Source organism: Solea solea, chromosome 6 (genome assembly GCF_958295425.1).
Source record: "Solea solea chromosome 6, fSolSol10.1, whole genome shotgun sequence".
Taxonomy (NCBI): domain Eukaryota; kingdom Metazoa; phylum Chordata; class Actinopteri; order Pleuronectiformes; family Soleidae; genus Solea; species Solea solea.
In genome coordinates, this window is record NC_081139.1 from 27607272 (window position 1) to 27666816 (window position 59545).

Consider the following 59545-nt stretch of genomic DNA (forward strand, 5'->3'; position numbering starts at 1 on the left):
AGTCAGCACGAGGCAGCAGAGGACCAGCAGTTTGTGTCCACACTTTAAACCCTGTGTTTGAAACGGTTCTTTTCTGCTGCCGCAGCAACACAAATGCAACTCAGAGACGGGACTTTTACAGACTTTTAGACTTTTACAGACTTTTACAGACTTTTAGACTTTTACAGACTTTTACAGACTTTTAGACTTTTACAGACTTTTAGAGACTTTTAGACCTTTACAGACTTTTAGACCTTTACAGACTTTAAGACTTTTACAGACTTTTACAGACTTTTACAGACTTTTACAGACCTTTAGACTTTTACAGACCTTTTTACAGACTTTTAGAGACTTTTAGACCTTTACAGACTTTTAGACCTTTACAGACTTTTAGACTTTTACAGACTTTTACAGACTTTTAGACTTTTACAGACTTTTAGACTTTTACAGACTTTTAGACCTTTACAGACTTTAGGACTTTTAGACTTTTACAGACTTTTAGAGACTTTTAGACTTTTACAGACGTTTAGACTTTTATAGACTTTTAGAATTTTACAGACTTTTAGAGACTTTTAGAGACTTTTAGAGACTTTTAGACCTTTACAGACTTTTAGAGACGTTTATACTTTTACAGACTTTTACAGACGTTTAGAGTTTTACAGACTTTTAGACCTTTACAGACTTTTCCAGACTTTTACACTTTTACAGACTTTTACAGACGTTTAGAGTTTTACAGACTTTTAGACCTTTACAGACTTTTAGAGACTTTTACAGATACGGGTACGGAGGAACGTCTCTCCCTCTGTGTGCCTCATCTTCTCTGTCATAGGCCATCTTTGTCTCCATGCAGAAACGCAAATTCCTGCGGCCTTTGCCCACAGTCTCACACACACACACACACACACACAAAGGCATTCCTTCGCCCGGCAACAATGAGGCCTTTGTGTTTCACGCTGCTTGTGTTTTCATTTCATTTTTTATTACGTTTGAACTCCTCACGTACAATTTAATCATCTCTCGCTGGTTCCTGAGGTTGGTTTAGAAAAGGCAGGCAGCTGCACACACACACGCACACGCACACGCACACACACGATTGTGGGAAGTGAAATGAAAAGAAAAAATGAGGCAAAATAAGGAGGACATCCTTTGTCCCCCGTGACTGTTTGACCTTAAAGGTCCAGACACATGATTGGTGCGCTGCCATCGTGGAGAGCTGTCATCAAAACATGGCTTTTATTTTAGCCTCAGGTCTACGAGGACGAAAAAACAAAACTCACTCTCCCACACCAAACCTCATAGAGAAAATCAGTGATTTTAGTTCACAGGGACACAGGAGCTGCTGGTCCTCTGCTGCCTTGTGTGGTCACTTTGTGTCACTGAGGTCAAACTGAACACAGAATTTCAAATCCCGAATTTACAAAATAGGACATTTGAACTCAGCGACGGAGGCAGCAGTGGATCAACAACTCCTGTGTGTGTGATGTTAAAATCACTGATTTTCTCTATGGGCTTTGGTGTTGGAGAGTGAGTGTTTTTTTTCTGTTGGAAAAGTCCGTGTAACAGTATGATAAGAACGTGGACATGTTCTTAAAGATGTTGTGGACTTAAATCCGAGCTGAGCTCCATTTTAAAAACCGACAACAGAGAATTTATCTGTGACAAAGAGGTAAATGTGAAAAATGAAGAGCTCGGTTTAACACGAGGTTTAACACAAACGCAGCGAGATCCCAGATGTCATCGCCGCAGTGGGGAGTCAATCACTTCCTGTTATTGAGTCCGACTGGGGGTCGTAGGTGAAGGTGTGTGTGTGGGGGGGGGGGGGTTGACGAGTAGAGGGGGATGAAAAAGAGAGGAGGGGAGGAGGGCAATGACAGGAGGAATTACTGAAGAATGACTGGAATTTTCTGAACAGTAATGATGACACACAACCCTGCAGTTTTCCAAATAAGAGTCTCAGTTTCTGTTCATCCACACTAACACACAACCCTGCAGTTTTCAAAATAAGAGTCTCAGTTTCTGTTCATCCACACTAACACATAACCCTGGAGTTTTCAAAATAAGAGTCTCAGATTCTGTTCATCCACACTAACATACAACCCCGGAGTTTTCAAAATAGAGTCTTAGTTTGTTTGTCCACACTAACACACAACCCTGCAGTTTTCAAAATAAGAGTCTCAGTTTCTATTCATCCACACTAACACACAACCCTGCAGTTTTCAAAATAAGAGTCTCAGTTTCTGTTCATCCACACTGTAGAACTTTCTAGCAGGCAAAGCTATTTGTCTTTCATTCTATTTATCTGTTCATTGTTGTAACTGGTATCAAAGCACCGTTGCCTTTAAAGTGCCTTTAAGGTGCATCGTCAAAGCCATGTTTTGTTATGTATTGCTTTCGTATGCGCCTTTGTAAATCAATCTATCATCAGAACCTGTACGACTTGTCGGTTTTATAACCTGACTGACTCTCTAACTGACTGTGGTTAGTAGCTAACAAACTGTCTAACTGCTAACTGACTGCTGCTTAACCGTGTATGTGGAATAAACCTTCAGAAAGACAGTCGAGTTGTGCCCGCCGTACTTGTTCTGGTTACCCTTTCCAGAAGGGAGTATTGAGCTGGAAAGACCAACCAGCAGAAATCTGGACAGTTATAAAACCGTTGTTGGCAACGTATCAGTGCAGTACGGACAGCCGAGCGGAGGACGACAATCGTGGAGCACCAGGACGCTAGTGAAGCGAATCAGTCGTGAATTACTAAAGAGGAGAAGCTGGAACAGAAGAGCCAACGCAGCCGTGAATAAGGTTGTGCACTTGGAATTCAGAGCTCTTCTGGGCGAAGAGCCTCACAGAGGAGAAGCTGGAACAGAAGAGCCAACGCAGCCGTGAATAAGGTTGCGCACTTGGAATTCAGAGCTCTTCTGGGCGAAGAGCCTCACAGAGGAGAAGCCGGAACAAAGAGCCAACGCAGCCGTGAATAAGGTTGTGCACTTGGAATTCAGAGCTCTTCTGGGCGAAGAGCCTCACAGAGGAGAAGCTGGAACAGAAGAGCCAACGCAGCCGTGAATAAGGTTGTGCACTTGGAATTCAGGGCTCTTCTGGGCGAAGAGCCTCACAGAGGAGAAGCCGGAACAAAGAGCTAACGCAGCTGTGAATAAGGTTGTGAGGATTGCACAAGGAACAAAGAGCGAAGAGCCTCACAGACTGTGACATTGAGACGTCGACAGTTGGGGGCGTTGACATTCGTGTGCCAAAAAGACGTGTCGTTTGCAAAGAACTGAATCCTTTGAACAAGTCACTGGCAACGAACCAGAGAGTCAAATCATTTGAACAATTCCAATTCCGGAGTTCAAAGAACAAAAATGACAAGCCAGACCTGGAAGACCTACAACGGAAGCGATCAAATGCACAGCGGAGCCTAACGACGCGTATAAACTGCCTTAATTTCAAAGCTGGTCGTCTAGGCACAGGAAAAATGTTGCAAGAGTTGGCAGGGTTGGAAAACGACTATGACTTTCGTCGGCGCCTGCAGTGAATATATCGAAGAACTGGAACAGATAGACTCAACGGACGACAACTGTGAGTTAAGAGACACTCTGACAAAGAGGGACGCCATTGGGCAAAGGTACCATGAGACAATGGAAATGTTGTGGTTTAAGGATGCTGAGCCAGAAATAAGCACCCTTGTGGCACGGTTCAATTTAGCTTTCGACCAGGCCGAGGTACTCAGCAGGAAAAGCGCACTACAGCGGTGTCAGCAAGAGGCCAGAAGGAAGGGACTGGATCAAGAACTCCACGAACTCAGAGACACTGTGCATGTTTGGAGAGACTATCAGCCATACGGGAAAGAAAAGTGGAGACTCCTTTTAACATTGGAAATTAAAAAGGAGGAACTGATGGATGAGTGGTCATGCTGCCGGGATAACAAACGGGGAGATGGGCATACCCGACCAGTAGCTCGTGCTAGTACCACCCCACCTGTTCGCACCCACTCGGCTATTAGGCAGGGCAACAGCCTCAACAACCTAACTATGGACCCACTGTCAGCTTTACTCAGCCTCCAACCCTCACCAGTACACCACCGAGGTTTCACACTGCTCCCACCAACACCAGCATGGGACAAAGGGGAACTGTGCCCACCAGCAACTTTGGTACAGTCACAGGGGGAGAAGACAGCTCTCAGTGGGCCCGACCCAAAGCAAAGATCATTCCGATTAGCTTGCCTAAGATTTCTGGGAGCAGGACGGCTGACTGGGAGAGTATCCAGGCGCAAGCGGGTCCCACAGAGTCCTTTGAAGAAGAGCAGAAGAGACTGAAGGGTCAAGTGACAGAGTTACAGAAAGTAACGGAAGTAAATGTCAAGAAGGTAGAGGAGCAGAGTAAACTGAGGGCCGAGATGCCTGAGCTGCTGAGCTCTGAAAGGACCCAAACTGCAGAGCTGCAGGGGACCTTGGTGCAAAACTTGGGATGAGTCCCTCTCTGACGAACTCCGAGGGAAACCGATCGAGCTGTTCAAGGAGTACACTCGCTTGGGGAGCATCAAGTTCCACAGAAACCTCACACCCTCCGGCTGGAGGGGCAAGCCCTGGGGAATCACATTCTCTGACGGAAGCTGTGAATCTTACGGCGCCATACTGTACCTGCGATGGGAAACGTCAGATGGTGTAGTTACCCGGTTGGTGGACTCAAAGGCCAAGTTAACCCCCTTAAACCAAAAAGGCGATGCAGTCGAAGTCGAAATCTGTGGGGCTGTCTTCGCCGCACGCCTGAAGGAATACATACTGAAGCATGGGAGATTGACTGTGGGAAAGTGGTATCACTTCATAGACATTCAGACAGTGCTGGGAGCCATCCAGCGAGACAGTTACAGATTTCAAACATTCTTTGCAGATAGAGTCGGAGTGATCCAGAAGGCTGGGCCCGTAACTGATTGGTGGTGGATCCCAGGTGAAGTCAATGTCGCTGATCTTATCACGAGAGGGTGTTCACCCGAGCGACTAGACGAAAACTCCGCGTGGCAGAAGGGTCCCGAGTTCCTGTCTAGTCCAGTTGAAGATTGGCCTATGAAATCTGCCACAAAAGTGGCAGCTGATGCTACAGAGACAGTGAGTAAACTCCAGAAGAAAGACTTTGCACCAGCCCTCACCAGAACCCAAGCGCAGAAGTTGTTAAATTCCGGTGGTGAAGGCCGGAATTTCACAGATGGAGTTAGCAAGTCTCTAGCAGGGCTCCAGTCGGAGCCAAAATCGATCCCTGTTGAGACCAAGAAAGATGAGACACTGTGGGGAGCCGCACTCATGGGTCTGAAAAGGTACAACCCTCTAGCTAAGCTCTGTGGAGGGGTCAGTTATGCCCAAAAGGCTGTAAAGAAGTGGGTTGCTCGTATAGGGAGAGCCCCTATTCCAGCAAAGTGGGAGGTAGTACTGACAGCGACCGAACTTGAAACTGCATTCCAAGATCCCCCTACGTCATCCCGCTACGTCATCAGAGACACTGTGAGGCGGGGAATAAAGATGAAAGTCCGGGGTGTGGTACTCAGGTGCATGGCTTCGAGAGCAAAGCATGCTGACGTTGTGGAAGATCTGTCGACGGATGGATTCCTAAAGGCGTACCAGCACTTCACGGCTCTCAGGGGCCACCCAAGAAAACTTTGGTCGGATCAAGGGACCAACTTCGTGGGCGCCAAGCCAGTTTTAAAGGAACTCTACGAATTCCTTAGCAACATCGACGGGGATCAAGTCCAAGAGAAAGCAACCGCCACTTGGACCGACTGGTCGTGGGTGTTTCACCCAGCAGTCCATACACTCAGGAGAGCGTCGAGCAACATCGGGGTGGAAAGTCACCTGACAGCACTGCAGTTCCAGACTCTCCCCTACCTGGCAGCTAATCTGTCAAACGAAAGACCAATCGGCGCAAGAATCCAGGTACAAGACGAGACTGTAGGAGTCTTCACTCCCAACTCACTTCTGCTTGGCCGTGCTGGGCCTAGCGGGGACTCTCGAAGGTTTGAATACCTGACTTACCCCGTTGTGCGCCTGAGAGCGGTCCAGATCGAGGTTGACAAGTTCTGGAAGCGGTGGAGCCAGCTGGCGGGCCCGGGCCTCTTCGTTCGACAGAAGTGGCACGCACCCGCAAGGAACGTCACGGTGGGAGACTTAGTGTGGTTGGCTGACCAGAATGCACTGAGAGGCCAGTTTAGGCTCGGTTGAGTTGTGGAGGCCCATCCTGATGTGAAAGGCGTAGTACGAGATGTGAATGTGAGGACGTGCCAAAGTTGTCCGGTTTCCAGTGGACAAAGTGGGAAAGGCAAAGAAAAGGAGAACCGTCCCTCCACCATCCTTCACAGAGATGTCAGAAGGCTGGTGGTTCTGTTGCCAGTGGAGGAACAGAAATAGATTCCCCATCACATGATGGTGTGTTTCGGAAAAAGGGATCAAGACCCCCCCTCCACCATCCTCCACGAGAGGTGGTGGTGTGTTTCGGAAAGAAAAAGGATCAAGACCCCCCCTCCACCATCCTCCACGAGAGGTGGTGGTGTGTTTTGGTAAAGGGCGTCACTGCGTCATCAAGGACAATGTGAAACCTTTATTTGTCATTTGTATCTGTTATTCATATCGTGTGTAATACGTTCATACCCCGTGATGTAGCTTTATGTACCCATTTGAAAGGTAAAATTGTGTGTAACACGTTCGTACCCAGCAATGTAGCCATTTCGAAAGGCAAAATTTGTGGTTGTTGTGGCCTACTTGGATTTAAGAATCAGTAAGCCAAGTGGGAGGTGTAGAACTTTCTAGCAGGCAAAGCTATTTGTCTTTCATTCTATTTATCTGTTCATTGTTGTAACTGGTATCAAAGCACCGTTGCCTTTAAAGTGCCTTTAAGGTGCATCGTCAAAGCCATGTTTTGTTATGTATTGCTTTCGTATGCGCCTTTGTAAATCAATCTATCATCAGAACCTGTACGACTTGTCGGTTTTATAACCTGACTGACTCTCTAACTGACTGTGGTTAGTAGCTAACAAACTGTCTAACTGCTAACTGACTGCTGCTTAACCGTGTATGTGGAATAAACCTCCAGAAAGACAGTCGAGTTGTGCCCGCCATACTTGTTCTGGTTACCCTTTCCAGAGGGGAGTATTGAGCTGGAAAGACCAACCAGCAGAAATCTGGACACACACTAACACACAACCCTGCAGTTTTCAAAATAAGAGTCTCAGTTTCTATTCGTACATACTAACATACAACCCTGCAGTTTTCAAAATAAGAGTCTCAGTTTCTGTTTGTCCACACTAACACACAACCCTGCAGTTTTCAAAATAAGAGTCTCAGTTTCTATTCGTACATACTAACATACAACCCTGCAGTTTTCAAAATAAGAGTCTCAGTTTGTTTGTCCACACTAACACACAACCCTGCAGTTTTCAAAATAAGAGTCTCAGTTTCTATTCATCCACACTAACATACAACCCTGGAGTTTTCAAAATAAGAGTCTCAGATTCTGTTCATCCACACTAACATACAACCCTGGAGTTTTCAAAATAAGAGTCTCAGATTCTGTTCATCCACACTAACATACAACCCTGGAGTTTTCAAAATAATAGTTACAGTTACTGTTTGTCCACACAAACACACAACCCCGGAGTTTTCAAAATAGAGTCTTAGTTTGTTTGTCCACACTAACACACAACCCTGCAGTTTTCAAAATAAGAGTCTCAGTTTCTATTCATCCACACTACCACATAACCTTGCAGTTTTCAAAATAAGAGTCTCAGTTTCTATTCATCCACACTCACATACAACCCTGGAGTTTTCAAAATAAGAGTCTCAGATTCTGTTCATCCACACTAACATACAACCCTGCAGTTTTCAAAATAAGAGTCTCAGTTTCTGTTCATCCACACCATTATCCAACCTTGCTGTTTTCAAAATAAAAGTCCCCATCTCTATTTGTGTTTGTCCACACTAAAGCTGTTTGTCAAAATAAAAGTCTCACTTTCTAAAACACAGGTCATTATTTTTTTTTTTAAACATCAGTCAAGATTTAACGACTCAAACTTTCCAAAGTAGAGTGGACGTCAATGAAAAGTAGGTACAACGTCCCAATATTATTTATTATGATTGAATTTCTCAGTAATAACAGTGACAGTTGTGAGTTTTAAAGGTAACACATTAGTGTGTCCGTGAATCAGGTGATCCATGTTCACAGGTGTCGCCCTGCATCGCTCGTCGAATCAGAACGAATCATTGTGATAAAACGCAGAAACTCGCTCATTGTTCCTCTTCACCTGAAACTCAGACGTGATGAGGATCATATCAGACTCTACTGAGACGCTAAAAAACAACGCGGGCACCGTTACACCTCCCGCATTGTTCTCCAAAATCACCGGAGTCCTGGGAGGATCGCGTTACGCGGCGCCGTGACCTGCCAAACGCGGCACAATGAAGAACGCACAAAACCCATGTAACACACTCCTGCGCACAGCGAGACCTCGTTCTCACCGAGACAACAACACACAAGGTCAGCGTGTGCTGTCTCCACACACACACACACACACACACACACACATGCACTGACATATGAGCATCATAAAACAGCATTAAAGGATCAGTTCGGGGATTTCTGCAGCGTTGCAGACTCTGACAAAACAAAAAGACTCACCTGATCAAATCTGCTTCAGCTTAAGTCTACGACATCTCGGTCACATGATCACGTCTTTATCTCACTGTGAGACAGACACCAAAGCCCATAGAGAAAATCAGTGATTTCAACATCACACACATAGGACTTGTTGATCCACTGCTGCCTCCATCACTCAGTTCAATCTTCCTATTTTGTAAATTCGTCATTTGAAATCCTCAAAGTGACCACACGAGGCAGCAGAGGACCAGCAGCTCCTTTGTCCCCGTGAGCTAAAATCACTAATTTTCTCTATGGACTTTGGTGTGGGAGAGTGAGCAGTTTACAAACCTCAGTTCCCTGTTGGAAAAAGAACCACGGGACCAGTTTGAGTCCAACGTAATATAAACATGCGACAGTAACTGAACTCCCAACCACGTAAGCTGCATGTGTTTGTCCAACTTTGAGGAATTAAAATGTTAAAACATGTTTGTTTTATGTGCATTTTTAATGTTCTGCTCAAGGGCACTGCGGCACGCAGACCAGAGGAACTTCCAACGTTGTGGTTAGAAGATGATCTTTATTCCTCTTGAGCTTTTTTTGACAACTCCTCCCTTTAATTGGGGATTTCCATCAATAAATGTGATTCTGTGTGTGTGTGTGTGTGTGTGTGTGTACGTGTGTGTGTGTGGAGTTAAATGAGCTCCATGTGTGTTTGAAGGTACAGTAAATCCAGCGTTGGCCTCTGAGTTCAGGTCGGGGGGCGGTTCCAGAGGCTCCGCCCCCCAGGAGACCCATCCGGAGGTAAAACCCACATACTTCATGCACTTAGTCAATGTAACATGATCCTCTGTGTGTGTGTGTGTGATGCCTTCATGCAACACACCATCTCCACAGCAGTGGAGGATCTGGATCGCCCCCTAGTGGCAAACTGCAGTACATAACCAGCTTTATGTTTACAAGAACATGAAGAACAAAATGTGACAAAAAAGTCATGCTTTAGTATGTCGTCCAAAATGTGACAAAAAAGTATTCAGTCCACCACCACCGATTGTGCAGGACCTCCCACTTAAAATGATGACAGAGGTCTGTAATTTTCATCATAGGTACACTTCAACCATGAGAGACAGAATGTGAAACAAATTTCCTGGAAATCACATTGTAGGATTTTTAAAGAATTTATTTGTAAATTATGGTGGAAAATAAGTATTTGGTCAATAACAAAAGTTCAACTCAGTACTTTGTAATATAACCTTTGTTGGCAATGACAGAGGTCTAACATTTAATTTAGGTCTTCACCAGGTTTGCACACACTGTGGTGTTTTGGCCCATTCCTCCATGCAGATCTCCTCTAGAGCAGTGATGTTTTGGGGCTGTCGCCGGGCAACACACTGTGTTGAACACAGACTTTCAACTTCCTCCACAGATTTTCTATGGGGTTGAGGTCTGGAGACTGGCTAGGCCACTCCAGGACTTTGAAATGCTTTTTACGGAGCCACTCCTTCTTTGCCCGGACGGTGTGTTTGGGGTCATTGTCATGCAGGAAGACCCAGCCACGTTTCATCTTCAATGCTCCAGGTTTTGGCTCAAAATCTCACAATACATGGCCCCATTCATTCTTTCCTTAACACGGATCAGTCATCCTGTCCCCTTTGCAGAAAAACCGCCCCAAAGCATGATGTTTCCACCCCCATGCTTCACAGTAGGTATGGTGTTCTTGGGATGCAACTCAGCATTCTTCTTCCTCCAAACACGACGAGTTGAGTTTGTACCAAAAAGTTCTATTTTGGTTTCATCTGACCACATGACATTCTCCCAATCCTCTTCTGGATCATCCAGATGCTCTCTGGCAAACTTCGGACGGGCCTGCCCTGGACACGTACTGGCTTAAACAGGGGGACACGTCTGGCACTGCAGGATTTGAGTCCCTGTCGGCGTAGTGTATTACTGATGGTAACCTTTGTTACTTTGGTCCCAGCTCTCTGCAGGTCCTTCACCAGGTTCCCCCGTGTAGTTGTGAGATTTTTGCTCACTGTTCTCATGATCATTTTGACCCCACGGGATGAGATCTTGCGTGGAGCTCCAGATCGAGGGAGATTATCAATGGTCTTGTATGTCTTCCATTTTATCTTTTATACAGATAATAAGTTCAAACAGGTGCCATTCTTAAAGAATAAGTTACAGGTCTGTGAGAGCCAGAGATCTTGCTTGTTTGTAGGTGACCAAATACTTATTTTCCACCATAATTTACAAATAAATTCTTTAAAAATCCTACAATGTGATTTCCAGGATTTCTTTTTCACATTCTGTCTCTCACGGTTGAAGTGTACCTATGATGAAACTTACAGACCTCTGTCATCATTTTAAGTGGGAGAACTTGCACAATCGGTGGCTGACTAAATACTTTTTTGCCCCACTGTAAATACATATACACATATATACATATATACATACATACATGTACATAAACAGCACCAGGACAGTTTCCGTACAAACGTGACGTCATGGTTTGGAAACGTGGAAGTTTTCCCTCTGAACGCCCCGGGCAAAGAGGTCAGAGGTCGCAGAGTACAGTGGGGGATGAAGACCAGGCCTCCCACAAACGTACGTCATCATCATCATCATCATCATCATCACATGTGACACCGTGAGAACGCCTGAGCCGACTGCTCTGGTTTTCCTCTGAAAGTTTCACAATGAAAGAAAAATGTGTATTTAATAGTAATGTATTTAATAATAATGTATTTAATAGTATATAAAAATATATAATGATATTTCAATGTAAACGCTGTGAATCCAAATGGATGTTTATATAAAGACCTCTGGCCCATAGAGAAAATCAGTGATTTTATCTGCGGGGACACAGGAGATGCTGGTCCACTGCTGCCCTCGTGTGGTCACTCTGTGTCACTGAGGTCAATCTGAATAAAGGATTTAAAATGACAAAAATGACAAAATGACACATTTGAACTTAGTGATGAAGGCAGCAGTGGATCAACAACTCCCGTGTGTGTGATGTCAAAATCACTGATTTTCTCTGTGGACTTTGGTGTGTGAGAGTGAGTGGTTTACAAACATCAGTTTGATGAAAGGGATGTAAATGTAACTAAAATAGCACTTAAAGGGATAGAGAGTTTGAGTGTCTACTTCTGGTCTTTAGAGTTTTTCAGAAAGATACAGAAATAAGAATATTTATAACTCACTGTTCTTCACAGATCCTCAGGCAGAAAACTCTAAATTTACCTTCTGTATTTCTGGCCTTTTACACAATATTGTATTAATATACTGAGAACTTTAGCACCTGTTCCTTTAAAAAGATAAAGGGCTTTTTTATTGTTTATTAAGCACAGAATTCTGAGGGGTTTTTTCCCCTCAGATTCCCAATTTTAACCTTAATCTCAGATTTCTGACTTTTTTCCTAATCTCAGATTTCTGTAATAATAATAATTTTGAATCTGAACTCAAACCAAATCCAACCCTACCTTTATTTTAAGCTCATTTTAAACCTTTTTTCTAACTTAACACATTTTAACGTCTGTCTCTGAAACGTACGTTTAGAAGAAAGAAAAAATGCGAAACTTGAGTTTTCCAACAAAAGCATTTATTTTTTTTGTGTCTTTTTTGAAGGAAATTAAATCCCGACATCACAAACATGTTCACGCGTGACTTTACACGTTCTGCTCGATGCTTTGGCAACTTCATGTCAACAGAAAGTTAAATTAAATTTAAAAAACAAACAAGAAACTCATCCATCCACGTGGCGTCACGTCAAAACAGATTCATGTTTGTATCAGTGAGACGAGACGGGGGCGGGGCCATGGAAACATCAGCATAAAAATCACTTTTTTAACGTCCTTATAATTTAAATTTGACTTTCCTGCCCGAGCCGCGGTGACGCGCCCGTTTCTAAGTGTACATCATCTCAGCCATGTGCGACATCTTCTTGGGGATGTACAGATAATACTCCATGTAGCCAGAAAGGTCCTCTATTGTGATGTCGTCCACGTAGCCGCGCGCCTGCTCCGAACACGAGCGCGGCGACCCCGACGGGAGCGGCGACGATGTCGTCGAGGCGGCAGCGTTACTGTTCGGAGTTCTGGGGGCGGAGCCGCCGTGGCTCGGCAGGCTCTGCTCGCACTCCGAGATGACGTCACGGAGACCCGTGAAGGAGTAAACCTCCACGCCGTGCCAGCCCTGAGGATGCGACTGACACTGGCACTGATGGTCGGCGCCCTGGACGCGCTCCTGGGAGTCAGGGCTGCTCTTCTGGGCGCAGCAGCAGCAGCAGCACGGCATGCTGGCGCCACCTACAGAGCAGTGCAGCTCAGACAAAGCTCTGAAGTCGGCGGCCTCGGCGCGCCTCGGTGATCCTGACGCTGCTCCGGCACAGGCACTTTTCTCCAAATCGCCCTCCTTGCCCGACTGGACACCTGCCCCCGCGACAGAAGCGACACCGGGGTTCTCCAAGGATGGCGAGGAAACCGCGGCGCCAACTAGTGTCTCAAAACCAGCACAAGATCCGAAAACCAGGGGAGAGACGTGGCCGGAGTTGCCTGAAGGCGGGAGCTCTTTCTTAGCAGAGGCGGACCTTGTGTCGAGCGGAGGGCGTGGCTCCGCAGGCTCGGGAGTGGCCAGGCGCTGGTGCTTCAGGCAGCCACCGGAGGGCGACAGAGCGGAGGCTGTGGAGGTGCTGCAGTATGTGAACTTCGGCGGGTGAAGGATGGGCGACTTGGACCTGCGGCGGCGCTGCGTCCTCGCTGCTCCTCTGGACGATTTCCTCGTACAGCTGAAAGCAGAGCAGAAAAAAAAGGTAATAAAAACAGCAACAACAAAAAACCCACTGAACATCACACAGTGGCGGCGCCTCCACACACCCGTGCCAGTTGTCCTTCGGACTGCTGAGCTTGGTCTTGGCTCCGTTGGCGTCTGAACCGGGCCGAGGAGCCGCTCTGGGAGCCAACGCCTCCGACACGCTCACAGCTCCGGGTAAACTGAGGAGAAGAAGAAGAGGGAAGGTTTGCCACAGAGACATGTTCACACAGTTGTGTATATATATATATTTATATATACATATATATATATATATATATATATATATATATACATATACACACATGTATACACAATAACCCTCTTATGACATCATGATAATCAGGCCATCTGGATTTATATCTGGCAGTTATTCAACCGTTTAGGAATGATGGTCCTGAGAAGCGGACGTCGGTGATGGACTCTCTCTCTGCTTTTACAGTGGGAATAAAATGAGCGGAGCGAACACAGCAGGGATTCGAACCCCAACCAGCTGAGCTAGTGGGGGTGATACGTGGCCACTGTACAGCACCAAACTGAACTGCTCCACTTGGTGGAAACACAGCTAAACAGCATGAAGAGAAGTGTGGTGCAGTAATTTACCTCTCCGCGTCCACCCTGAGCTTCTTAAACGCCGTCTGCAGTGTCTCCTCCTCGCAGTCCTTCCCTCCTGCCTCCATGGTGGGAGGAGGACGCTCTGACCAGCCACCCAGCTGCAACACAAACACACAACGGCAACAGTTTGAGTTGTTGTTTACTTTTATATACTTCTATGCACTAAAAAAGTGCTTTTACTCTGAAATGAGAACAGGATGTGTTGTGACAGTGACATGGAGGGCGGGACTGATATCAGTTCTAAGTGAAACTACAAAAGAAACTGTGTCGTTTTTTTTTGTAGACATTTAAATACAGTCACATGTCAAACTGCACTTTCTATGTGTGAGAAACTGAAGCAGAGCCATTGTGATGCCAAGAACACAGCAGCAACCCATCAATCACATTTAGAAAGGACTTATCAACTGTGTAGATAAACGATTGGTTAGTCGTGTCGTCTCCTTCTACTTCTGGGTCAAAGACCGGGGAGGAAATACTGGTGCATGTGCTGAACACCAAATCCGGATGCAGTCTGACTAAGTGCATACGTGCACGAGTAATCGGACTATGAATCACATGATCCAGGAATGTTAGTCTGACTAAGGCTGGGGGTGTAATGGTCAACTGTATTTTTGGTACATGCGTGAATATTTTTATTATCAAAATATGTCCAAACATTATAAACCTGACATTTAAGCAGTCTTTATTAAGATTTTTGATAAATCTCCTTCGTTATGGCTTCATTTTCATATTTAACAAATGAATATGTGCCTTGAAAGTACAAAGTACAAGCTGACACTGTTAGACTAACTGAACCCAGTATATTCTACACACTGCACTATAATTGATATTTATTTTATACATGATATAATTATGCCATTTATTTATTTGAAAACTTTCACATACACCTTTAACTTTTGTCCATAGTAGGTGCATTCTTACCTTAATCTTACCTTTTATTTTCTTATCTATAAAACAAAACACGTTCTTTGTTCAGGAAACTATGGGCACTTTGCCACTGTCATGTTTACAGTTCAATCTGTTCAGTCATTTAAACTTGTCAATAAATAAAAAACAATTGAATGTTTCTTTATTTCTTTCTGTACCGAAAAAGTAGCGAACCACGGCTTTTGCGTACCGGTACACCAAAGTACTGTCTTAGTCTGACTAAAATTAAGACTTTTAACACGTGTGTAAACACACTTGAATGATATCAGCTTCTTAAAAGCGATGTTCGGCTTGTTTTTCTGTAAAGTCTCTTACAAATACCGCTAGTTGCTAATGTGTTTGCGTATTTGTACATACACACAGGTGACAGCAGAGTTTTTCCCACCCGCACCCTGATTCTGATCGGCTCTGGTTCTGATAAAGTATCAGCTAATCAGAGATAGAGTAGGTTGATTTTTTTATTTTCTCTGGTTGGGAACTTGGGAGAACTTGAGCGATGGTTTGCTGGAGGATGGATAATTAATGCTAGTTAATGCCCGTCTTTAGTCAGTTTGAACGTCTTTCTTTATTGCTGAGAGACATTTAAAGTGAAAGAGGGAAAATCTGAGTTTGGTTCTATTTTATGACATTGGTTTGAAGTCCTGGAACAGGTGGGATTCCAGGACTTCAATTCCAGGACTTTGTGTGTGCACAAAGTCTAATTATTAGAGGTTTACAACTGGCTACAATTGATTTGCACATGTTCACATCTGTTTTGTTGTGGTTTATTATAAGACAGCGATAAGTCGCTTGTTTTCAGACCTGCCAACACTGTTTGGGAGGAGCTCATGCTTTTGTTTAATAACAGACACAATAAATTGCAACTGTGGGACTGACGTGATGGAAGAAACCAAGGTGTAAAAAAAAATGTACATACTATGAATTATGACGACTAATTTGACAATGAATCGATGACAACAACAACAACAACAACAACAACAACAACAATCCACCACACTGACCCCTTTAGTGCACTAATATACAATCACAGAGTAGAACCCTTTAGCAGCACAGGCTGCTGGTAAACACCAGCGTTTCATAAGCCCCCCCCCCCTCCTGCCTAATGCTAATGCTAACAGCTACCTTCGCCTATGCTATGCTAACATGCCAACAGTCCGTGGGACGCCGCGATCGGGACTCGTGGAGCGGTTCGACAACCCCGCCGACACTCGGTGGGTGATACTCACGGTTCAAGAAGTCCTGGCCACTGTAGAGAAAGACGAACCCGGGGGCATAAAGGGTGCTCCCCCCGCCACGGGCGCGCGGATGTTTGGCAGCCAGGGAGGCTAACGACAGCTAAGGCTAGGTGACGTTACCGAGAAGCTAGCTTCAGAAGCTAGCTGTGTCCGACTGTAAACAAAATAAAATAAAAATATATAAATATATATAAACCGCAAGTCGAGACCTTTGTAAACACTGTGCGTGTACACAAGACTCGCATTCGTGGATTATTAATATCAATATCTGCGGGGACGCGCTGCGCGGACGTTGAGGCCCCGCTCACTCCAGAATTGTCTCTTGTTTACGGTCGCAATGACTCTGCAACACAGCGCTGCGTCGCTGACGTCACTTCTGACGTCACTCAACGTGCACACAGCCGTTAATAACACAGCGAGCAGTAACTGCACCTGCGCGAATGCTGGATGGAACTGAACTAACAGGTAGAAAAATGTACTACTAATAATAATTATTATGATAATAATAATAATAATAATAATGATAATAATAATAATAATAATAACCATTATACGCCAGTGTTTTCAAAGAAAGATCAGAGCTGTGCCGAGAGCCAAGATTTTTACAGTACAAACAATTTGTTACTGTATTTAAGTACACAATTCACATATCAGTACTTTACTGTATTCCTGGCAACTTCAACTCCACTACATTTCCTAAATAAAGTGTGTGCTTTTACTCACTGAGTACTTTTACTTGTTGTATACTGTTACTCCACTACATTTCCACAATAAATTGTGTACATTATGTACATTTTGTATCAGAAAATGACTTGATAATTAAGTACAGTAAATGTCATAAACTTTTAGGACTTTTACGTAAGTAAAATTATAAAAAAAACATACTTCTGGTAACATACTTGTACTTTTACTTAAGTATCCCTTTAAGGTACTTTTATACGAGGCTGACACATACTGTACTTTAAATAAAGCAAAAGAAGTGCATTTCAAAATCCTACATAACATCAACCCTGACGATGAGTCCTGTACCTTTTGTAAAAATAAAACTGAAACAATTTCGTGTTTATTTGTTTTATTGTGACATATCGTATAGATTTGCTCTAGATTGGCCAGATTCTGCACAAAATGGAGGACTGTTTGTACGTTTGGGCTCGACCGGCTGATGATGTTGCACAACACTGCAGTGGAAATTTGCGTTTGGCGTAAACGCCTGCATTCATTCTTCAACCTTCCACCATCCTCTGTCTGCTCCTCCCTCTTTTGTCTCTTAAATCACCTCTTCTTCTTCCTCCAATCCTTTCCAGCAGGCTGTACACTGACATGTGGAACAGTTCAAAGTTCCTCAAATGCAGCTCAAAGATCTCAGTCTTCACGGTGCAACGATGCCCTCCACAGGCCACTGAGGCCAACTAGAGACAATCAAACAACCCAATTCAATGCGGCCAACTCAAAAGAGAATGGCTCCCCAAACCGGCCAACCCCACATTTTCCACATGAGTGGAAGAAAGACTGAGTGGCTTTGATGTGTCACTGTCTGTGGAGCATGTATAACATAGGCAAACGTCCTTTGATAATATATAGAAAGGGTCAGTGAAGGCAAATGTTTGGAAGCTCTCGACTGCACTGAAAGAGGATGAGACTGAGGAGAGGAACTGAGATAAAGAACTTCAGCATTACAGCTCTCGTGTGCAGCCTGCCAGAATCCCATCATCTGCTCAGCTACAACGTCTTAACAATCACATCATTAAATACCCAAATCAACCTCTCAAGACTCAGAAGGACAACCGACGGCTTTCATTAAAGCAGGGGATCGTTGGAGATCCTTGGTACCCTCTCTTTGACGCAGCAGGCTGAACGTAATCGAATGATGGCGGAGGAGCTTGAGGCGCAGAGGGAGACGCAGTGGATCCTCAGAATGTTGACAAATGAACTCCGGGAAAAAACGCTGAGCGCTGACTTGGAAGCGATCCGGAAAGACATGACGCATGACCTTCATGTGGAGAGCAAGAAGATACACATTCTCCAAAAAGAACTGGAGCGAGTCAAAGCTTTGAAACAACTGAGCAGGACAAAGAATGAAGCCGATGTCCTTACTCTGAGGCAGGAGGTCGAAGAGCTTCAGGTTAACTTTGGTGAACAAACCAAGGCTATGGAAGACACTGCAGCACGGAGCTGCCTCTCAGTGAACAACATGAAGTATGAGCAGGCGGCATGGTGTCAGAAGATGATCGAGGAGCTCGACGTGGAGAGGGAAGAACTGAAGAGGATCAGAGCCTCACACCACGAGGAGAACCGCAGATGTGAAGCTGTGTTCCACAAAGTGAGTCAGTGCGTTGACCTCCTTCAACAAGAACTTAAAAAAGAGAAGGACCGTCACGCAGACAGCGTGTCACAGTATCAGCTTTTACTCCGAAACCTGCGGACTGAGCAGGAAGTTCTCTGTCAGAAGATAGGACAAGAGATCAAGCACAAGTTAGCAGAAATGATTCTTCTGAAAGAAATGGAGAATCTAAAATCTGAGTATAGCGCTCAGCGATCGTTTTACCTTCAGCATCTGTTCAAGCTCAAGGCTGGAGGAGGAGACAGTCTGCCTCCCTGTGAGGAGACAGTCCAGGTCCAGGCTGAAGAGACCGTTCAGGTCCAGACTGAAGAGTCAGTCCAGGTCCAGACTGAAGAGTCAGTCCAGGTCCAGACTGAAGAGACCATTCAGGTCCAGACTGAAGAGTCAGTCCAGGTCCAGACTGAAGAGACACTTCAGGTCCAGACTGAAGAGGCAGTCCAGGTCCAGACTGAAGAGACCATTCAGGTCCAGACTGAAGAGTCCATCCAGGTCCAGACTGAAGAGACCGTCCAGGTACAGATTGAGGAGTATAGCGCTCAGCTATCGTTTTACCTTCAGCATCTGTTCAAGCTCAAGGCCGGAGGAGGAGACAGTCTGCCTCCCTGTGAGGAGACAGTCCAGGTCCAGGCTGAAGAGACCGTTCAGGTCCAGACTGAAGAGTCAGTCCAGGTCCAGACTGAAGAGTCAGTCCAGGTCCAGACTGAAGAGACCATTCAGGTCCAGACTGAAGAGTCAGTCCAGGTCCAGACTGAAGAGACACTTCAGGTCCAGACTGAAGAGGCAGTCCAGGTCCAGACTGAAGAGGCAGTCCAGGTCCAGACTGAAGAGACCATTCAGGTCCAGACTGAAGAGTCCATCCAGGTCCAGACTGAAGAGACCGTCCAGGTACAGATTGAGGAGACACTTCAGGTCCAGACTGAAGAGACGGTTCAGGTCCAGACTGAAGAGTCAGTTCAGGTCCAGACTGAAGAGTCAGTTCAGGTCCAGGCTGAAGAGACACTTCAGGTCCAGACTGAAGAGACCATTCAGGTCCATACTGAGGAGACACTTCAGGTCCAGACTGAAGAGACCGTTAAGGTCCAGACTGAAGAGTCAGTTCAGGTCCAGGCTGAAGAGACACTTCAGGTCCAGACTGAAGAGACCGTTCAGGTCCAGACTGAGGAGACACTTCAGGTCCAGACTGAAGAGACCGTTAAGGTCCAGACTGAAGAGTCAGTCCAGGTCCAGACTGAAGAGTCAGTCCAGGTCCAGACTGAAGAGACCATTCAGGTCCAGACTGAAGAGTCAGTCCAGGTCCAGACTGAAGAGACACTTCAGGTCCAGACTGAAGAGGCAGTCCAGGTCCAGACTGAAGAGACCATTCAGGTCCAGACTGAAGAGTCCATCCAGGTCCAGACTGAAGAGACCGTCCAGGTACAGATTGAGGAGTATAGCGCTCAGCGATCGTTTTACCTTCAGCATCTGTTCAAGCTCAAGGCCGGAGGAGGAGACAGTCTGCCTCCCTGTGAGGAGACAGTCCAGGTCCAGGCTGAAGAGACCGTTCAGGTCCAGACTGAAGAGTCAGTCCAGGTCCAGACTGAAGAGTCAGTCCAGGTCCAGACTGAAGAGACCATTCAGGTCCAGACTGAAGAGTCAGTCCAGGTCCAGACTGAAGAGACACTTCAGGTCCAGACTGAAGAGGCAGTCCAGGTCCAGACTGAAGAGACCATTCAGGTCCAGACTGAAGAGTCCATCCAGGTCCAGACTGAAGAGACCGTCCAGGTACAGATTGAGGAGACACTTCAGGTCCAGACTGAAGAGACTGTTCAGGTCCAGACTGAAGAGTCAGTTCAGGTCCAGACTGAAGAGTCAGTTCAGGTCCAGGCTGAAGAGACACTTCAGGTCCAGACTGAAGAGACCATTCAGGTCCATACTGAGGAGACACTTCAGGTCCAGACTGAAGAGACCGTTAAGGTCCAGACTGAAGAGTCAGTTCAGGTCCAGGCTGAAGAGACACTTCAGGTCCAGACTGAAGAGACGGTTCAGGTCCAGACTGAGGAGACACTTCAGGTCCAGACTGAAGAGACCGTTAAGGTCCAGACTGAAGAGTCAGTTCAGGTCCAGAATGTAGAGTCAGTCCAGATCCAGACTGAAGACACAGTCCAGATCCAGACTGAAGAGACACTTCAGGTCCAGAGTGAAGAGAGAGTTCAGGTCCAGACTGAAGAGACACGTCAAGTCCAGATTGAAGAGAAGATTCAGGTCCAGACTGAAGAGTCAGTTCAGATCCGGACTGAAGAGTCAGTCCAGATCCAGACTGAAGACACAGTCCAGATCCAGACTGAAGAGACACTTCAGGTCCAGACTGAAGAGACAGTTGATGTACAGACTGAAGAGTCAGTCCAGATCCAGACTAAAGACACAGTCCAAATCCAGACTGAAGAGACGATAGCTGCTCTCAGACACTGTGACGAAGTGATAGCAGTGGAGCCAGAGCGTTCATACTGGATGTTGCGTAAACTTTCACATTGCCTGACTTGTCTGTTTCGCACCACAGGATCATTTCTGTGCAGACTGCATCTGTTGCTTGTGTTGCGGAAATGACGCGATTCCCAGAAGCCCGCATGTTGTCACTGAAAGAAAAGACAGGAGGAGGAGGAGGAGGAGGAGGAGGACAACCCGGACACCTGCAGTGGGAACATTATGATTGGGGAGGCGGAACCACTGTCAACACTGTCAACCAGGCTGAGGGACGCCTTCACGTCCTAGTCCTGAGGTCAAAGAGCAGTCCCGTGGCAAGACACCGACACACAAATATCTCTTTGAAGAGTCCAAGTCCATGTCCTCCTGTGGAGTGCACCACCTGCAGCCATGTGAGACCCACATTTTTTCTTCTACTTTGACGACTTCTATGGGGTTTGACAGCAGTTTGCATGACTGCCATCTTCTGGAATCACAACGCTACACTGACCAGTCTGTCCACAGTCCCGGCATGCCTCACCTCAGCTCGACTGTACATGGTTTGGTATGGTTTTCCACGACTTCATAGCTCCTCCTCGACGAGGGCAGAGTCACAGCACTGCCATGACGCATCACAAACACAATCACGATCGCCGGCTTTTAGCAGCGCTGTCTCTAAATACACCAGACTCCTCTGTTTAACACATTTGCTTTGCTAAATGTTGCAGATGTGAAGTCTTTTTAACTTTGATCTACATTTGGACATTGTTGGCTTTGATTCTTGTGTTGGACGTCGACCTCATGACCAGTCAGTGGGATTAGGGATTATATATAGATTTTGGAAATTATAAGTAGGATTTTTAAGTCTTTTTAACTGCTCTACAGTGACAACACTGATGATGTCACATTTTAGTCAACAATTAACCTCTGCATAATTTTGGACAGAGAGGTAAATGTAGCGCTAAAGAAATCCTCATCAGCCAAAAGAAGGATGTGAGGAGTTTTAAATTTACAAATGAAAAATACAACTGTTCTGTAAATGAATCAACTGTTTGTGATTCAGATGAAGCAGTAACATCTGATGAGGAACATTGATGGAAACAAAATTCAACAAAACATGTTCCTTATTATTTGTGACACTTGTTGAAAGAGTTCAGTGTTTTTCAGCATTTGATACAATGAAACATGGCGACACCTGCTGGCCAACCTTCAACATTGCACAACAAAGATACAGTTATGTATGTGGAACAATAAAGATTTCTCCTTTTCAAGACATTTATAATACTTCATCAAACACTCTCTGTAACATATGTGTTGTGTATCTGTCGTGTGTTGTGTATCTGTCGTGTGTTGTGTATCTGTAGTGTGTTGTATATCTGTCGTGTGTTGTGTATCTGTAGTGTCTATCTGTCGTGTGTTGTGTATCTGTCGTGTGTTGTATATCTGAAGTGTGTTGTCTATCTGTCGTGTGTTGTGTATCTGTCGTGTGTTGTATATCTGTCGTGTGTTGTGTATCTGTCGTGTGTTGTGTATCTGTCGTGTGTTGTGTATCTGTAGTGTGTTGTGTATCTGTCGTGTGTTGTGTATCTGTAGTGTGTTGTATATCTGTCGTGTGTTGTGTATCTGTAGTGTGTATGTGTCGTGTGTTGTGTATCTGTAGTGTGTTGTGTATGTGTCGTGTGTTGTGTATCTGTAGTGTGTTGTATATCTGTCGTGTGTTGTGTATCTGTAGTGTGTTGTATATCTGTCGTGTGTTGTGTATCTGTAGTGTGTTGTGTATCTGTAGTGTGTTGTGTATCTGTCGTGTGTTGTGTATCTGTCGTGTGTTGTGTATCTGTAGTGTGTTGTGTATCTGTCGTGTGTTGTGTATCTGTCGTGTGTTGTGTATCTGTCGTGTGTTGTATATCTGTTGTGTTGTTCTTCCTGGAGAACCCACATGTTTAGTAACTGACCGTCACGTTTACTGAACTGTGAGATGCCAAATTGCGAGATCGCGACTGTGAAGTTGCGATGGATGTCCGGGTTTATTTTGAGCGCTAGAATCCACTTGTAAAAGGATTCATGGGCATTTCTTGGTGTTTTCAGCTCTCAGTGGGAGTGTGAGGTCATGTGACAAGACGCCAGCGTGACTTCTGTCAACGTTCAAACACTGACTTCAAAACATGAGTTATTTCTTTATTGCAAACGAGAGACTACATCCTGCTTTATTTATAGTCTGTGGATTAAACAAGCAACACGCCCCCGCTGAGTCAGCGCCAATCCTTTCTGCTGGTGTACCAAAAACCCCAGTGGAGGAGGAGCCGAGACTTCAGGCCGTGCTGAAGATCAGGAAGCCAGTGAAGGTGTGGCCAGTGTGGCGGAGGCGTGTCACGATGCTGTTAAACCGGGTCGCCTGCAGCGAGACCGTGTCTCCCGCCTCCAGCTCCAGGACCGCCGAGCCCGACGTGACCAGAAAACCGTCCGAATGGTCGCACTGCGCCAGGTGAAGCTCGGTACCCCTCTTCAGATTCAGACACACCTGGACGATGACGTGAGTACAGTCAGCAGCAGGAAGAACACTGGCACAGTTCACACAAGGACACGGCGAGGCAACAAGTCCTGGTACTTAATCCATTCTAGAAAGTTCTGCTGTTTGTTTTCCTTTAACCTTCATTTATTTAACTGAGATTAAGATAAACTGATTATCTTTTATAATCAGTTTATTATATTTTTTATACCTTTATTTGTGCAGGAATCTTTTTCCTGCACAAGAAACACAGCAAACAACTGCCGGGCCTCTCAGTTAAAACATGACTGCCAGAGGGGACAGAAGACTCACTCTCCCACACCAAAGTCCAAGCTGCCTCGTGTGGTCACTTTGTGTCACTAAAACACACCAAAGTGAAGGATTTCAAACAAAGACGTCACAGATGAAGACGTGTGAACTCAGTGATGGAGGCAGCAGTGGATTAGCTGTGATGTTAAAATCACTGATCTTCTCTCTGGACTTTGGTGTGGCAGAGTGAGTGTGTGTGTGTGTGTGGCAGAGTGAGTGCTTTACACACTTCAGTGTTTTTTTGTTGTTGCCCCTGGTCCCAGACATTTGCACCAGCCTGACACGGAGCATATTCACCTCTATGTAAGAACCTCCTACACCCCCCCATTTCAAAAATTCTGTAAATGTGTAAAAGACGTGAACTCACTCTGCTCTTGGCTAAAATGTGGTAACTGAAGAAATAGACGCCTTTGATGAGACACGTGAACATTCCGTGTGTCAGCGAGAGTCCGTGAAACTGAGGATCCAGGTCAGGGAGAATCTGCCTGTGAGACAATGACACACACACACTTCACAATCATAGAATTATTTCTCTCTGTTCCTCCACGTCATGTTCTGATGGATGGTTTCCTTCACAGGAGCTGCTGCTGCTGCTGCTGCTGTTGTTGTTGTTGTCGTTGCCGAGCAACAGCATTCTCACGACTTGACTTTAAGTAAGTCACGAGTGAAATGAGCATGTTGTGAATACAATAAGAAACATTTTCACGTCTTTATCTCACTGTCTGTAAAGCACTCACTCTCCCACACCAAACCTCATAGAGAAAATCCGTGATTTTAACATCACACACACAGGAGTCGTTGATCCACTGCTGCCTCCATCACTAAGTTCAAATGTCTGATTTTGTCTCTTCAGTGTTTGAAATCCTTTGTTCAGATTGACCTCAGTGACACAAAGTGACCACACGAGGCAGCAGAGGACCAGCAGCTCCTGTGTCCCCGCAGCTAAAATCACTGATTTTCTCTATGGGCTTTGGTGTGGGAGAGTGAGTGGTTTACAAAGTTCTGTCTCACAGTGAGATAAAGACGTGATCATGTGACGTAGAATTCGTAGACCTTTTGTTAAGTTGCTAAAATGAGTAATTATGTCACCAAAATAAACTTTGATCTTATTTTGTCATGAATGGGTGGATCACAGTATTCATGGCGTCAGAGAGCAGAGGAGTGATTCATTCCACTCGTGAACTCTGTGACTTCAAACACTCACTGACCCGCTGAAGCCGATGTCTGTGTCGATCTGTGGAATCTCTGATGTCAGAAGACTCCGGGAGAAGAAAGGTTTCTCTTGGGCCAGAGAGGTGGAGGATTGTCCCTTCTCCCCCGGCTCGCCTGGAGGTCCTTGGAGCCCCGGCAGACCCACATCCCCCCTTATCCCAGGCCGGCCTGGTGGGCCCTGCAGACCTGTCTCCCCCTTGTGGCCACTCACAGACTCTGGTGACTCTCCTGACGATACCAAAACAAAGAAAAACTAAACATAAGGACATGTCTTGATGTTTTAGTCTTAAAAACATCGAACATAAAATTGTTATCTCCTATTATAACTCTAGGGCCCCAACACTAACCCCTGGGGGACGCCACAAGCAACAGCCAATGGTTTATTTTGTCAAAAGCTTTTTTAGGGTCAACAAATATCTTCAAAACTAGACAATGTTTCACCTTTATTTGTTTCAGACTCTTTCACTGGACTGAACATAACAATGGAATCATCTTTATATGAAAACCCGCAGCAAATACGCGAATACGGAAACGGTTCAGGTCACTGGTTCTCTCTGTGGATTTTGGTGTGGGAGAGTGAGTTTGTGTGTGTGTGTGTGAGAGTGTGTGCGTGTGCGTGTGTGTGTGGGAGAGTGAGGGGTTACAGACTTCACAGACTTCACAGCTAGATGTCATGTCGTGGTCATGTGACGTAGATATTGTCGACTTAAACTGACATGGACTTTGTAATGCTGTGTTTTATAAAATGGGTAAAATCAGTTTTTCACTCAGCACTGACTCTGGGGCAGTTCCTCAGTCACAATTTTAAAAGAAAAACCCTGAACTTAACCTTTAATTAAAAAAAAATGTTTAAATTGTTTAAATTATGACTTAAATAAAGCAGTGTGTTAAGATTCAAAATTCACTGAACTCACTGAAAACACAAAAATCAAGTAAAATAACAAAGTCCAAACATATGAGATGTTTTCAGTGTGACGTCACCTGGGTCTCCCTTCTCTCCCTTGGGTCCGTCTCTGCCGTTGGACCCATGAGTTCCCGGTATCCCAGGAACCCCTGCAGTTCTGCCGCTGCAGGAGGTCTGAGTCCAGACCGGGTTCACCAGAACCGCGAGCAGTAACGCTGCAATACTGCAGCTCTGCCACCAGGAGGCCTGCACACACGCACACAATCACACACACACACACACATTTTTTCATAAAATCACCTAAAAGCACAGAAAGGGCCACACACAAATAGAGACAAACAACCATTCACTCTCTCTCACACTCACTCCTATGGTCATTTTAGAGTGTCCAATTTACCTAATCCCCACATTGCATGTTTTTGGACTGTGGGAGGAAGCCGGAGAACCCGGTGAGAACCCACGCACACACGGGGAGAACATGCAAACTCCATGCAGAAAGGTTTATTTCTTTTTATTTTTAATTTTTTAATTCCATTCATGTGTCGCACAGATGTACAAATTAGCAAATGAAGTTTCCACAAATCAGTGTGTGTGTGTGTGTGTGTGTGTGTGTGTGTGTGTGTCAGAAAAGTCTCACCATTAGCAGGTGGAACACAGTCGCTCTGCTGCTGCTGCGGTGGAGAGAAGAGCTGATGAAGAGCTGATGAAGAGTGGATGAAGAGCTGATGAAGAGTGGATGAAGAGCGGTGGTAAACAGCTGTTCTCCTTCACAGCGACAGCAGCCACGTTTCGACAGAAAAGGGAAGTGATAGAAAGAGAGAGAGAAACTCGCTGTTTTATGCAGCTTAACCTCTAAACTCAACCCAGAAGTCATTGAACTTACAAAGGTCCCTGAATGCACCCTGAAGTTGCTCCTCTAAATTCATCACTCTGAACCTGAACCGCTGAATGCATCTCGTGTTTTCCAATGTTAATCCACAATCCCGTTTTCAAAATAAAAGTGTCAAGTTTTTTTTCTACACTGAAACACGGCCCTGCAGATTTCAAAATTAAAGCCCCAGGTTCTGGTTGTCCTGTTTGTCAAAATAAAAGTATATGTGCTACAGCACGACCCCAAAGTTTTCACAATAAAAATCCCAAGTATGCATTTTCCCATGATCCTGCAGGTTTCAAAATAAATGCCTCAGTTTCCTGTATTCCCACGCTAAAACACAACCCCGTTTTTCAAAATAAAGGTTGGTTCTCTCAAGCTAAAACATAAATCTCACTTTCTGTCCACTTTGAAACGCAACAATTTTCAAAATAAAAGTCTCAGTTTTCCCATGCTAAAACATGACTCCTGCCGTTTTCAAAATAAAGGCAATGGTTTCTTGGTTCCACAGTTTCCAGAATCAAAGTCTCAGTGTCATTTGAAAACACTGCAGTTTTCAGAAGAAGCATTTTCCTGCTGATGAAGCAAATCCCTCGTCAGTGGAAGTGAAACTATTTTGAAGAAGTCTAGAAAATCTGAAAATCTGATCTGATTAAAAATTCCTATAAAAGAACATTTTGTTCTGTTTTTCCTCTGAACTTCTTGTTTGTTGAGGTCGTGAAGACGAAGCAAGTTTCAGGCTGGCTCTCATTTCCTCCAACAGCTGATTTCAGTATATTTTTATGAAAATATCATGTGAAAGACGCCAATGTGTCGCTTTCTGATCCGCTTTTCTGATTCACAGATGCGCAGAGACAAGAGCGCACGATGCTTCTATGAGCTGAACGTGTCACATCACGGTGATCAGCGGTTGTAGTACATGGTAACAGTGTCAGAGTGTAGAATTAGGAGTTCATATCAGAGTAACCAGCTAACTTATTTTGAAAGGTTTAGGGTTGTGTTTTAGCGAGGACGAGCAGGAACTGAGGCTTTTATTTTGAAAACTGTGACGTTATGGTCATAAAATCTTATTTTAATCATGTAAAATCCAACATGATAGTTTAGTAATGATCACTTTTGTGTGATGGCAAGGACAGAAACTCTTGTTACTATGGCAACTATATTATAATTTGTAAGTCTCAAATGCATGTCTGTCTCCTCTCCTGGAAACTTAAACGACTTTTTATTTTCAGGTCTGGTCGACGACTTGAAAGCAACTGAGAGACAACGCAGAGGTTTTTGATCCAAATCAGACGTTTTAATCTCAAAGTCCAAGTTTCCCTTTCACTAAAGCTCCATTTTTACTTATTTGCATTATTTGAAATCGTTCACCAGGTCGGATTTGTGTGTTAATTTTTGTCCGTTTTCACCAACGTTTAGATGCTCAAAAAATGCACCACTGTGTGTGTGTGTGCGCGTGTGTGTGTCGGCTGTAACGACACATGTTGATTTATTTCACACACTGTCGACCCAGCAGAACTCGAACTCGACTTTACGGTGGTCCCTGAATGCACCTTGTTGTTGCTCCTCTAAATTCGTCACCATGAACCTGACAGAAGTGATGGAATTTACAAGGGTCAGTGAATGCATCTCGTGTTTTCCAGTGCTAAACTACAATCCCATTTTCAAAATAAATTAAAGTGACACACTAAAACATGGCTGTGTATATTTTCAAAATAAATGTCTCAGTCTCATTTATTACACACTGAAACACGGCACTGCAGATTTCAAAATTGAAGCCCCAGGTTCTGGTTGTCCTGTTTGTCAAAATAAAAGTCTCAGTTTCTCCGTGCACGACTCCAAAGTTTTCACAATACAAATCCAAGTATGTGTTTTTCCATGCTCAAACATGATCCTGCCGTTTTCAAAATAATAGGGAATAAAGGGAATAGCAGAGCTGTCGAGATGTTTGCTCAGGGCTCAACTGATCGGGCCGGTCTTTGTTCTCAGGCGACACCTGAAACCAGAACCACAATCCAGGTCCTCACGACCAGTTACTAAACACCAGAAGGATAAAATATGTTTGTTATTTTTCCTTGCTGGACAGTGAAAAAGACGACTTCGTTGTTTGTTTATTTGTTTATGTGTTTATTTGTTTGTTTCCTGCCCTGTTGATCAGTGGTGGCGCAGCAGGAAGCCGGAGAAGACGCTGTAACCGCTCGGTTTCCCCGTCATCCCTCTGTAGTCTTTGATCTCCAACCAAACCTGCTGATTTTGGGACATGTAGACCGCCAGGCCGCCGGAGGTCACCTGCACATGAGGTCACGTTCAGGCTTTTCTTACAGTGTGGTCGTATCACACAACACTTAGCCACTTAATAACAACAGGAAACTGAAGTTTGTAAAGCGCTCACTCTCCCACACACACACAGGAGCTGCTGGTCCTCTGCTGCCTCGTGTGGTCACTCTGTGTCACTGTCGTTAATGTGAAGGAACAATTTCTAATGCCAGATTTGCCAAATTACACGTGTGTGTGTGTGGGAGAGTGAGTGCTTTACAAATGTTAAATGATAATTACACTGTGACACAGACTGCAGAGACACACCATTATTCACATAATTAACATGAATATAATTATGGGTCTGCTTCTCAGCAGCAGGACGGACGCACCTGTCTGTTGTCACGGCGATGATCGCAGAACATCGCAAGCTCAGTTCCATTCATCTTCATCACGACACACAGACGATCTTCTATCGACGCGTGGAACACAAAGTAGTACGTCCCCGAGACCCGACACCTGACAACGACACAACAATAATAACACAAAAACCTTACGACGACAGAACAATAATAACACAAAAACCCGACACCTGACAACGACACAACAATAATAACATAAAAAACCCGACACCTGATGGCGACACAAAAATAATAACAAAAAAAACAGACACCTGCAGACACAAAAACCCGACACTCTCTGCAGAAGAGAGAGCGACAGGTTTGTCCTCTGCAGACGAGAGAGCGACAGGTTTCTTCTCTGCAGACGAGAGAGCGACAGGTTTGTCCTCTGCAGACGAGAGAGCGACAGGTTTGTCCTCTGCAGACGAGAGAGCGACAGGTTTCTTCTCTGCAGACGAGAGAGCGACAGGTTTGTCCTCTGCAGATGAGAGAGCGACAGGTTTCTTCTCTGCAGACGAGAGAGCGACAGGTTTCTTCTCTGCAGACGAGAGAGCGACAGGTTTGTCCTCTGCAGACGAGAGAGCGACAGGTTTGTACTCTGCAGACGAGAGAGTGACAGGTTTCTTCTCTGCAGACGAGAGAGCGACAGGTTTGTCCTCTGCAGACGAGAGAGCGACAGGTTTCTTCTCTGCAGACGAGAGAGCGACAGGTTTCTTCTCTGCAGACGAGAGAGTGACAGGTTTGTCCTCTGCAGACGAGAGAGCGACAGGTCAGACTCCTCTTTAAGGACGACGGCCGGAAGCATCGTGCGTTTCCACGGTTTCAGAACAGTGATCTCGACGGCATGAAGTGAACTGGTCATGTGACAGCCCCCCCGCCGGTGTCGCGATATTTGAGAGGGTTCAGTCACTTTGTGTTTTCAGCTGTGACTGGACGACTGACTCTCTACTGCCCCCACAAGGTCCGGAGGTGTTGCTACATCGCGACGGACGAGACGCTCCGTCTGTCTCTGTCTTCTGTCTTTTTGTCCTTCTATGGAGGAGAATCCACTTCCTGTTTGCAGGTGCACGCACATGCCCAGTGAACCCCAGAGGTCACATGACACACACAGTTGTAGGCAGATTAGTGCTCAAGTGAAACAACAACAAAAAGAAAAACATCATTTGAATGAAAGCGTCTTCTCGTGGACGCAGCCTCGGCTTGACCACATTGGGGCCACGCCCCCCCGCCCTTCTCACCTGAAGCATCCCGTCTCGACGTCGTAGTCGTTGTCGATGTTGGTGATGACGGTCGTGAAGCGAATGGGGCCGGAACTGCTCGGGTTTTCCGTGGTTGCTCTGGCCACGCTGAACGCCGCCCTCTGCTGGCCCCCCTGGGTACTGCAGCCACAGAAACAAGACTTTGTTAAATAAAAGACATTTTTTTATTAAGGAATTTTTTTGTGACGCAAAGATCGACTCATAATAACAGTATGAGTCGAAAAAAACTAAAAAAAAACTGAGGAAAGTAAAATAATTCCTTGAACTATTTTACATTTTACTGTTTGTCATCATTTCTCGTGTGAATTGTTGTTTTGACAGTGATTGCGATTTTTTTTGCTTTGTTTTTAATAAAAAAACTATTAAACTTGAAAAATCACAGTGAATTGGTGTTAAATGGACGACATACTCGAGGTCTCCGGGTTCTCCGAGAGGGCCTTCATGTCCTGGTTCCCCAGGTTCCCCCGGCTCGCCGCTCTCACCTCGTTTCCCCGGGAAACCCATCGGCCCCGGCTCCCCCTTCACCCCCGTCAGTGGGCCGAGGCCGAAGTTCCGCTCTGCTCCTGTAGAGGCAGTAACACACTGACCTGCTGTGTTTGAGGAGAAATTGCTGATACTTTCAGTATCAGAGGGAATTTTGTTTGTTTTGTCAAGAAGGGCCGGATTAAAGGGACAGTTCAGGTTGTACAAAACACTGACACGGTCATTCACGTCTTTATCTCACTGTGAGACAGACTTTTGTCCACTCACCACCTACTCACACCAAAGTCCACAGAGAAAATCAGTAATTTTAGCTGCTGCTCCTCTGCTGCCTCTTGTGGTCACTTTGTGTCACTGAGGTTAATCTGAACAGAACATTTCAAATGCCGAATTTTACAAAATAAGACATTTGAACTCAGTGATGGAGGCAGCAGTGGATCAACAACTCCTGTGTGTGATGTTAAAATCACTGATTTTCTCTGTGGACTTTGGTGTGGCAGAGTGAGTCGCTGAAATCTGCTGGCAGCCGCGTCGTGTCAGGCTGGTGTTGAGCAGCAGGGGGCGCCGTGCGTGTGTGAGGACCTGAAAGAAACGTGCAGCTGTACTTCTAAACGTACCTTGTTCGCCTTTCTGTCCTTTCAGACCATCACGACCGTCTCTGCCGGGCAGTCCGGGCATTCCTGAGGACGGCCAAACACACATCAACAAGACAGGTAACCAGGTGCATGCTGGGTACACGCAGTCAAACACGCAGGCATGTACCTGGTATGCCCGGCACCCCGGTGGCTGGGCAGGTCTCCATAGCAACCAGCAGCTGCACAGCTAATGAGATCAGCGCCAACACTGGGAGAAGAAAGTGATGGAGCATGACGGACCTGGTGAGGAGAGGAGAGGAAGGAAAAGATGTTAGGAGACAAGGACGCTAGGAAATGACTGAGGGATGACGTGTGTGTGTGTGTGTGTGTGTGTGTGTGTGTGTGTTCCTAAAAATAAAATACAACAAAATGAAAACACACAGAGTTTTGCTGTAAAAACACTGTTTTGTTGAGAATAAATTCAGGGTTAGATAAAATAAAGAATAAATAAATAATAATGATTTCAAAGACATGATTCGTCTAAGTTTAGCAGATATTACAAACGCTGTGATGATTCAAAAACAAAAGTGTGCAACTCACCTGCTGAGAGGACAAACTCTGAGAGGACAGGCTCTGAGAGGACAAACTCTGAGAGGACAGGCTCTGAGAGGACAAACTCTGAGACGACAGGCTCTGAGAGGACAGACTCTGAGAGGACACACTCTGAGAGGACAGATTCTGAGAGGACAGACTCTGAGAGGACAAACTCTGAGACGACAGATTCTGAGAGGACAGACTCTGAGACGAGAGTGAAAAACAAAGTGACGCCGCGAGTCCTGCAGCAGCCGAGAGGAACGACGACTCAGCACTTTCTCACAGTTAACTGTAATCTGCAGAGTTCCCTTTTTTCCATCTGTCCGATACTTCCACACCCTGAATTAACCTTCATTCATGTCATAATAGAGGTGGAATAAGGTATTAATAAGTGCTTAATAATTACTAATAAAGGGCTAGTATGCTACTTACATGCATGTTAGTAAGCAGCTAGTTAATGGTGAATATGTTTGTACCTTAATATAAAACAACAAATCAAAACAAATCATATCAACGTAGATCAGTTATCAGACACAACCCAGGTCACGTGATGGATCTGGACTCGTCGAACATGTGGTTTATACACTCCTGATTTTAAGACCAGTTGAAAAATTGCAAGAATTGACATTTTGCACTGTTGGATCTTAAAAAGGTTCTAAGTTGTGCTTCAAAATGCAAAAAGAAGAAGAAATGGGAGTGAGACAAAAAAAAATTTGAGTAAGCAATTTATTGCAAATAACCACTTAACTGAAATAGGCTGTTCATCAGCTGATCAAAGGTTTAAGAGCACATCTCAAAAAAAAAAAAAAATAGAAATAACATTTTGGAAAAAGGACTTGAAAAAAGTAATGAGTAGCTGTGCCATTCTTGTTAATCACCTCAAAAATTCGTTTCGGCATGCTTGATGCTAGTGTTTCCATGAGGCTAGTGGGAATGTTGCTCCAAGTGGTGAAGATGGCTTCACGGAGGACACCCACCGTCTGGAACTGGTGTCCATTCCCTCGCCATCCAACCCCAAATGTTCTCAGTTGGATTTAGATCAGGGGAACACGCAGGACGGTTCAAATGAGTGATGTTGTTTCTCTGGAAGAAGTCCTTTGTGAACTGCAGCGTCGGTGAAAAACCCAGTCATTAGCACACAGACGATGGCCTTCAGTCATGAGGGATGCTCCTGCAACATCTCCACACAGCCAGCTCTGCACAACCTGAAGCTCCATTGTTCCATTGAAGGAAGAAGCCCCCCAGATCATGATGGCGCCCCCTCCACCGTGCCGTGTAGAAAACATCTCAGGTGGGATCTCCTTGTCATTGCCAGTGACGGTAAAAGCCATCAGGACCGTCAAGGTGACATTTTTTCTCATCGTGAATAAAACTTTCTTCCACCTTTTAATGTCCCATGTTTTGTTTCTCGTGCAAACTCCAAACCAAGGAGACGAGGCCTTTGAAGACATTTTTTGTTCTTAGACCTTCCTCTTGCAGATGTTGTCTAATGGTTATAGGACTGCAGTTGGCACCAGTGACGAGCTTCATTTTGGCCGTGTCTTGACGGACAGACATTTGGATCCTCCGGCTCAGGGCCGATGAAATGTTTTTGGGTCTACCACTTGACTTTTTTGTTCCATAACCCTCAGGATCTTTGAAGACGTTTAAAATGACTGACTTACTGCGTCCGACCTCAGCAGCAATGGCACGCTGCGAGAGGCCTCGCTGATGCAGCTCAACAGTCCGACCGCGTTCAAAGAGAGAAGGTTTTTTTGCCTTTGCCATCAGGAGGTCATGACAGTGTGGATACCTGACAGAAAAGATTTAGACTTTTAAAGGCTGTGCTCTTAAACCTTTGATCAGCTGATGAACAGCCTATTTCACTTTAATGGTTGTTTGCAATAAATTGCTTACTCAATTTTTTTTGTTTCACTCCCATTTCTTCTTCTTTTTGCATTTTGAAACACGACTTAGAATCTTCTTAAGATCCAACAGTGCAAAATGTAAATTCTTGCAATTTTTCAACTGGTCCTAAAATCTTGATCAGGAGTGTACGTCAACGCTGGGACGAAAGGAATGAGACGGTGAAACAAGACGGCACAGGCAGAGCTTTTTCATTCAGTCACAAACAATACCGTTCACCCCCCACCCTCGGGTACTCGCCCCCACCGGGCTAGCCTGTGCATATGATGCGATTTGCCTCATCCACGTGCAGCTATGGGTGAACTGAACTTCCACCCCAGCAGTAGGTGGAGTATTAAGCCCCGCCTACCCGGCAAACCCCGCCTCAGCCAACGGACGTCTCAGCTGTGAGCCGCTCGATGGAGCCGCAGCATCGCTCTTCTTCTTCTTCCCTGGTAGGAACACTACAGGACCAGGGTCGACATTCTGCGACGTTTTTCACACCGGCGTGAATGTGACACAAACAGTGATTGACACTCACACAGTGGTATAGGAGACTTTTATTTTAGACCAGAGAACAGACGTGAGATATACGCTGGTCACAGCTGAACCGTCACTGAGCCCCTGGGAAGAGCAGGAAGCCATTGAAGATGATCTGTTTGTCCTGCGTGTCCCGCATGTCAGACTCCGTCTGCTGGTCTCTGAAGGACTCGAGCCAAACTCTCTGTCCCAGCGTGAGCTGCAGAACAGCGCCCCCTGACAGCACCTGAAACACAACACAACAACGACACAACGATGGTCACGAGAGGGTTAAACTGTCATCTTAAACCGAAGCGTAATCTGAATAAACCCAGGGTCTGTAAACGTCTCTTTTAAAAACCTCCCTCTAACTTTTAGACTCTGTTGTGAGTTTCAGATTGGACCAGGACTCCCTGGACCTTGTGACCTTCCAGACGACAGCAGACAAAGGATGAATGGAAATGTTCTGGAAACTTACGTGATCACTTTTTCCCCTGTTGTAATCACAGAATCCCAGAGCCACAGCCTGACTGGCTATACGCAGGCACATGCTAACCTGAAAGACACACACACACACACACACAGGTACGGTGTGTGGATTACACACAAAAAGCACAAAAACATGTGCTGTCATACAACATACACAAGCTTGTTACCTTGGCAACAGAGTGAAAAGTGAAGTAATAAACGCCAGGAACTCTGCAGGTGAAGATACCTGTGGCTGCAACAATGTCGCCAGGTTTGTTGACCACAGTGGACTGGTAGGTTATTGTCTGCGGAGGACACACACACACACACACACACACACACACACACACACACAGTACATGTGTCGGAGGTCACTGTCACTTTAAATCGACCGATTTATCGAAAAAAAAATGTGATCCTTGCTGTGTAGACTAGCTCTTGGTAAATCTAGTCTGAGTCCATGATTTGAATCTGTTAATGTGCCAGAGGGGGCGCTACCTTTGGTTGTGCATGGTCAGCTACTGGAGTTCTAAACCTTTACGTTGATGACGGAGCTGTGGGCGGAGCGTGGACAGAAGCCGTCACATGACCCCAGGACGACCTGAGTCACGTTGCTCTGGCAGCTGTGACTCAAACCTGCGTTTACTTCACTAACGTTGTGTTTCTCACCATCTTTCTGCTCATTGTGTTTTACTGTGGTCTGTGTTTCTTACCTGTGATCCGCTGCCTGCCGGGCGAGGGTAACTTCTGTCTCTCCTGATGACGGAGAAGGCCACGTGGGCCTGACGACCGGACTGTCCTACAGGAGGAAACCACACACACACACATCAGCATCACATGACCTGAGCGTCTCATCGGCTCAAAGACGGAAGAAAAGAAGTGGGAAAGAAAACATTCCAAACAGATTTCACAGCAAAAACAAACTTTGACTAAACTAACATGGAGTAAATACTGAGGTGGACAACTGTGTGTGTGTGTATGTAAACCTGTGCATTAGACCACGCCCTAATTGAATCGATGTCTTTTTTGCATACTTCCTGTTGTCACATGATTTGTCCACACGAACACCATGTAACTGAACACGATTTACGTTTATCTGAGTCTCAACGTAATTTCCAGCTCTTTCTTCGTCCTCTGGCGACAGCGTGGGTGAAATGACCGGAATAACCGCACGTCGGCTTTGGCGTGAAACTTTGCAGCCTTCACAAACCTTTGGAGTCTTTTCTTTGATCCGCGTCTGTTCTTTACAAAGATCATCCAAACACCCAGAACAGAACCTAGAGGAACACCACGTCTTGCTGCTCAGCGATTCAGAGGTTCTGTTACCCACTGAAAGATACTGTTGTCACCCTCAATACCACATTTGTCTATTTTCAGTCATCGTCAGTACCTTGATTAAGAATGTCTCCACTAGGACCGCGGCGTCCAGGTTTCCCAGGGTGACCTGCTGCTCCCACGTCTCCGTGGTAGCCTTTAGGCCCCATCGGTCCTTGTAAACCGCGACTCCCCCTCTCTCCTCTCAGCTTCAGGACACTTCCGTCCACCAGTCCACTGGACACGGACCCTGGAGACAAACAGGACATTTCCAGGTCAATCACCAAATTCAAATGGAAAAGTTTGAGTGGTCGAGCTTGAGGATTGTCGAGGCAACAAGTCAAAGCATGTAACGAGTCACTTAAACTTTTTCACTGTGAAAGACTGTGAACATATGGCAGGTTCTCTGAGATACTGTTCAATCTCTGTGGATTTAAAGTGACACTGAACTCTTGTGCCGTTTTTCCACGAGAGCGAGTCGCTCTTGATTCACTCTGGACTCGCTCTCGACTCACTCTCGGTTGCTCTCGACTCAGCTCGGTAATTTTGCTTCTCCATCAGTGATAGAACCTGGTACTTTATTTAGTTCCTGCCCTGACGAGGTTCAGCTGAGCCGATACTAAAATGTGACGTCACCAGACTGCCGGCCTCTGATTGGTCAGAGAGAGTCGTTACTAAAGAGTCATGAGCGTGACGTCAAAGCCAACAATGTCCAACTGTAGATCAACATGAAAAAGACTTAAAAATGCTGAAAACACGTGTTCATCTGCAACATTTAGCAAAGCAAATGTGTGAAATGTGAATATTTAACAGTGGAGTCTGGTGGAGTCCGGCCATCGTGACCACGTTCACCGGTATTTCAGTTCAGTGACTGAAGGACTGAACCTTTCTGTCAACTAATGATTCTAATGATTCACTTTCACCCAAAACAACTGCTTTACAAGTCACTCGTTTGAAAACAACGTCACCACAGTTTCACGCAGTCATGCTGTAATGACTCTGCCCACGTTGAGGAGGAGCTATATTGGAAAGGAAAACCAGACCAAACCGCGTGGAGGCGAGGTGAGGCTAGGCGAGCTGGGACCATGTTTTTCCTGCCAACATGGAGGAGTAAACAAACTGAGTCACGTGACATCGGGAGCTCGAATTAGAGTTTACCTTTCAAACTTATTTTGTATATTGTCAGCGAGCATCACATCGGCTCGTTCCTACTTTATTAAACTCAGAATCAAACAGATGAATTCATTAATCGACAAAAGCAGCTGATAACTGAGGACAGGGCAGTTGAGATTTGAACCAGCAGTTCAACTCAAATCTTCAAATCCCATAATTTAACATTCACTGGCTTCTTTGTTGTTTTCTTTACCTGGCTCTCCTTTCTGTCCCTTCTCCCCGGGCCATCCATCTCGACCTGCCACTCCTAAGACTCCGTGTAGACCGTCTATTCCTCCACAGCTCGTGTCACATTGGCCGGTGGTCAAGAGCAAGGCCACGCCCACAGCTATCCCAAAATAACCTCTCATGGTCCAAACGACTGGGGTCAACTGTTATGGGATGCAGACGTTGACAATGTTGGAGAGAAAATCAGTGATTTTAGCCGCTGGGGACACGGGAGCTGCTGGTCCTCTGCTGCCTCGTGTGGTCGCTCTGTGTCACTGAGGTCAATGTGAACAAAGGATTTAAAGAACTCAGTGATGGAGGCAGCTCTGTGGATCAACAATCACTGATTTTCTCTATGGACTTTGGTGCAGGAGAGTGAGCAGTTTACAAACTTCACTTTCTTGAAGGAAAATCGGATTCTTCAGACGTCGTAAACTTGATACATGAAACCTGTCGATGTTTCTCTGACACAAAATTTCATCTTTTTTTGTTTTTTTACTTGTGGTTTCTTTTAATACAAAATTAAAAAAAATTCAAAGTAAGTATTTGTGGAATATTATATCGAATGAATCGTCATCTGCAGGAAGAATGAAGTGAGTCAAAAGAAATAATAATTGAATAATAATAAAATAAATAAATACGTCTCTGGAACATGGAGATCCTAATTTCATAGTTTCACTTGTATGTTTTCATAAAATATAAAATACCCGACACTCTGTGTTTATAGTTCACTGTTCACTTTCATTTATCTTAAAAAATGTCACATTGTTTCACCTCTCCTGTTACAAACAGTCTAAACTGATACATTTTTCACTCACCAGCCGAGTTTTCTGTGTCGCCGGGGAAGAAGATTCAGAGCTCAAATGGAAAAGCAGTGAGAGTCTCACACACACACACACACGCGCACACACACACGCACACACAGTGAGGAAATGAAAGTTGTGATCTGACAGAAGACAGATAGACAAATAAATTCACTTAAACTGAAAACTTTTAGAATCTGTTAAATTTGGCAACTCAGTAAATTAGAAATATTACTTCTGTGTCCACAAATAAAAGAGTGTATTAATCTCAAACACACACACACACACACACACACACACACTGTCGTCCCTCAAATTTAACGCATTTACGTTTTCATTTTAAATGACAAAGATTTAAAATGATTTGAAAATAAGAAGCAAAAGTGAATTGAAATGAGAAATACATTTTAAAAAAAAAACAGCATCAACAAGAGAAAACAAACAGTGTTTAAGTGAACCACAGTTTAGAGCACCATCAGCTGGTCACATGATGCAATGACAGCACACAGACCACTCCCAAACTTTAGACCAAAGTTAAACCCTAAGTTAAAACTGAGCTTATCATCTGAATAACCGCCTTGCAGCGAGAAGACCCGGGTTCGAGCCCCGGTTGGAACAAGGGCCTTTCTGCATGGAGTTTGCATGTTCTCCCCGTGTGTGCGTGGGTTTTCTCCGGGTTCTCCGGCTTCCTCCCACAGTCCAAAAACATGCAATGTGGGGATAGGTAAAATTGGACAATCTAAATTGACCATAGGAGTGAGTGTGTGAGTGAATGGTTGTTTGTCTGTCTCTCTATGTGGCCCTGCGATGGACTGGCGAACTGTCCAGGGTGTACCCCGCCTATCGCCCGATGTAGCTGAGATTGGCACAGCACCCCCCGCGACCCTCTAGCAGAGGATAAAGCGGTAGATGATGACTGACTGACTGATGAAGAACCAAAGACGCAACGTAGGTATTATTCACAACATTTTTTAGGTGAGGGAAAAGCCAAAACAGGGATGTCACTGTCAAAGCACGGAGATATGGCGCCACCTTATGGACAGTTTACAGTGAAAACACGAGCCAAATGAAAACAGAATCAATAATTCAGAAGAACTTATATTGGTGGGATGTGTAAGTTTGAATCACTCTGACCCAAATCTTACCTCACAATTACAACCAGTCATTAAATCATGAAATATAAGAAGGAGCCGAGTCTTTGGAACGGCTCCTTCAAAGAGACAGAAATCTATGTTCAGTCTTCCATCTTTCTTAATAACTCACTTTGATTTAAGCCGAGTTTTCACCACGGTACACTTTGCTTCGGTACAGTACGGTACAGTTTGGAGCGGTAAAGTCCTCGGTCAGGCTCGTGTTTAGAACAGTACCAACACTCAACACAACACGACACAACAAACAACAAAGGAGAGGGTCCAGCAGCTCGTTTGTCTCAACGACAGCTCAATGGACGTGGAGTCACTGTCCGTCTGGAACTCGTAAATACTTACAGTAACTTACAAATACTTACAGTTACTTACAAATACTTACCATTTGTCACTCCGGCAGCTTGCCCCGCCCCCTCCTCTGCCGGCCTGCCGGCCTGATTGCACACACCTGCAGACAATCAAGCCATGTGCACCTTAAAAACTCTCTGCTTCTTTGTTTCAGTGCCAGTGTGTCATCGCCAATGCCTGATTACCCGAGCTCCTCGTCACAGCCACAGCATTCTCAAGTTTCTGATCCTCTTTGTGAACGACGTTTTATTTGTAAGTTTTTCTTATCACAGCCTGATAGCTGACTCCTTAGTTCAGATTTATAGCCCTTTTATTTTTCCTCCTTGGGAGAGATTTTTTGTTGGTTAATTTTCACAGCCTCTTTAGGAATTCCAATCATTAGGATTGTGACTTACCTTTAACTATTTAGATCCAATCATTTAGATTGCGTTTTGATTTCATTCTTAGTTAGTTAAGGATCGCCAATCATTAGGATTGTGCTTAGAGATTGTTTTCTTTTTGAAGTGCTTAGAGCCTTGTTTTTCCTCCGTTTGGAGAGTTTTCTGTTTAAGTTTTTTAGGATAACCATAGTTTAAGTTTGCTTCCTCTTCGGAGTGATTTTTGGTTCCACGTGTATAGTTCCGCAACGTCTCTCTTGTAGAGCGTTGCGCTCGCAAATTGCTTTAGGTTTTCATAGCCACGCTGTTGTTTTTCCTCAGCAAAGAGGACCTGCCTTGAGAATTGTTAAGAGTGTCAATAAAGACTATTAAAAGACCTCTGCGTCTGAGTCCTCGCTGTTCCGTCTTGTCACCATTTTTACATTTACAATTATTAGAAGTACCTTGTCAGATGTCGATGGGGAAAATTTGGGGGAACAAGTTCCAGACGAACAGCGATTTCAAGCCCATGTCTACTTCCGCTCCAAAACTCAGTAGCTAATCAGCAGACCGCTTCCTAAGCCCCGCCCACGGCCAGAATCGCAAACAAAAAACCAGGGAGCACAAACACAACAGTGTCCGATCATTGCAAATAAAAAGTGTGTTTTCAAACAAATAAAATACCATTATTTCCAATCATTAAATACATATTTTATTTGCAGTTGGTGTATTCTGATCACTCATCGTTCATTTTTGTTTATTCCAGAGGTGTTTTGGTATTTCGGTCCGATTCCTGACGAAAAACACACAAAAAAAGCCACGTACCGTACGGTTCCAAACTGTTTGACTCGGTGAAAACACGCCTCTAGTTTTAGCGCGTTGGTTTTTGGGCGACGTCGTCTCTGCTCACGCTGATCTTCCCTGACACGATCTTCAGTGGGAGATGATTCAAAGTTCCCATACATGGAAACAGCCTGTCAGTGAAGGTGTGTGTGAAGGTGTGTATGTGTGTGTTACTGTCGGGATCAAAGAAAGACAGTTTCCCTCTGTTCCAGTCCAGATAAACCCGGATCCTGTGCAGCTTCTTCCTCAGCCGCAGAACCACGGGGGGGTCGCCAAACATGCGCGCGATGTACCGACGGTTGTAAAACTCGATTTGCCAGAAACTGGATTTGATTTGTCCCGCGTGGTCAAACTCTGCTGCGGCACCGACGAACCAGGCCGGGTTGTCCTGCACGTCGACGTCCCACGAGTGAATCCCCGAGCTGAAGCCCTCCCGGCCGCGCACGGAGCGGTGGTAGTTGACCCTCTCCGGGTTTTCCGGAAGTTTCCGCCTCTCTCCGTGTCTCACGCTGGTCAGATCCTCGGACAGGATGAATTCTGTGTTAGCCGTGTTTGGGTCCAGAATCACCGGTGTGTAGGAGACCATGTCCCTCATCCTGTTCCAGATGCTGAAGGTCAGGTTGCCCAGATGTTTGGCCTCATCAATCAGAGCTCCTGAGAGCGGCCGTGGCTCCTCCAGCAGGGGACGCTGCTGGACTCTCTCCAGTGCAGCCTTGTAATTGAGCAGGAAAGCGGCGTCTTCAGCTCTGAGCTGGTCCTCGGTGGCTCTGATGGAGTTAGACAGAGCTGCCGTGTCCCTGCTCAGAGCCTCGCTCTCCTCCTTCATCCTCTGGCTCTTCTGCTCCTCTTCCTCCCTCAGAATGCTGATCCTGGCCTCCTCTTCCTCCTGCAGGAACCGGTGAAGCTTCTCAAACTGCTCCCTGATCTGCCTCTCAGTGTGCCGGGCCTGGACCTGAATGTGTTCTGCCGTTAGGTCACAGATGTCTCGGACTCGATCGTAGAGCTTCAGCCTCTGCTGCAGAGGCTCCAGGAGGTTCTGCAGCTCTTCTCTGAGGTCTTGAGCTAATTCATGGATGGGTCTGAAGTGGTGGTTGCTGTGCATGTTTGAGTCTCTGCAGATGAGACATGCCGGCTTCTGATGGTCCAGACAGAAGAGTTTGAGCTTCTCACCGTGAAGACTGCACACAGACTCGGTCTCTGCTGACACTCTCTGTCGCCGTTTCAGCACAAACGTCCAGCACAGGTTCTTCAAAGCCAGGTTGGAGGGCGGCTCGCTCCTTGATGATCTCCTCTTACACACGGGACACGCCTGTGCGGGTTTCTCTCTCCACCACGAGTGCAGACAGTTTCTGCAGAAGCTGTGGCTACACGACAGAACCACAGGGTCTTTGAAAATGTCCTGACACACGGGACAGGTAAGGTCCTCGTCACTGCAGAAAGACATGTCCTCTGTCCCGAGTGAGCGATTGAGTGAGGGAGAAAACACAAATAGGAAGTCCCACTCCGCTCCAGTTCACAGCCACACTCACAGTAGGAGTGTGTATTTGTCCTCAGGTTAAACTGGTTCCTGTAGTCGCTGAAATTCCTGATGTAAATCTGTCTGTCCCTCTCTGTCTCTCTCTGTCTCTCTCTCTCTGTCTGTCTGTCGGTCTCTCTCTCTTTGTCGCTCTCTCTCTCTCTCTGTCACTTCCTGGTGGAGGAACAACAGGTCACCTGGTTTGCCTCAGGTGACCTCGAGGCGGAGCTTTGTCTAGTCATAAAACATGAGGAATGTCTTCTTCTAATGGCAATAAAGTTGTTTTTTGTTTTGTATTTTGCAATAAAACTCATCAACACCAAAGTTATGTATATTTATGTAACATCCTACAGTTTTGATTTTTGGTTTTTGCTTCTTTTGATTGATAAGTTCTGGTCTGGTGCTTTTATGTCTTTATGTCTTTTATGTAAAGCACAATACGTGATCTATATACGATATGCTATGTAAAATAAAAGTAATAATATTATCATAATCCATCATCTACTGCTTTATCCTCCAGCAGAGGGTCACGGGGGGTCATAGGCAGGGTACACCCTGGACAGTTCGCCAGTCCATCACAGGGCCACACACACATAGAGACAAACAACCATTAACTCTCACACCTATGGTCAATTTAGGGTGTCCAATTTACCTAATCCCCATATTGCATGTTTTTGGACTGTGGGAGGAAGCCGGAGAACCCGGAGAAAACCCACGCACACATAGGGAGAACATGCAAACTCCATGCAGAAAGGTCCTTGTTCCAACCGGGGCTTGAACCTGGGTGTTTTTGCAGCAAAGGCAAGAGTGCTAACCACTACACCAGCCGTGCAGCCCTAATAGTATCATAATGACTTACTTAAATAAAGAAAAAATAATTTAATAAAAATGGAATAATATTCTGAAAGTGCACGGAAAATGAAAATGATGATGTCGTGAAAGTCGTTTTTAGCAGTCTTAAAAAATTATACTTTGGTAACAGTGTTACTATGGTTACTTAAACAATGTCAAATTATCGTCCAACTATAAAAAAAAAAGGAAAAAAAGAGCATGTTATTAATGTTCAAAAAAACCACTGCAACAGCTGTATGGAAGGGCTAAGCCAAATAATGAGCTTATCATACAGCCACCCACGGACTGTCTGCCAAATAGTGAGCTGTTTCTTTCATCTACCGGCAGACTGACTACCAAATAATGATCTGTTTCTTTCATCCACCAGCAGACTGACTGCCAAATAAGGATCTGTTCTTTCATCCACCAGCAGACTGACTGCCAAATAATGAGCTGTTCTTTCATCCACCAGCAGACTGACTGCCAAATAATGAGCTGTTCTTTCATCCACCAGCAGACTGACTGTTACTAAAATCGATAATGCACAGGAACATTACTGTGTGTGTCAAGGTTTAGCCTGCTAACATTAGCATTTTCACACAAGCTGATCTGAGCTTTAACGTTCGTCTGGATGATGGCATGTAAGGGGCGGAGCTTTGTCCATATGTTTTATTTTGAGGAGTCAACGATGAATGTGACAAAAATAAAATGTCACTTGATAAATGACAAAGATTATTTTCCTTTTTTGAGCATTTTGAGAATAAAGTTGAACTTTTTCATGAATAAAGTACAAACAGTGATAAGAACATTATATAACAATATTATTAGTGATTGTGAAAATTCAGTCCCCACAGACCTTCATATGTATGTTACTGTTGTTTCTGAAAACTTAATTTAAGATATTTCAGACTTATTCTCAACATTTCGACTCAATTCTCATAAACTCATTTATGATTGTTTGTGTTTTTTTGTAAATGCAGGGAACTAACCCTCCTCTGGGACACTGATATCGCCTCATGATGTCAGCTCACCTTACATGGGAAGATTCCTGGGAAAGGACGACATGCTATGTCTTGCAGGCCGACTCCTGGTCCTGTGGGAACATTCATGCAGACCGATGGAGAAGAAAAAAACCCACAGAAACATGAGAACGTCTGTGTTTTGTTGACATGATGAACCTCGTGTTGAGACAGGAAAACTGGGACGAGACAGACTCTAACGCGAGAGAGTCTACGGTGGTCTATGGTGGTCTCTGACGACAAAACACCAAAGAGACAGAGTCCACATTAAAGTTTACGATCGCTTAGAGTTTCTTTTTCTTTTTTGTAAAGCCGTCGTGTGGCGACAGGAGACTCGTGTTAGTGAAAACATGGCTGCCGACAAAAACACACAGGAAACTGATTTTAGCCACTGAACAAAACAATCTACGTCAGTTTAAGTCTACGATTTCTATGTCACATGTTCACATCTTTATCTCACTGTGAGACAGACTTTTCAAACAGGAAACTGACGTTTGTAAACCACTCACTCTCCCACACCAAACCCCATAGAGAAAATGAGTGATTTTAACATCACACACACAGGAGTTGTTGATCCACTGCTGCCTCCATCACTAAGTTCTAATGTCTGATTTTGTCACTTCAGTGTTTGAAATGCTTTGTTCAGAATGACCTTAGTGACACAAAGTGACCACACGAGGCAGCAGAGAACCAGCAGCTCCTGTGTCCCTGCAGCTAAAATCACTGATTTTCTCTATGGGGTTTGGTGTGGGAGAGTGAGTGTGAGATAAACCAGTAAAGAAGTGTTATTTATTGATTGATTTATCTGATGTGTCATAGATTTGAGCTGATGTCGGTTTAATGAGGTCAGACCCAGCTGATTACTTCATCATCATCATCATCATCATCATCAGAGACACTGTGCTGCTGGCAAGTATGAAAACGGGTGTGAAGCACTCACATGACCACACTCACATGACCACACCCATCAGTGCAGCTGACAGTAAACACACCAGTGCAGATAAACAAAGCTCAGTTTCATTGATGTTAATGAAGATCTGCTGCTACAGACACACACACATACACACACAGACACACACAGAGACACAGAGACACACACACATACACACACAGACACACACAGGGACACAGAGACACACACACACATACACACAGATACACACACAGACACACACATACACACAGATACACACACAGACACACACATACACACAGATACACACACAGACACACACATACACACACAGACACACACATACACACACACATACACACAGATACACACACATACACACAGACACAGAGACACAGAGACACACACATACACACAGATACACACACATACACACAGACACAGACACACACATACACACACAGATACACACAGAGACACAGAGACACACACACACATACACACAGATACACACACACACACACACATACACACAGATACACACACAGACACACACATACACACAGATACACACACAGACACACACATACACACACATACACACACAGACACACACATTCACACACAGACACACACACAGACACACACAGTTGGACACACACAACGGGGAAGACAATAATACCACTATTCAAATACCCTGTCACACACAAACAAAAACTTTAACCAGTTCCTCAGAAATGAGATTCTGCCTCATTAGGACCAGGTTTTGGTCTCCATGAGGACGACTGGTTTATGACAGAACAGGTTTTTAAGAGGACATGGGCAGGCACACACACACACGCACACACACACACACACACACACACACACACACAGAACAGGAAACCATGATGGGGGCGGGGTCTGCTCTGCTGCCTGTTGGCTCTCGACCAATCATGTTACCCTGTGGTCAGACTTCTGCAGAACAGAAATGTTTCCTCTGGCAGCGGCCGTAAACTCAAGAGCCGTCGCTGCAGAGATCACAGAGCTGTGTGCAACTCTCTGACCGAGGAGAACACACATCTGACCTTTGATCCCTGATCCTGATCCTGGTCCTGGTCCTGACCACAGCAGCAGCAGCAGACAAAGTTCTGGTTCTGGTTCTCCTGCAGGTGAGGAACCACTCGTCTCTTGTGTTATTGTTCAGGTGAATTCCTGAGGTCGCACTCAGTTGAAATATATTAGAAGTGAGTCTCTCACACACACACACACACACACACACACACACTGACACACGCATGCACGCACACACACACGCACGCACACACACACACACACACACACACACACACAGAAGTCTTTACATCAGACAAAAGCTACGTTTCCTGTCATGGGTTTTTTTGTCTGGGGTTTTTTTTGGATCAAAATGGTGGCGTTTCATGATATTTAAATAAATGTAAAACAAATATGCTTTGCATTTTTTAAAAAGGTTTAAAGGGTGCATTAAATGTCCTGATTCTGACTTTTTATCTCAAATGTATGACTTTATCTGTCATAATTATGAATATTTTAATCTCATCATTACCAAAAGTAAGAGCTTTGTTGTTGTGCGTCCACGAATAAAAGAGTAAGTTTGTTGAAAACATTCACTGTTGGTGAACTGAGAGAAAGTCAGGGCTTCATTTAATCATCCATTCATCCAACAATCACTCGCTGGCTCCAGAAAATGTCAGAAAATATCGATCAGCGTTTGTCAAACGTATTAAAATATTTAACATGTAACATTTAAAAAGCACACAAATGACAGAAAGTAGAAAATATTCACATTTAAGAAGCTGAAAATTTACAGAAGGTAGAAAATATTAACATTTAAGAAGCTGAAAAATGACAGAAAGTAGAAATATTCACATTTAAGAAACTTAAAAATGACAGAAAGTAGAAAATATTCACATTTAAGAAGCTGAAAAATGACAGAAAGTAGAAATATTTACATTTAAGAAACTTAAAAATGACAGAAAGTAGAAAATATTCACATTTAAGAAGCTAAAAAATGACAGAAAGTAGAAAATATTCACATTTAAGAAGCTGAAAAATGACAGAAAGTAGAAAATATTCACCTTTAAGAAACTGAAAAATGACAGAGAGTAGAAAATATTCACATTTAAGAAACTGAAAAATGACAGAAAGTAGAAAATATTCACATTTAAGAAGCTGAAAATGACAGAAAGTAGAAAATATTCACATTTAAGAAACTGAAAAATGACAGAAAGTAGAAAATATTCACATTTAAGAAGCTGAAAATGACAGAAAGTAGAAAATATTCACATTTAAGAAACTGAAAAATGACAGAAAGTAGAAAATAGTCACATTTAAGAAGCTGAAAATGACATAAGTAGAAAATAGTCAAATTTAAGAAGCTGAAAATGACATAAGTAGAAAATATTCACATTTAAGAAGCTGAAAAATGACAGAAAGTAGAAGATATTCACATTTAAGAAACTGAAAAATGACAGAAAGTAGAAAATATTCACATTTAAGAAGCTAAAAATGACAGAAAGTAGAAAATATTCACATTTAAGAAGCTGAAAATGACAGAAAGTAGAAAATATTCACATTTAAGAAGCTAAAAATGACAGAAAGTAGAAAATATTCACATTTAAGAAGCTGAAAATGACAGAAAGTAGAAAATATTCACATTTAAGAAGCTGAAAAATGACAGAAAGTAGAAAATATTCACATTTAAGAAGCGTAAAAAATGACAGAAAGTAGAAAATATTCACATTTAAGACGCTGAAAAATGACAGAAAGTAGAAGATATTCACATTTAAGAAACTGAAAAATGACAGAAAGTAGAAAATATTCACATTTAAGAAGCTGAAAATGACAGAAAGTAGAAAATATTCACATTTAAGAAGCTGAAAAAATGACAGAAAGTAGAAAATATTTACATTTAAGAAGCTGAAAAATGACAGAAAGTAGAAAATATTCACATTTAAGAAGCTTAAAAAATGACAGAAAGTAGAAAATATTCACATTTAAGAAGCTGAAAAGGACAGAAAGTAGAAAATATTCACATTTAAGAAGGTGAAAAATGAAAGAAAGTAGAAAATATTCACATTTAAGAAACTGAAAAATGACAGAAAGTAGAAAATATTCACATTTAAGAAGCCGCCTCTTTCAGCCGTCTCTTTGTTACACGTGTATTGTTTGTGTATAATTAGACTTTTATTAGAGAACACTAACACACACTGTCTGTTTCTCAGTGTTCCGTCTTGGACGAGCACAAACTCGTCTTTTTAAAGTAAACAAAGGCAAAGAATTTACCTAATGTGTTGATGTAAAGGAGGTTTCAGTGGGCTGAGTCACTTCTCTGTGGAAAACCTGTCCAAACAAGTCAAGCTTTTTTATTTTCCCTTAACAGCTTTTCTGTCTGTGTTTGCTTCTTTCTATAGAAAAGCAGCTCAGTCCTTTAAAGAAGAGCGTTTCATAGTCACACATGGTCTGAATTTAACAGCGTCATGGATTCAGTGTGAAGAGAAAAAGTCTTCATAATCAAATCCTTAAAAACACGTGTGTCCAAACAAGTTAGTATAAAAAGCTTAGACGTGTATCTGCTGAATTCTATTCATATATATATATATATATACACACACACTACCGGTCGAAGGTTTTAGAACACCCCAATTTACATATATATATATATATATATATATACATATATGTATATGTATATATATATATATATATATATATACAAAGGCGGTACCATTAAAATGATGTCACATTCATCTGCTCATGTTTTTTTAAATTCATATTAATTTCAGGGCACTTTTATTCGTTTCTGTCATGTTATTTCACTGTATGATCATTATTTTCATCCTCTCTCTCTCTCTCTCTGTCACTCTCTCTCTGTCACTCTGTCTCTCTCAGAAACCATGAAAGTCGCATCTTTCAACATTCAGAAGTTCGGAAGGAGCAAAGTGTCCGACCCCGATGTTCTCAACATACTGACCAAGGTCTCACACACACACATGCACGCACACGCACACGCACGCACACTATACTAAAAACGCGTGTACAGCATCTATGCGATGACATCAAACCTCTAACGTGCGCGTGTAAATTCATTTACTTTCAATGGACAGACGGGTGTCACGTGGGCGCCGTGCAGACGCCGCACACGCGTTGTTGCGCATACGCCTACGTGACGGGTGAAGTCCGCCCCAAATACGTGACATGAAGACCACGCGTGACTGTTAAGTACAATTCTGCATGACCGTACAGGCACACACTCAATGTACAAATAATAATTGACTTTATTTACAAATACTAATGTTGCATTCGCTGTCATTATAACATTAAAAGTATGTGGTTGTCAGAAGAGAGCTTCCCCCGTGTATAAAGACGCAAATGCCGCTGTTCACCACACAAGTGCTGAAAGGTGACGCATCACTCACTGTCTACCAGGACAAACACATGCAGATGACCAGTGGCAGTGTTTTGTAATATCCTCGACCTGCTGCAATAAATGCCTCAGTTCTTTATAAAAAAAAAATGTGTTGATGACACGAAGAGCGTTTTAATAAAAATAAATAATTAATAATATTAAATTAAATTAAGTACTAAATAATTATTTGTACATTGAGATGAGCGTGAGCACAGGCGTCTGCTGCGTTCGCACGTGGCATGACACTTATCACCCGTCACCCTCATTATTTGGTGTACTCGCAATACGCGCTCCTGTACGCACGTGTATCGCACGCGTGTTTTTCAGTCTTTATGCAGGTGTTGGCGACGCGGTTAAGGCGTTTTAGTAAAGTGTGCTGGCATAAAATGCCCCTGATACACGCACGCACGCACAATTAAGTAAACTTGAAATTTCAAAACAACTTGAAAACATGCGTGTCTGTCTCTCCCTGTCTGTCTGTCTGTCTCTCTCTCTGTGTCTCTCTCTCTGTCTCTCTGTCTGTCTGCGTGTCTGTCTCTCAGATCGTGTCTCGTTATGACATCATCTTGGTTCTTGAAGTTGTCGACGTCAGTGGAGAATCTGTAAAAACCTTTGTTGACGCTCTGAACAAGTGAGTCACACTGGTCATGTTGATGTTGGTTAGTTGTTGCTGGTTGTTAGTTCTGATTGTGTTGTGAATGTGATCATTATTACTGCACTTAAATTACAGTCTTTGAAGTATGTAACTTTAATAATCATTCATATTGTATGTGTGTGTGTGTGTGTCAGATACAACAACAAGCATCACTACACTCTGACCATCAGCAGTCGCTTGGGGCGAACGCGTTACAAGGAACAGTTCATGTTCTTGTACAGGTGAGTTCACGGGAGACACACAGCACACAGTTTGTGTCATGTTTGTAAACATGTGACATTTGTAAACGGGTCATGTTTGTAAACGTGTCATGTTTGTAACCGTGTCATGTTTGTGAACGTGTGACTTTTGTAAACGGGTCATGTTTGTAAACGTGTCATGTTTGTAACCGTGTCATGTTTGTGAACGTGTGACTTTTGTAAACGGGTCATGTTTGTAAACGTGTCATGTTTGTAAACGTATGACATTTGTAAACGGGTCATGTTTGTAAACGTGTCATGTTTGTGAACGTGTCATGTTTGTAAACGTATGACATTTGTAAACGTGTGGCATTTGTAAACGTGTGACGTTTGTAAACGTGTGACGTTTGTAAACGGGTCATGTTTGTAAACGGGTCATGTTTGTAAACGTATGACATTTGTAAACGTGTGACGTTTGTAAACGGGTCATGTTTGTAAACGGGTCATGTTTGTAAACGTATGACATTTGTAAACGTGTGGCATTTGTAAACGTGTGACGTTTGTAAACGTGTGACGTTTGTAAACGGGTCATGTTTGTAAACGTGTGACGTTTGTAATTTTGTAACTTTTATTTTGTAAACGTGTGACGTTTGTAAACGTGTGATGTTTGTAAACGTATGACATTTGTAAACGTGTGGCATTTGTAAACGTGTGACGTTTGTAAACGTGTGACGTTTGTAAACGGGTCATGTTTGTAAACGTGTGACGTTTGTAATTTTGTAACTTTTATTTCTTAAACGTGTGACGTTTGTAAACGTGTGATGTTTGTAAACGTGTGACGTTTGTAAACGTGTCATGTTTGTGAACATGTGACGTTGTAAACATGTGACGGTTGTAAACGTGTGATGTTTATAAACATTTTTTTAGGGACGACATGGTCGATCTCGTGGGCTCGTATCAGTTTGACGATGAGCTGACAGAGGGAGGGGACGTTTTCGCCCGAGACCCCTACATTCTGCGATTCAGATGTCTCAACACAGGTGGAAACATGTAAAAACAAAACAATTAATATGACATCGCCAGGTGGGACACAGCTCACTGAATGTACGTGTGTGTGTGTGTGTGTGTGTGGGTCACAGTGCTGCAGGACCTTGTGCTGATCCCCGTTCACACCAAACCAGATGACTCGGAGAAGGAGCTGGATGAGCTCTACGATGTTTTCCTGCACATTAAGAAAAAGTGGCACACTGATGTAAGAGGGGACATCATCGGTGACAGCTCAGATTACAGGGGGGAAAAAAAGCTCTTTTACTGTGAGATAAATAGTATAAAAATCGTACTCATTGATCTAACATGTCATAGATTTAAACTGATGTAGGTTTTATGAAGTCAGGCTTTTTTGGTTGAAATTGTCGATGGTTAAGATGGCTGAAGGGTCTGAAGTGGAGGAACTGCACACCTGAGAGAATCTTCGTTTTCCTCCTGTGTCTCCAGAACGTCATGATCCTGGGCGACTTCAACGCCGACGGCTCGTATGTCTCCAAGAGAGCGATGAAGGACATCCGGATACGTAACGACAAGAACTTCCACTGGCTGATCAGCGATGATGTTGACACCACGGCCAGCACCGGCAACAACCACACCTATGACAGGTACCAGTGGTGTGAACAGGGGGGGTGGGGGTGGGCGTGCAAAATTGGAGCCAAAATACGCTCCAGTGCCCTCCTTGGAGCCAAAAACGTGGTAGTGCCCTCTTTGGAGCCAAGAATGCGCTAAACTGTCCACTTGGGTGGCAAAAACGCAGGTTTAAGTGCCCTCCTCATTGGCCAAACACACTAAACTGCCCTCTTGGGTGAAAAAACCACACTAAACTCCACAAGACTATTAGGACAAAGAAATACTATGAAACATTACTGTTGCAATGATTTTTATGTCGGGCCCTTTTTTGATCTATATTGAGCCAGAACTATATCTCACAGAACCAGGATTATCTAATATGGTGTTAAAATGCACTAGAATACAGGAAATGGCATCTGGAGCCCAGACCGCCCAGGGTTTTATTTCCTTCATACATGAATACTGGAATCTGCACAGTTCTCGTGGATGCGGATCCTAACTACAAACTAACTTGACTAGTCTGTCTAGTGAGTGGACAACAGTAGTCATGAGTTCACAACTTCTTATAGAAATGATTCTAATCCCGTTTTAAAAAAGCCAGAAAATTACGCTATTAAGCATATTTAGAGTTCTTTATTCTAAAATGATAGGGTTTTATTACACTAAATCTCTTCAGCTCTTCAGAACACGTTCACGTCTTTATCTCACTGTTAGACAGACTTTTCCGTTTGTAAAGCACTCACTCTCCCACACTACAAGTCCATAGAGAAAATCTAAAACATCACACACACACACGAGTTGTTGATCCACTGCTGCCTCCATTGCAAAGTTCAAATATCTTATTTTGTGAATTTGGCATTAGAATATTTATGTTCAGACTTATTTTAGTGACACAAAGTGACCACACGAGGCAGCAGAGGACCAGCAGCTCCTGTGTCCCCACAGCTAAAATCACCGATATTCTCTATGTGGTTTGGTGTGAGAGAGTGAGTGGTTTACACACTTCAGTCATTCTAACAGTGAGATGAAGACGTGAACGTCTTCTGAAGATATTGTGGGATAAAGCTGACAAAAGCACCAAACTATCTACCTGAACTATCACTTTATGTCCTGTAGGTGGAACTAGTGAGACTGCACATTTTACATGTTCTTCTTCCAGGTAAAAAAAATTTAAGTTTTAATAAAAAATAAAATAGGCTTGATGAAGATTTTTTCACTCTTATTTTTGTCCATTATTGTCTGGATGTTGTCAGTGTCCGTTTGTTTTGTGAGCGTCTGTAAGAAAGCAACTCTCGTCTGTGGTTTCAGGATCGTGGTTTATGGAGATGACGTTCTTCAGGCTGTCGTACCAAACTCTGCCAAACCTTTCAACTTCCAGAAGGCGTATGGACTCACTGAGGAGCAGGTCAGGTCTTCATTCACACACACAGTGTTTGTTTTTTCTTTCAGCTTCTTAAATGTGAATATTTTCTACTTTCTTTCATTTTTCAGCTTCTTAAATGTGAATATTTTCTACTTTCTTTCATTTTCAGCTTCTTAAATGTGAATATTTTCTACTTTCTTTCATTTTTCAGGTTCTTAAATGTGAATATTTTCTACTTTCTTTCATTTTTCAGGTTCTTAAATGTGAATATTTTCTACTTTCTGTCATTTTTCAGTTTCTTAAATGTGAATATTTTCTACATTCTTTCATTTTTCACCTTCTTAAATGTGAATATTTTCTACTTTCTTTAATTTTTCAGTTTCTTAAATGTAAATATTTTCTACTTTCTGTCATTTTTCAGCTTCTTAAATGTGAATATTTTCTATTTTCTTTCATTTTTCAGTTTCTTAAATGTAAATATTTTCTACTTTCTGTCATTTTTCAGCTTCTTAAATGTGAATATTTTCTACTTTCTGTCATTTTCAGCTTCTTAAATGTGAATATTTTCTACTTTCTGTAATTTTCAGCTTCTTAAATGTGAATATTTTCTACTTTCTTTCATTTTTCAGGTTCTTAAATGTGAATATTTTCTACTTTCTGTAATTTTCAGCTTCTTAAATGTGAATATTTTCTACTTTCTTTCATTTTTCAGGTTCTTAAATGTGAATATTTTCTACTTTCTGTCATTTTTCAGGTTCTTAAATGTGAATATTTTCTACATTCTTTCATTTTTCACCTTCTTAAATGTGAATATTTTCTACTTTCTTTAATTTTTCAGTTTCTTAAATGTAAATATTTTCTACTTTCTGTCATTTTTCAGCTTCTTAAATTTGAATATTTTCTACTTTCTGTCATTTTCAGCTTCTTAAATGTGAATATTTTCTACTTTCTGTCATTTTCAGCTTCTTAAATGTGAATATTTTCTACTTTCTGTCATTTTCAGCTTCTTAAATGAGAATATTTTCTACTTTCTGTCATTTTTCAGCTTCTTAAATGTGAATATTTTCTAAAACTCTAACGGTTTGTCTTTCAGGCTCTGAAAGTGAGCGACCATTATCCTGTGGAAGTGGAGCTAAAATCCGACGAAGACAATGGTAACACTTTTCTATTCTTTTTTTGTCATTAACATCTTTGATATTTCCTGTCACAATATTCATCAATATTAAAGGTCATGTCATGTGTGACATCATGAAGAGAAACAGAAGAATTTGACTAAGTTTTAAGTGACATTACAGATCCTTAAATACCACATGACATGAAAATCAGTGTCTTATTGTGACATATGTATGATTTTAACATTAAATATTTGTCAACAGTTTAAGTATCACTTAAACAAAATTTAAAAAAAATTCTACGCAACACAAACACAAACTTGTGACTTGTAAAGCCGTTGTTTTGGGTGAAACTGAATCATTAGTTGACAGAATGGTTCAGTCCTTCAGTCACTGAACTGAAATACCACTGAACGTGGTCACGATCGCTAAATCCACCAGACTCCTCTGTTAAACACATTTGCTTTGCTAAATGTTGCAGATTAACGTTAACGTTTTCAGGAATTTAGTCTTTTTAACTTTGATCAGTTGGACATTGTTGTCTTCGATTCTTGTGTCGGACGTCGAGCTCATGACTCTTCAGAGACGACACTCTCTGACCAATCAGAGGGATTAGGGATTATAAATAGATTTTGCAATTATAAGTAGATTTTGGAATTATAAGTAGATTTTGGAACTTTAAGTAGATTTTGGAATTATAAGTAGATTTTGGAATTATAAGTAGATTTTGGAACTATAAGTAGATTTTGGAATTATAAGTAGATGTTGGTATGTTAAGTAGATTTTGGAATTTTAAGCAGATTTTGGAATTTTAAGTAGAATTTTCTCATGACTCTTCAGTGACGACACTCTCTGACCAATCAGAGGCCGTCAGTCTGACGTCACATTTCAGTATGGGCTCAGCTGAACCTCGTCAGAGCAGGTACCAGGTTCTATCACTGACGGAGCACAGAAACAAGAACCAGAGTCGAGTCGAGCTCCAATGTATAACAAACTGTATAATGGAAAAGCGCAATTTGTCAACATGCATCTGCTGAGAAAAAGGTTGTTGTACGAGTTAAAGTCATTGACAGCTGGTAACTATTTCAGAGCAACCATCAGAGACGGCGGCTGCTGCTGCTGCCCTGAGACTTTTGCACTGCACATTGTTCTGCCATGGCATTTGAACCAGTTACCTGATTTATTGTTGTGGCTGATTGGTGTAAAGGCAGGTGCACTTGGTGCTGTTTTGCATGCAAGATAAGGCCCACGGAAACTCCAGCCAGAACCTTCTCCAAAGGAGACACAGGAGAGTAGAGGGGAGAGAAGTTGATACTGCAAGAGGTGAATTTAAGTTTATTGTCAAAACAAACATAAATGTGAACACAAACAAATGAATCCCAAAAAGAAAAATGCTACTTCCATAAGCATTAAAAGTGAGATGTAGTAAGTGTTAGGTACAGACACAGTCACTGCAGACTGTGCTGTGGGCGCCACCTGCTGTCGAAGCCTGAGACAGACAGGCACACTTTGAATGGAAACATGGCTGCCGGCTAAGGTGTTGGCCTCTTAATAAAAAATCTGTCAGTTTAGGTGATTTTAGCTGCGGGGACACAGGAGCTGCTGGTCCTCTGCTGCCTCGTGTGGTCACTTTGTGTCACTGAGGTCAATCTGAACAAAGGATTTCAAACACTGAAGTGACAAAATAAGACATTTGAACGTAGTGATGGAGGCAGCAGTGGATCAACAACTCTTGTGTGTGTGATGTAAAAATCACTGATTTTCTCTATGGGGTTTGGTGCAGGGAGCACAAGAAAGTATGAAACATGAAAATATCACTTTACAAAAGATTTACCTCATAAAATCTACGTCAGTTTAATTCTCCAATGTCTACGTCACATGTCCATGTCTTTATCTCACTGTGAGACAGACTTTTCCAACAGGAAACTGACGTTTGTAAACCACTCACTCTTCAACACCAAACCCCATAGAGAAAATCAGTGATTTCAACATCACACACACACAGGAGTTGTTGATCCACTGCTGCCTCCATCACTACGTTCAAATGTCTTATTTCAAATGTCTTTCATTTCAGTCATTTAAAATCCTTTGTTCAGATTAACCTTAGTGGCACAAAGTGGTAAGTCGCTTTGGATAAAAGCGTCTGCTAATTGACATGTAATGTAACAAAGTGACCACACGAGGCAGCAGACGACCAGCAGCTCCTGTGTCCCTGCAAGCTAAAATCACTGATTGTCTTTATGAGGTTTGGTGTGGGAGAGTGAGTGGTTTACAAACTTCTGTCTCACACTGAGATAAAGACTTGAACGTGTGACGTAGACATCTACGGAGCCCCAGACATGACATAGAAATAAAGAAATGTATTTTGTGGCCATGAAATAGGAATCATGTCCATCCATCCTCTGCCACTTTATCCTGCAATGGCTCTCAGTCTCAGCTGACATGGGGCGGTAGGCGGGGTCACACCATGGACGGCTTGCCAGTCCATCACAGGGCCACAAATACAAACAACCATCCACACTCACGGGAGGAAACCAGAGAACCCGGAGAAAACCCACGCACACACGGGGGGGGAGAGAGAGTGAAGAGAGTGTTTTACTTAGAGATATTATTAATATTTAAAGATATTCCCCCCATGTCTGGGGCTCGGTAGATACCGTAGACATTTTGTGATGTGAGGCAAAAATGAGTTCTTTCTTGTGTCTGGCAGCCATGTTCTCACAGCACTGTCAGCTTTGATCACAGTGTCAGTACCTCATCAAAACACTTCAAAATGAGCAGTATTTTTTACCACTTGATTGTTACTCTCTCTCGTGCAGGTGTGAAAAAGCAGTGGCAGCCTCGGTCTGTGCCTCTCGGGCTCGTGACCCTGGACCAGGATCTGCTGGACCTGAAGAGAGAAAACCTGCTCCTGGAGAGAGAGAAGCTCCAGCTGGAGATTATGATCCTCCGGAAGAAAATGGCCAGGATGAACTGTGGAGATTAAGTTTAACATCGTTCGACACAACCACGCAGTACCTCAACATTTCAGTTCCAGAAGCAGCCGAGCGTCAGCGCCGCGGCCCGGGCTCTGCGGACGCCCTGCAGCGCGTCGCCGAGTCACTGGATGAACGCGAGAAATGAACATGACACAGATTGTATGTTTTCTTCAGACTGAACACATTTCTCACATAAAAGCTGTAATAAATGATGACTCTTTTTACTGACTCAGATCTTTTACTCTAGGACAGTAAATGGAACAAATCTTTTTTTGAGTCATTTCGTTCACTTTTACAGCAGGTGGCGCTGTAGCCCTCTTGAGACCGCGTTCTCAAACACGTAACACTGAAACATGGTTTGCTTTAGCTGATAAAGTATAATAAACAAAATGCCACAAGCAATTCAAACCATATGAAAACCTAGGAAAGCAAATACACACACCACAATTAAGTGACTTGTGTCCTTCCTACCTACCTAGTCATGTCACGTGACAAATGAACGAGGACGGACGCACGGTTGGGTGAGTCTAATCATTTCTGTTTCCTGTCCTGCTGACGGAGCTTATGCTGCATGAAAATGAACAAATCACTCACTGAGACGACTCAGTACTCCCAAGTCATATAAAAGATTAGTTCATATTGAACGAATCATTCACGAACGACACATCACTAATTCCAAACTGGGGGTCACAAAAGCAAGTATTACATGACGAGCTGTTAGATTTGGTTTGGCAACAAACACGCCACCATACGCAAGAGTCTCACGCTAACTGGAAGGAGGCGTGTTGGTGGTTAAACGGTTGAAACTGCAGTTAGTAAAGTTCAAACAAAAACTTACCCAGACAGAAACTGAGGTGGGGAAGAACAACACAAACGTGAAGATTAGGTTTCCTCTGCCACTCACTGCCTCGTCCCTCTCCATGAGCGAGAAGTACGACATCCATGTCCACGGCAAGAGCTCCCACTGGCTGCAGAGGACGTGGACTCCACAGCCAGCAACCACACATACAACAGGGAGTCTCTTTTATAGACTGCTCACTCTCCCACACCAAAGTCCAGAGAGAAAACCAGTGACTTTAACATCTCACACGTTGTTGATCCCCTGCTGCCTCCATCACTAACTTCAAATGTCTTATTTTTTCCCTTCAGTGTTTGAAACCCTTTGTTCAAATTGACCTCAGTGACACAAAGTGACCACACGAGGCAGCAGAGGACCAGCAGCTCCTGTGTGCCCGCGAGCCAAAATCACTGGTTTTCTCTCTGGACAATTCCCGCCAGACACCGGATTAGACACAGGTCTGCAGCCAATAACAGGGCCGCTATGCAGCCAGTCATCCCTGTGATCACATGAGGTCAGCGCGGTCATTCGACACCGTTTACCAGACTCATGACACAAAAAACAATCCATTATTACAAAAACTTTATTGATATCTCCCTCTTTACAACAAAACAAAAATCCGACGAAGGAAACAAAACATGATACAGCGAAGACTGGCGACACATTTTTTCGTTTCTTAAACCTCCAAAAACATTAACCTTTGTCTTCCGACAATG

General features: G+C 43.7%; 5 protein-coding genes across 9 annotated transcripts; 1 reads left to right on the forward strand and 4 right to left on the reverse strand.

Moving 5' to 3' along the window:
• Positions 1 to 12168: 12168 nt before the first annotated feature.
• Positions 12169 to 16525, reverse strand: oser1 (oxidative stress responsive serine-rich 1). Its single transcript, XM_058632852.1, has 4 exons — positions 16167 to 16525; positions 14002 to 14111; positions 13464 to 13580; positions 12169 to 13375 (listed from the first exon to the last, which is right to left on the reverse strand). Exons 2-4 carry the CDS (start codon positions 14076 to 14078, stop codon positions 12496 to 12498), a joined length of 1074 nt encoding a protein of 357 aa, XP_058488835.1. The 5' UTR covers positions 14079 to 14111; positions 16167 to 16525; the 3' UTR covers positions 12169 to 12495.
• A 6590-nt stretch (positions 16526 to 23115) lies between these two features.
• LOC131460314 (complement C1q subcomponent subunit B-like) lies at positions 23116 to 26776 on the reverse strand. The gene is made up of 5 exons (XM_058630690.1): positions 26524 to 26776; positions 25964 to 26132; positions 24979 to 25210; positions 24138 to 24255; positions 23116 to 23473 (listed from the first exon to the last, which is right to left on the reverse strand). Exons 1-5 carry the CDS (start codon positions 26758 to 26760, stop codon positions 23264 to 23266), a joined length of 966 nt encoding a protein of 321 aa, XP_058486673.1. The 5' UTR covers positions 26761 to 26776; the 3' UTR covers positions 23116 to 23263.
• A 1807-nt stretch (positions 26777 to 28583) lies between these two features.
• Positions 28584 to 32587, reverse strand: LOC131461069 (complement C1q subcomponent subunit C-like). Its single transcript, XM_058632060.1, has 7 exons — positions 32329 to 32587; positions 31916 to 32028; positions 31771 to 31833; positions 31083 to 31236; positions 30653 to 30793; positions 29406 to 29532; positions 28584 to 29046 (listed from the first exon to the last, which is right to left on the reverse strand). The coding sequence occupies exons 2-7, from the start codon at positions 32019 to 32021 to the stop codon at positions 28912 to 28914; spliced, it is 726 nt and encodes a 241-aa protein (XP_058488043.1). The 5' UTR covers positions 32022 to 32028; positions 32329 to 32587; the 3' UTR covers positions 28584 to 28911.
• Positions 32588 to 34754: 2167 nt separating this feature from the next.
• Positions 34755 to 44853, reverse strand: LOC131461401 (complement C1q subcomponent subunit C-like). 4 transcript variants are annotated; one of them, XM_058632645.1, is made up of 7 exons: positions 44761 to 44853; positions 37874 to 38051; positions 36584 to 36757; positions 35907 to 35992; positions 35382 to 35498; positions 35204 to 35281; positions 34755 to 34972 (listed from the first exon to the last, which is right to left on the reverse strand). In XM_058632645.1, the coding sequence occupies exons 1-7, from the start codon at positions 44836 to 44838 to the stop codon at positions 34820 to 34822; spliced, it is 864 nt and encodes a 287-aa protein (XP_058488628.1). In that variant the 5' UTR covers positions 44839 to 44853; the 3' UTR covers positions 34755 to 34819. The 4 variants fall into 4 exon arrangements, with proteins under 4 accessions (XP_058488628.1, XP_058488630.1, XP_058488629.1 ...); XM_058632647.1 differs by lacking the exon at positions 44761 to 44853 and adding an exon at positions 38706 to 40213 and having other exon boundaries at positions 37874 to 38162; XM_058632646.1 differs by lacking the exon at positions 44761 to 44853 and adding an exon at positions 38706 to 40212.
• Positions 44854 to 46628: 1775 nt separating this feature from the next.
• On the forward strand, positions 46629 to 58219 carry dnase1l4.1 (deoxyribonuclease 1 like 4, tandem duplicate 1). Of its 2 annotated transcripts, XM_058630497.1 has the most exons (11): positions 46629 to 46812; positions 49571 to 49656; positions 50630 to 50718; positions 50877 to 50963; positions 51849 to 51961; positions 52061 to 52173; positions 52416 to 52573; positions 53847 to 53943; positions 54995 to 55055; positions 56221 to 56336; positions 57833 to 57971. In XM_058630497.1, exons 2-10 carry the CDS (start codon positions 49576 to 49578, stop codon positions 56307 to 56309), a joined length of 888 nt encoding a protein of 295 aa, XP_058486480.1. In that variant the 5' UTR covers positions 46629 to 46812; positions 49571 to 49575; the 3' UTR covers positions 56310 to 56336; positions 57833 to 57971. The 2 variants fall into 2 exon arrangements, with proteins under 2 accessions (XP_058486480.1, XP_058486479.1); XM_058630496.1 differs by lacking the exon at positions 56221 to 56336 and having other exon boundaries at positions 46630 to 46812; positions 57833 to 58219.
• Positions 58220 to 59545: the final 1326 nt, after the last annotated feature.

Bases quoted from the DNA above. Each gene is read 5' to 3' on its own strand.
- LOC131461069 (XM_058632060.1), bottom strand. From the start codon at position 32,021: ATGCTCCATCACTTTCTTCTCCCAGTGTTGGCGCTGATCTCATTAGCT. The intron at 31,237-31,770 runs GTACGTTTAGAA...CTGCCTCTACAG, and splicing joins AGGACAGAAAGGCGAACAAG to GAGCAGAGCGGAACTTCGGC. The intron at 29,533-30,652 runs GTGAGAAGGGCG...TGTCGTTGTCAG, and splicing joins GTCGAGACGGGATGCTTCAG to GTGTCGGGTCTCGGGGACGT.
- LOC131460314 (XM_058630690.1), bottom strand. From the start codon at position 26,760: ATGACTTCTGGGTTGAGTTTAGAGGTTAAGCTGCATAAAACAGCGAGT. The intron at 24,256-24,978 runs GTCAGTGAGTGT...ATTGTCTCACAG, and splicing joins ACAGACATCGGCTTCAGCGG to GCAGATTCTCCCTGACCTGG. The intron at 23,474-24,137 runs GTGAGTTCACGT...GTCATCGTCCAG, and splicing joins ACATTTTAGCCAAGAGCAGA to GTGTGTCTGAATCTGAAGAG.
- oser1 (XM_058632852.1), bottom strand. From the start codon at position 14,078: ATGGAGGCAGGAGGGAAGGACTGCGAGGAGGAGACACTGCAGACGGCG. The intron at 13,581-14,001 runs GTAAATTACTGC...TCTTCTCCTCAG, and splicing joins CTCAGGGTGGACGCGGAGAG to TTTACCCGGAGCTGTGAGCG. The intron at 13,376-13,463 runs GTGTGTGGAGGC...CTCTGCTTTCAG, and splicing joins CCGAAGGACAACTGGCACGG to CTGTACGAGGAAATCGTCCA.
- dnase1l4.1 (XM_058630496.1), top strand. From the start codon at position 49,576: ATGAAAGTCGCATCTTTCAACATTCAGAAGTTCGGAAGGAGCAAAGTG. The intron at 51,962-52,060 runs GTGGAAACATGT...TGTGGGTCACAG, and splicing joins ATTCAGATGTCTCAACACAG to TGCTGCAGGACCTTGTGCTG. The intron at 53,944-54,994 runs GTCAGGTCTTCA...TTTGTCTTTCAG, and splicing joins ATGGACTCACTGAGGAGCAG to GCTCTGAAAGTGAGCGACCA.
- LOC131461401 (XM_058632644.1), bottom strand. From the start codon at position 42,826: ATGTCTTTCTGCAGTGACGAGGACCTTACCTGTCCCGTGTGTCAGGAC.